This window comes from Physcomitrium patens, chromosome 7 (genome assembly GCF_059467195.1).
Source record: "Physcomitrium patens ecotype Gransden chromosome 7, ASM5946719v1, whole genome shotgun sequence".
In the NCBI taxonomy this organism is placed as follows: domain Eukaryota; kingdom Viridiplantae; phylum Streptophyta; class Bryopsida; order Funariales; family Funariaceae; genus Physcomitrium; species Physcomitrium patens.
The window spans coordinates 3,371,621-3,430,844 of record NC_143416.1 but is presented as its reverse complement, the minus strand read 5'-3'; the positions used below and the strand labels follow the sequence as shown (position 1 = coordinate 3,430,844).

Here is a 59,224-nt window from a genome sequence, read left to right as displayed (position 1 = left end):
TCTTAAACTAAAGTAGAAATACAATAAATTGTTGATAAGAGTGAGAAAGATCTTACTCTTATCTCCATATATACTATTTAACTAAGGAGCGATGTGGCAACATTATATAAGTCATCCAATATGTGTCCTATTTTTAAGATAGGTGTCTAATTTGCAAGGCAAGTTTCTAATATGTACACCACAGAGCTAAGATGTAGCTAACTTATTGGCAAATTTTTCAACCTACAAATCATCTTTAAAGACTTTTAAAATCAAATCCATATCTATAAAGCCTCCAAGAAGCTTCTGCACATGATAATATTAAATTTATCTACTTTGACTTCTATCTAGTTCCTCTTACCTAAGTAATTATAAGCGTCAATATTTATGTCCATGACATTAATGCATGCATAAATAATAAATATTAAGAATTACTTTACATATAGTAGAAATTAGTAATTTTTTTTTTATCAAATTGAATTTTTTTGGTTTATAAGAAAAAATCAAAATATGATTAAATTTTTTTAAAAATAAGTCTTCAAATTGTAGATAAAATCTTATTAGAAATAAAATATGAATTTAAATTTTATCCAAGAAAAGGTTTCAATTGTAGGACTTATTTATACATAAAAGAAACTTAAGATTTTATTAAAATAATCATAAAGATTAGATATAAGTTTTCATAAAATCTTCTTTTATAATAAAATTAGAAATTAATTTTAAAATAAAATTTAAATTTAAAAGATTCAAAAAGATTTTTTTTAATTTAATCATTCAACAATTAGATTTTAAATTTAAATATATTAGGCTCTCTTTGGAAGAATAATATATGAAATAAACCAATAACATCTCAATAATCTAAGCATTGCAGATCAAATATCTTGTATTTAATTACAATAAATTTTAAATATTTATTTATAATAAAATTTGTTAATTTATTATATTAAATAGTTTTTTTAAAACCATATAGTTTAGAAATTAAAAAATAGAAATAAAATTAATATTAGAAAACATGTATTATTTTTCTTTAAATTATATTATCAAACTTAAAGGCTTAAAAAAATAGACAATAGAAAATTAAAAAAAATAGAAAATTAAAAGATAGAAATAAAAAATATCACAATGTTTATGTAAGAATAAATTAGAGATTAGGTTTAGATAAGAGTGTAAATAAATTTGAAAGAGGTTTTTTTCTTAAATCGTATTATTTATTTTAGAAATATTTAAACTTAAAAAACTATAATAAATATTCACATGTAATTAACATTAGGAAGTAACAACTAATACATGGGCGGCACAAGTAAATAATAAAATATTATTTTTATATCTATTTTTATATATTTAAATAACTTAAATTAATTTTATATAATTTTTAGGAATGCCCTTAAGAATTACAAGTTTGAAATTAGGCTATGTCAACTGTCTATAATCTAGAAATAATCTTTGATTCTTAAAAGTCTTGATGAACTTTATTTTTAAAAATAATCAATTTTAGTAAAAGATTTTTTTAAAGTAATTTAAGTGATTTGAAACTATTTGGTCTTTGTTAAAGAAATTAAGAATTTAGAAGATTTTGATGTATCAAAATTAATTATCTTTAAGAAAATAGAAATTTTTTTATAACTATATTTATAACTAATTTAGACCAATTATTAATATTATCTTAGAATAATATAGAAATTTACCAGAATAATATATATATATAAACTTGACAAAAAAGATATATTGTTATTTAAAAGTTGAAGTAGATCATAGATGGCTTATAGAGTAAGTAAGATAAAAGATATATATATATATATATATATATATATATATATATATTTATGGAATCTTATGATTTTCTAAAGTAATTTAATTATTTTTAATGCAATTATAAAAAAGTTTGATCTTAAAATTCTTTTTAGGTCCTTAGAAGCTCCTTTGTTAAAAATAGTCTAGTTAATGTATTGGATATATTTCTTTTGTGTAAAAAAAAATAATTAAAATAAATATGGATTAAAATAATTTAAAAATATATATTATTATTTTTTAAAAGAATTAATTTTTAATAATAAAAATTGAATAAATTTTATTTAAATATTATTATTTTTCATAATATTAAAATTTAAGACTTACAAACATATTAATATTTTTTTAATATGCAGTAATTTTATATCTTTTTATAATAAATATAAGATTCAAATGATAACCTTAGTCTTTTTTAAAAAATTATTTTGAAAAATATTATTCAAAAAAATAATTATTATATTATCTATGTTTTATCTGAAAAGAAAAAATTAAAATACATTTTTTTAAATGAAAATTAAAAGACCATTTTTTTAAATGAAAATTAAAAGACCATTTTTTTAATACTTATAACTATGGCTCCTAAAGAAAATTAAAAGACCAATTTTTTTCATTTGACAAAAAATATTAATTTTATGGATTTTCATTAAAAGTTTAGATATAAAATATATAACTTTTTTCATGTCATATTGTTAGCCATAAAAAAATTGGATAATGCAATATAATAATATTTTGATTGGTATTGATTATAATTTTTTAAATGTTTAAAATATATTGAATGTGATTTTTTTTTAAATTAAAGTGTTTTTTGTATATAAAATAATTTTAAAAATAATTCATCTTAAAATTTTTCTTATTAATTATTTTTTTAATAATAAAAATAATTATTTCTAAGCTCAAATAAATTTATTATTATATGATCATATTAAAAATATATTAACTAAGATCTTAAAAATAAATAAATTTATAGTTGCAACTCAATGAATAGTTTAGCTTGGTTGATAAATATTTTAAATTACTCAAAAATTTATTAAATTTCATAAGAGAAATAACTCTTAATTTTTTGATGAATATTATTATATTTTTTTAATGATTAATATTACAAATAATTACTTAAGGTATTATAGTTCTTATAGAATTTCCAACATCAATTTTATGACTAATTATTTTTTATTTTTTTTGTAGTAATAAACTAAATTAATTTTTTAGAATTTTTTAAAAAATTTTAATTATATTTTTTATGTTACTATTTTTGGCTATAACTATCATTAATTTATTAGAATTCAATATAATATTTTAAAATTTTAAGCAATTCAAATACAAGAATAAATTAAAAAATATAAAGCTAAAAAATTAATTTCAATTTAAAAAGGTAATGTGCAACATGTTAGCTTCTTTTTTAAATCATTTAAAAGGTTTATATTTATATAATCAAAATACATCAAAACCGTGATATTCCAAACTTCAACTTTATTAACAGATTACATTCATAAACTTATACAAACTTGTAAAAAATACTAACATATATATAATTAATAATATAAAATTATTTTATCTTTTTGTATTTTTATAATTGTTGATATTAAATACAAAGAGATCAAAAAGACTTTGATCTAAATCAAAGTACAAAAGAGATATTAAGAAGATAGATTATTGTAATCTTACCTCTTAATATACTAACTAATAAAAGAATCATGCAAAAGATTTTTATAAACTATAAATTTTTTAAATCATGTGTTTAAAGTATGAAATACTTCTATAGTAGCTTTTTAGATTTAAAAAAAAAAAGAAATAAAAAGAAATAAATAAAAATTAAAGTTTTTAGAGCTACATAGTATATCTACATATTCTTATAGGTTCAAATTTAAGCCACAATATTTTACAAGAAGATATTACCTACTTAATCTATTGATATTTACTACTAGTTAAAGTGATAAGGAGGTCAATCACAATAAAAAAATATTTGTTTTAAAAAATATATTTTTTGAATAGGTGGTTTTAATAGAATTAACAAGTATTGCAAATCAAATACAATTATTTCATATTATTGGTAAACACTTTGTTGTTGGTAGTAATTTAATAGTAACACTTCCAAATGTATTTATAGATATTTATATAGACATGCTTATATCTAAAAAGTCATGGCTTTTTAATAAAATAAATATTTTCTTAAAGATGAACTTATATACTTTAAACTTTTTATCTCATTTAAAAAATATAACCTCTTAATATAATTTCTATGATAAAAATTTTATTTTTATGATAACTATTTTTTATTATTTTAAATTTTAAAAATCTTGCTATTAATATATTATTTATAATTTTATTTTGAATATCGTATCAAGTACATATTAATTGTATTAATATTTAATTTAATTTACTTAATGTTATAAGGTTTAGATTTTGGAATGATTATTTATACTACAATAATTGATTTTGATGTGGTTATTATTATCCATTTTTTGATAGCATAATTTTATTAATGTATCAAATATACTTATTTTTTAAACTATGTATTTAGATCAAAATCACTTCATTTTTAAAAAGTAATAACCATCAATTTATGCAAAAAGTATGACTTTTTTCACATTTCAATGAGGCTGCAAGAAAAATAAACAGAACAAAAGAAATTAAGTTCTGAAAGTATTCACTTTACAATCATTCCTTGAACAGAAAATTCAAACGACCAAACATTTAGTTAACATTGAATTATCATTTTAAACTCATACACTAACTAAAATTTCATATCATTACGAAGGTGGATTAATGCGAATTAGATCCAGTATTCTGAAAATAAACAACTAAGAGGCATTAAAAGAGCTTTTGACATTCACGAAGAGTGTGTTTTTTTTTACTGAAAATGAGTTAAGAGAATAAGCGGATGTGTACACAACCCGACCGGGTTAAGCTTATTGTAACTGCTTTAATATTCAAATGTAGTTAAATAAAAAGAAAACTAAGCGACAAAGAAACTTTTTCCAATGCCTTCGTTTATTTTTCACAACTTCGACATATATGTCAATTGAAAAACAGTATGTAAACCTGACATTGTTGTCAGAAAATACAAAAAAAGTTGTTCATTTGACATACGGTCCAAGTGCATCATTAATGAAAAGAGTATGTCTCAGCTTTATCGAAATCCTGACTTCTGATGCAGATCTGACTACGATCCAATAGGAGCGAATCCATGACGCATGGCTGCCTCCCACACAACGTCGATGCGGCTTACGTCTATGGAACCCACTTCGTGATGAGTCCAGCCCTCCAGTGTGTGGATCATGCCACCGGCATGGCAAGCGTGCACTGCTCCTCGTTCCATTGTGAACTGCAGTGATCAACAGCGGAATCAGTTAAAGGTAACAAATATGCAGTAGATATCAATCTTGGTATTTGCCAACTGTATACACTACAGTGGGAGTTATTTCAGACTGCATCTCTGGAATCCTAGACTGCAAGAACGCAGATACTGACGCGTACTCTGTCAAAAGTAGTTAATACTCTTGGAAGTAGATACTTGGACCCATTGGTTCACCTCTTTGATTCAGAGGATTCGGGTGAAAAGTTTAGGAATAGTTAATTTTGCCGCCACTTCGATTCATGCATTATATCAGTTCACATAAGAAGCTCACTTGGGCGTTAATTGTGGGACTCTTCTTTGAGATAAAGGTATTCAGACGTCCTAAAAGTTGGGTGTAGAGCGATTGGTACCTCACAAGTGCGGAGTCCTTTAACTCCTTCCTTTGGCAAAACCATTCCTGCAAGCTGACCATAGGTGCAATCTTTGCGCACTTCCGAAATGACCGGCACCACAAACTGATGAAAGAACGTTCCCGGAGGAGCCCACTGTTGGTCCTTGGCGAACGTCCACTTCCCAACAATCCATGTCTGAGAAAATTATATGAAGAATTAAACCCGAAGAGATTTCGTTAAACTCCTCACAAGTACGCACAACGATCAGTTTCTAGCATCTGCTACTTTGAATTAGAGTAAGCAGAAATAGTAGTTTTCGACGAGCTTGGTTCTTGAATCTTTTACCTTGCAGTTCTTTCCAGCCTGATATTTGGTTACATGAATGAGATTATTTCTGCAATCAGCGGGAGCCTCTCTTTGAATAGCATCAAACCGTTCCGTTGAGGTGGTCAACATCTGCATCGAGATCGGAGAACTTTAATTCTAATTATCCATGAGCAAGAAATTTCTTTAGCAAACATGAGATTAAACCAGTGGCATAAGGTATTCTAGGACCTGAACAGCTTCAAACAATTGATCCAGAAACCAAGCTCTTGTTAAAATCTTTCAGATTCTTGTTGAAGATTTGACATGAATAGTTGGATGGATTACCAGAACGCGAATGCCGCGAGCACAAAGGTAGAGAGCAATGGCACGACCGAGCTTGGAAGTAGCCCCAGTCATGAACACTTCCTTCACATCTGGAGGCAACGTCTTGATGATCACGGCAGCTGTAAGGGTGTTCCCATGCACCACTCGCACCTTTAAGTTTGGGTGCTTCTTTACGAATAGCAAGCCTCCACCGTTGAGCGCCTCATTCTGCAGAGGCTCACGAAGAAGCCCAAAAGTGCTAAAAACGTTAATCAATCATTCTTAGATCCCAACTAATGAGATTTATTTGCAGAGAGACGCAGGGACAGCTAGTCGAACGTCACGTTCGCAACCCTCAAAAAACCTAGCCTGGCGGATTAGTGAAGCTGGAAGGAGATGGAAATTTGTTGACCTTGTTGAGTGCTGCGAGGCTGATAACCTTCACTCCTTGTTTGTCTGCCTCAAGAATGGCCTTCTCGATGTGTTTGTTGATGCTGTCCAGTCCAAATGGCAAAAAGAACTGCATTATCAAGGTACACAGAACCAATCATAAACCGGGTCTGATTTAGCTTAAACATGTGAAAGAAGATGACCATTTAAATGAGAATCAACATATGCTGGCACAAGGTTTTAACTACCTGGAAGCCATGTTTGGGGATCACCCATGACGTGCACTTGAGCTTGTTGACATAAATGGTCATGGCAGTGAAGGTTTGGCCCCAATACCAGAAAATCATCAAGAAAAATACGGTGATGGGCCATGTCCACCAGATAAACCAGTGGCACTTGTAGGGGTGCGCCGCCATCGTGCGACAACAAAATGAAACTTGGAGCGAGGACAGCACATCGATGCAGTGCGCAAGGAACACAAAATCTGGTACCTTCAGGAGTCTCCCTATCCAGCATGGCAAGTAAAATTTTTCAATTAGTCGCACTTATCGTGCATGCACGAAATTCTAACTTCTCGATATAAATTTTTGGAAGGTTAAATGTGCCAAATTGATGTGGTTAGGTCACTTTTTGCACATCCTCACCTGCAAGTCGCCTTAATATGTTAACAGAAGAATGCTATCAGCCTAACACTGCAGACGGGTTGGAAACTTAAGTACCTTTTCTTAGCTCCGCATACAGAGACTCAGTCTTGGGATCCACAGTGCCACCTAGGTAATCAAATAGCGGCATGAAGAGACAGAAGTTGGAATTTTGTTCCAAATGATGCAGCGAGTGGTACCTGCTCCCCACGACAGTTCGTGATGTCAACTAAAAGCAGGAAAGTGACTGTATATAAGTTTAGGCTTGTACATGGAGAAACTGTGAAGAAGCTAGACCAAAACCCTAGTCGGATAACTAGCACCTCAAACAGTCCATGAAAGAACTATACATGGGGGAGAGAATAAATTAGAGAAGCAAGGTTGATTAACCCACGACGGTGTGTAGAGCAGATACTTGACACCAGGAAACCCTCTAAACCATTCAGGCACAAATTCAAAATTGGAGTGGCCCCAGCACTTGAAGAAGTCGAACGCAATGAGGTAGATGTAAATCATGGCCATGGAACCGCCCCCAAGCGCTGCAGCGCCCAGCAAGGGCACACATACTAACAGAGACTGCAGGATTTGCTCTAGCATCGTCGTTATTGACCCTGCCAACACCGACGCACATTTACTAACTGTTCACTCTTGTTCCTTATTGCGAAGTTAATCACAAATACCAAAATTAATAGAGTGAGGTCAATAAAACGTAGAGTCTTCATACCTGTTGGCGGCTCTGGAACGACGGACATATGATGATAGAAATGGTAGTTTCGAAATAAAACTTCCGTGTGGAATGCTCGGTGTATCCAGTAGTAAAGAACCTCCACCACACCGACATGGAAAAGCAACACGTACAAGAAGCCCTGAGTATTCCAAGCAACCACATTGCTAAAGCCTGGAAACCAGCTATGTGCCACTGAGATGAAGATTAACTGAAGCATGAGGTGATTGTCTCTGAAATGAAAACCACGGATAAGTGATGGTTACTAGGGGCATTAACGTTTCTGGAAGAACTGAGGTATGTATGCAGCGGGAAGATGAATCATAAAGCTTAACGTTGACGATTAGGGACGAATATACTGCTAGATGGTTGATATAAGAGCTTACGAGTGATACTCGCGATCGACTTGCTCGTATCCAGATTGACGTTCGTCGACCACAAACTTTTCCGTTAACCAGGGAACGCGAGAAGCACTAACCCAGAGCTGCTGGTGGAAGTAGCGAGCAACCATCAAGAAGAACATGTGCATGGCCCAGTTGTCAGGTTCCAGACCAGTTCCGTAAATGATCGTCTGCAAGAGCCGCCCCACGAAAGGCGCGTACACCAAGTACTGCAGCAGAGCATGAGGGTCACCATACCCACGAACAGTCATCAGTTGCACTATAACAGTGGTCTCTACTCCGCTACATTGAGGGCAATGTGCATTAACCTCATATCAGGGAAGCAACCTTTCAGAAGCTCTTGACTACTGAAAGAACTGGAACCAAAAATAACCCCTGAATCGCCGAATTAAACTTTGGGTGAAGAACTAGTTTTGCTAACCTTGAAGTGACCAAGCCTCTCCCATGGCCATTCGGCCAGGAAGGCCTCCTTCGCCACCATGGTTGATTCGGCGATGGTAATGGGGACGTGCCAGTGACGGTACAGTTGTGGACTCGTCAGAAGAGGCAGCTCCTCATTCTTTCAAACCCACTTAGACATCCATACAAACTGTGCACAACATACAGTAACGACCTTCTCCTTGAAGTCCCCCACTCCGAGGTTGGAAACTCATCAACAAAGAGAAACTTGCTGCTTAAAACATTTCGAGAGAACAAAAACCACACGCCCCTTTAATGCGCCTTCCTCTCCGAAACCCACCCGCATACGACAACAACCACCTTTCAGAAAAAAACTATACGAAAATTCCCAAACGACCTGATATGATTCCCGCACTTTACCACACCCCACGCAAGCACAACCACCCTTGAGACACTCCGCGCTGCATGACTCACTGCAGGTATCAGCGCCAGCTGAAGACGGCTAAGAGCCGCTTCAAGCCAACAACACCACCACAATGCCAAGGAAACTGAGAAGCCGAACACACAGAATAAGAATCTGATAACTTACCTTCACTATAAATTACATTTTCTCCCTCTCTCTCCACCACCGACCCAGGCTTCAAGCCACGTACATCTTGCCCCACACACAACATGCAGCTCATGATGTGTGTGACGCTGCGCGTTGGCAATGCTGACAACCCTCGGCGCACCCAATAATCTCTCGACACCCGACAACACCACCACACGGATCATTTCACCGTCGCACGCCCATCAGGAGAATTATTAACCTCATTCACTATGAATTTTCAACATCGAAAGAGAGGGGGGGAGGGGGGGGGGATTGCAGCGTACATGATCAGAGGGTGGTTGTGGCAACTGAGACACGATGAGAAAAAGTGGAGGTGGGTTTCGCTTGGCTTGGCACGGCAGGTAGGCAGGCAGGCAAACAGACAGCAATTGATGAAGTGGGTGGGAAGGCGATGAAGATCACTCTTTGCAGTAGGCGATAGGGGAGTAATGACTCCTCCAGGGATATGCCCCGACGTTGAAGCCCATTTGCTTACGCACAACGCGGAGTGTATTGTAGCGCTGCACGTTGGTTGCCCTGTGTTAGTTACCCGTCGCGCCATCACCGCTTTACGCCGCCTGTGCTGCTCCTACCCCGCACCCGGACGCAGCGCGGCTCCTCTTGGCGCGACGGGTGTGCCACGTCACCTGCCCTCCCGCGGTCGCTTCCCTCCAATCCTTTCCACCCTTTTCCCAACGACGCGATTTGCATCCGAAGTTACCAGCCTCGACGGGCTAGGGCTTGCCATCTCGTTTTTTCTGGCAGTGAGAACGAGACCTCGGGGTGTGTGAGAGGCCATTATAGGGCTGCCAGCATGGCCTCACCAGTCCCACAACTACCCACTTATAGATGTTGTGTATATATATTTGAGAGGCACATGGGATTGGGCTTAATGAGGGAAATACATTGTTCCACATCACTTTCCACTAGTTCTCTGGACTTCCATGGTATCAATCATTTTTTTTCATGTACTCTTGATTGGCCTCATTTGGTTCCCTCCATTATGCTTTTGTTGTTTTTGTGTCTTCAATGTGCATCTTCTTGGGTCTTGTTCTTTATTTTTGGATGGTTTATGCTGCGCTTTTGTCCATTCAATGCTGTGTGTCATGTGAACGTAGATTTTGTTTTGATCTCTCTTCTTTCAAATTGTTATGTGTATGTTGGTTTGAAATTGAGTCTTTCTAATAGTTGTTTAATTCTACCTTCCCATATAGAAAGTAAATGCATAGAGTGTTTGCCTTTTTACTCCTTATGTAGTATGTTTTTCAAATCATGTCCTTTGCACATTATCCACATGGGTGTTTTGCAATTGAATCACAAAATAATTACTATTTTAAAAAGTTACATATTGTTAGTTTGTTACAGTAATAAAAATAGATGAATTTTAAATAGACCCAGGATTTTACTAAATTTATCCACCCATCATGAGAAAAAAAAAAAAAAAAAAAAAAAAAAAAACATCTAGATTCATTTCTCCACTTTGGATTCAAAAGTAATGAAAACCAACCACATTCATCATGATTCCAACATGACACTAATCTTTGGTATTGCATATCCATTTTTTTGAAAAGCTTGTATTATATTTTACATTAAAATCATATTATGATGCTTTGACAACTGATGAGTTATGTCTTCAACAAACTCTACTGTTGGTATTCTTTAAATAAGGTAAAGTATTTCATGTACTGAACATATCAACTGTTTTTTGTAAATAAGGTTCCACATCAAGTGTGTTGTAAATTTTGAAACTGAGTTTGTGTGTTTGTAAAATTTGCATATACTGAGATTACTATTAATATTCGTAGTATTACTATTATTTGTGTGTTTTTTTTGGATTTGGGGGGATTCATTGATGTTAAATGTTGCAGGCATGTTAAGGAGCTTAAAGAAAGTAACAACTACAGTTAGTTTTTTTATTTTTAAAACTATATATATATATATATATATATACACACATAAGTTTTCAGAGGGATAAAGAAGAAGATTTTGCAGTTAAACTTATAAGGAATAAAAATATAATGCAGTAAAAACTGACATTCATATGATGTATATTCAAATTGAATCTCGAAGTCAGCATTTCATTACATAAAAAGACTGGTGGTAAAAAAGTTGAGAAGAAAGCATGTGGTTTTTTTCAAATTCAATTCAATGCTATGTTGTGTGCTAAGATTAATGCTGTACTTGGCCATGTATATTTTAAATGACAGAATTCCATGGTAGGTGAAGATGGTATCAATGATTTTAAATTTAATGGTTGAGGGCATGTTTTCTACCAAATATATGCATAGAGCATTATGGAAGGTTGTTCAAACATAAAAAAATAAAAAATAAAAATGTTTGTATCATGAAATTATTATTTTTTTGTTTTTGTTTTTGATTTTTGTTTTCTTTCAAAAAAAGCACATGCTGTTTACATGCACTGCATAGAAGATACCAACTTCTTCTATTACACTTTGTGGATTAAAATAAAAAGGAACCAATAAATTATGTGATATTAGCAGGCCCTTCTAATGAAGATTAATTTTTTTAATGTAGGGTGTTTGTCATGCAATCATTACAAATTGTGTCCTATATCAAATAAATAAGAAAAGGTTTTTTTAAACTCATAGTCAAGCCCTTCTAATGTAGGACATTGTTCTACTTGTCTTACATTAAGTAATACAGGAAAAGAAACTTATACTAAAAAAGGACATGTAAAACATTAGTAGGTATGAGGGTTAAGTCAAAATAGAACAAAGTAAAGATTATTTTTTCTCCTAGTAAAGCAAATGGTATTGTATATTTTATGCAACACCCCCTCTAATGGCAAATCTATTACACTGCATTTAATGATGTTGTCTCACAACTTTTGTCTTAATATATGATAAATATTTTTATTATTTTATGAAAAAATTCCTACATTTAGAAAATTTCTTAAATTAAAAGGTCCTAATAATAGTTATAAGATGAAAATTTGAGACAGAAGAAAGTAGTTATCAAGATTTGAAGATAAATTTGTTTTCCTTGTATAGTTTTATTCAAATGTTTTATTTATATTTATTTCTGTTCCATATTAAGTCTAATATAGAACAAGTATGACAATTTGTGCCCTAGGTTACATAATGTAGAACAAAGTTTCTGATTTTCTATATTGTAAGGATTTGGTCATAAGTATTATAGATAAAATTCTATAGTCTACATTTATTTTTCAATTTTTTTAGAATTTATGTAAAATTTTAAATTTTAATATTTTTGGGGTCTAATTAAAGCTTTAATATAATCTCATCTGCTTATTTTTAAAAAAGTGTAAAAATCTATAAATTCCAATATATTTTTTGGATGCCATTAATAAAATTTCTATTCATTAACTTTGATTATTTGGATATGTATATATATATATATATATATATATATAAATCATTTTCTTCTTGTGCAAGTAAAAAAAAATTAAAGAAAAAAATTATATATAGTTTGTGATTTTTGTGCATTATTTATTTTTTAGATAAAAATTTAAAATTATATATAAATATCAGATAGAAGTTATATTTAAAGGTATTGATAAAAATCTTAAATTATTAAAGATGATATTGTGGACATGCCTTTCATACACATATATATATATATATATATATATATATATGTTTGTTGTATGGTAAGTTTCTCCATCTTGTAATCAATGCTCTCTTTGGAATTCCAAGGGTAAAGGAGTAGCACCTCTAATAACTTAGTCTACACTTGGAGTATTTTCTAGACAATGTTTGAGAATTTTAGTTGCTCTAATATTTCACTTCGTAAAACCACTAGTTTGTAGACCTATTACACAAGTATGTTGATTAAGATCTTAATAAAATAGCTTGTATTATGTATATGTTTGTTATGCATGCATGTACTTTTGTGACTATTTTTCATCACAAAGAAGTAATTTAGAACAACAAATTTTGATATTTATTTAAAATTGAATGTGATAATATGTAATAATTATTCAAAATGTTAACCTAATAATTAGAACTTTCTGAATATATATATATATATATATATATATAGAAATTGCATATAAGCTTTTATTTATAAGCTTGAGTTTATAGTTTTTTTTTAGTTAAACTAGTTAATAGATTAAAATTTATATAAAAAATAAAATATGGTTTTTAGAAATAGTATATATTTTTTAAATAATTAAATAAAAAAAACATTTTTTTAATATTATAATATTTTTTACATGAATATTAAATATTTTAAAAATTATAATAGAAATATTTAAGAAATATTTGATTGCTTTTAGAAACTCAAAACCTCTAGGTTATTTAAAATTATTTAATTAAATCTATTCAAATAATTATTAGGCATTTATTTCAATAAAATAATTTTCAGAAGTATTTATAAGATTGAGATGCTAACACAAAACAAAAATAAATAAATGCTGTATACTCGAAATAAATATATGTTCATTGTAATTATTTCCTTATTTTAAGTCTTAGATATATTAATATTATTTATTAAATATAAATATTTTTATTTAAATATATATATATATATATATATATATATATACACATTTAAACACATATTTTTTTCTTTAAATAACATTATATTATTTCAAATATTACAGATTATTTATCTTTAAAATGGCATTTTATCTTTAAATTGATGTTTTTATGTATAGACATTTATCTTTTATTCTAAGTATATCATTTGGTCTTCAAATTTATAAAATTATTTAATTATTTAATTAATTTATTTATTAATGAATATTTTTATACGAAATTGCCATATGTACCTATTTACAAAACTTACATGATTTTTAGAAGATTTCAAAAATATTTCGAATACAATTACTATTTAAGCTAATAAAAAAATTCTAATATCTATGTCTATTATTTTAGTTATGTCTGTTATAAAAAATATATATTATATACTAATAGATAAAATGAACAAAAATAAATAATAAATAATATCTTTTTTATAATTTTTTTTAAAAACTTCTTAGATACAAATTAAATATGTAATTATATTTAGGCTTATTGTATGGACATATTAACTTAGATTAGAAGTTTTTTACGTCTAAGAATCTAATACAAAAGAATTTTACAACTCAAGTACTAATCTTGCAAGTCATGTAGATTTTGAATAACTTCTACATAATCTTTTTATGAGTTGTTTCATTTAGTGGTGAGACTGTTCTCTGTTTTGTCAATCCTTTTGCTTTGGTCTAAGCTTTCTTCAAGATTTTTAGATTTTTTTATACTTAAAAATATACCTTTTGATTTTCTAATGTTTTAATATATCCATTTTAAATTATTTATATATGTGTAAAAACATATATTGATAAAACTTATAAATGTTTTTGGCACAAAATGTCTAATATATAAAATATTGAAGCTCAATCTTTTTTATAAAACAACTGAATTTTTTAATTCTATATATACTATTTATTTAATTTATTTAACTAATTAATTTTGTTAAAAATGATATTGTCATGTTTTTAATTTTTTTTATTTTCATAATTTTTTAAATATATCAAAGATTTTATCTTTTAAGAACTGAATTAATCTAATTTATATTTAGTAAAAATATTATAAAGTTTATAAATTTAAAATTCATATAATATATCAAACTTTGAACTTTAATAACTACCATAAAATCTAATAGATTATAAAAGTACAAATATGATAGAAACTCATCAACAATTGTACTATGTCAAAAGTCTTTTTTTATTACTTATTATTATAAAATATAGTCACATCTATTAGAGGCTTAAAAGCTTCCCTCTTTGAAAATTTTGACTATATTATAACTAAGTTTTAGAGATGTATCAATCTGGTATGACTTGTTTCAATTAATAAGTAATTTAATTTAGTTTTCTTAAATTAGGTTTATTTATTTTTTCAATGAACACATTATTTCTTAGATTTTATTATTTTTGAATACTAAAATCAATTCATCCAATTTTATTTATAAACGTTGTATAATTATATTTCAATACTTACATAATATATAAGAGATATTTTAAGTAGATAATTATGCCATTAAAATCTAATTTTAGAAAAAATAACATACTATAATTTAAATTATTTTCAATGAAAAATAATACTAAAAATTATATTAAAAATTTATAATATGCTATAAGAAAAATTATGATGTATTTGTAAAAATATAAGGCTTGTTGTTATTATTGTTACTAGACTTTGTATTAATAAAATTTTTAAATAGATCTTAGCTACATTACATTTAATTTAACACTTTAAATTTAGAATCTAAAATAAAAATGCATGTAATTCATATTCTTATTGTATTTATATTAGAATTTTCTACTCATTTCTTGTATAAATTTTCCTTATAAAAAATAAGCATAAATTATTGGTATAAAAACTTATATTATGATAATTTTTAATTACCATATTATAACCTTTATTTATTTATTTATTTATTTTTATGATATATAAACTTATTAGAAGTTTTATGACAACCACGACTTTATTGCTATTATAAGAATTTATTTTTAAATATAAGTTTTTTAATTTAAAAATAAGTTATAGTGTCAAAAAAACATTTCAAAAAATACATTAAAATTTTCTTGGCCAAAATCCTCATGGATTTTAAAATCTAATTCATAAAATATATTTTCATGTAAATTTAAAGATGATGGAGTTTTTGATTTTCTTTTTTCTTTTTTTTTGGTTTTTTATCTCAAAGTCTTGTTTGTCACAAATAATTGCATTGAATTAGTTTAAGTTGTTTAGATTGTATTCTAAAAACATCATACTAAAAAAACATACAATCATTTATAACCAATCAAAATCCAAACAAAGCAGAATTATTGGTAATAAATTATAATAGAAGATATGAATAATACATTAAGCACATTTGTTTTATTCTATTAAATCACTTTATTATCCTCAAACCATTATGAGTGCTAAAAATCTGTACTCTCATACTTAGATTTCTAAAATAATTATAATTTCCAACTTTGATATCTAACTCTTTTAATTCTATGTCTTTAAATCTTCACTTTTTGAAATTCTTTGACCAATTAAAAGCCTTTAAAATTTTAATATTTTATCTTAGAAATTAAAATTCAATAGTTGCAATTGTAGCCTCTTGCTTCAATTTTCTTTAATTTATAACCTTTAATTAAAATATAATAATTTAACCAAATTAAAGAAATAGTATATATAAATTAGAATTTAAACTAGGCTTAAAACTAACATATAATTTTACCATAAAAAGAAGTAAATTATTATTTTTAAAATTAAGAGCAATTTTGGAAGTTAAAAATAAGAATACATGTTTTATAATTTCAATTTTTAAAATAAAAATCATGAATCTTATCCATATAAATATTTTATTAAAAAATTAAAATACTACAGAGATTACCAAGATATATTTAGAAAAAATAATTTAGATATTTTATACGAATTGTATTTAACATTATTTATTGTAGATGAGAACAAGAATGTTATTGGATGTCTTCTTTAAATGCTCTTATTATTCACCAAAAAAAAAATATATATGATTTATGATTAGTAACAAATGGTTCATTTGAAACTAGAAAAATCATGTATTTAATTTTTAAAATCAGTAGTTCTTGTTGACATAAATTTAATTTAATATTTTTAGAAAAAATTAATGTAGCAAGTTTTAAAAGAAATTTTGCAATCTTGTTGAAATTATTTTTAAACAAAGATTTTTTTTTTTGCATCCATATAGATTTTTTAAACCATTAATTTTAAAAATTAAATTACAGCCAAACATTCCAGATAATATTTTCATAAATTTTTTGAAATTTGATTTAATTTTAAAAATATTAGATTATTTTTTCACCTCTATATATTGTTAAAATAGATAACTATCAATAATTATCTATTTTTAAATAAACCACTTTCATCTTTATTTCTTCTCTACTAAATTGCATGGAGTCTAATTTGTGTGTATTTGTAACAAGTTCAAATTAATACAAACTATTTGGCATTGCTACAATGAATAGAACTTTTATGATGATTATTATTATTATTATTATTATTATTATTATATTATCAAATAATTAAATCATATAAATTTTCATTTCTTGATTTTAAATTTAAAAAATTGATTAATTATTTTTATTAATAAATCTTATTATAAAATAAAAGCATATGAATCAAGCTTTATTATTTTCTTAAAACTACATGAATTTTTAATTTTAATACAATATTATTTTATACATATATATATATATATATATTTATTTATTTATTTTAAATTTTTTTTTAATGCATTTCGATATAGAATTCACTATCTACAATATTTTATTAGTTTTTAGTTTTTAATTGGATTTTGGCATTTAATTATTTTACAAGAAGCAAAAAGTTTTTTCTTAAAAAAAACTCACTTAAATCAAAAGTTCTTGTATATTGTAATAAAATTATTTAATTTTTTAAAACTTAGTAACAACATGGATTTATCTAGCAACATTGCAATAGAAACACATTATTTAATTAGAATCTTTAGTTTAAAAAAAAATAAGAACAAGTACATGAAATCTGAAATTAATATAATATTTGATATGTTTATTTGAACCTCAAATTTTAATTAATCATTTCAAATAAATGATTAAATGACCAAAATTGATTTCATTACAAGGACCACTAATTAAACTAATATCTACATAGATAATGCTAAAAAATAATCATCAACCTGCAAATGAATCTTATATATATATATATATAATTTTATATTATTATTATTATTTTTAATGAATTCCAAGACCAACCTTTAATTTTATATATACCTAGATATTCTATGTAATTTATATTCGTCAAATAATATTCCTTACTTACTTGATAATTTTTGTTGGAATAAAAGTTGTACATAGTTTATAAACTTATAAGCTTTCTTTTTTTTATACTTAATTAAAAAATATATGACATTTTAAAATTTAAAGATTAATTTATTTTACAAGAAACAAATGAATATAGGCTTGACAATAAAAAAAAAGTTACTTATTTATGCATTTATTGTTTAGACTTATATGCAGATCATCAACCTTTTGAATTAAGATGACACTTACAATTTCGAAAATTATAGGTGAGATGGAAATTGCCAAGGTGTTGTGTTGTAACAGGGCTATTAGATAAAAGAGTTGTGTTGTAACGGGGCTATTAGATAAAAAAGTATATAAAGATCAATAATTTTTCTAAATTATACCAAAAATTATCTAACATCATCCATTAAATAATAATTGATAGATTGATTGATAAAAATTAATTAACTTAAAGATTTTAATAGTGTCTTGATTGCTAAGAGGGGTGTTTTTTAACACCTCATATATTCTTTTTGATTATAAGATGAACTTCAAGATAAATCAAGATTCTTCCACAACTAGATGCCTAGTGTATTTTTGGACTAGACTTTATACAAGACAATAGCAGAGACTGCAATTATTAACAATAATCTCACCATTATCAAGGAAGAAATCAATACTAAGATTTATGATATTATATCTTTATATTATATAGCCATGATCTCAGCCTAATAATAAAATTTGTTTTTATATTTTTTTTCAATGCCCTATTTTGTTGTTATTATTGTCAAATATGAAAAAATCAAAAACTAATCAAAGAAAAATAAGCCTATAATGTCAAACTTGTGTCTTAGTCAAAGCCAAAATATAATTTTTAGCAATGCCTATAGTTTGATTTTTATGATTAGAGATTGTCACAAACTCATTATCTATTGCAATTACTTCTAAAGTATAGGTAATCTTATCAATCTCTTCAAAGCTTTTCTAAATTTTTCCTAATGTTCTTATATCTAAAGAATTGAATTAAAATATAAAGTTTGTGAATTGAAAAAAAAAAAGAGATAATAATTTCTTTTGTGATTGTGCAGAAAATAATATTCATCTAAATTTATGGTTTAAAAATATATATCATCAACACCACAAAAAAAAAAAAACTTTAACTCTTAGGAATTTTGTTCTAAACTAGAATTGAAATAGACTTTTATATTTGTGCTTATATCTTAAATAAGTGCTAACTTGTTGATCAACAAACAATCTTCAGTTACAATATTGTATTATAAGTTGTCTTGTTTGAAAATACACCATACTTTTGGTTATAGAAGATAAACTTGTCTTTTGCACCTAAATAAGAATCTTACAATTCTAATAATTTTTTAAACAAATCTTAATCGAATTTTAATAATTCTGATAAAATCCAATAATAATAATAATAATAATAAAATCTTTAAAAAATCACAAAAACGTAAAGAAATATTAAATAATTTTTTATTGAACCTTTTCAAATCTTAAGTAAATCTTACAAAATCATAACCAAACTCTAAAGATATCTTAAATAAATTATAATTAAATCCTAATTAAATCCTAAATAAATGCTAAAAAAACTAATACAATCTTGTTAATATTCAAATAAACTATAATCTTTTCCTAACCAAATCCATCTAATTTTAACCTAACTATTTAGTAGATTTAAAACCTCAATAATCATTAGTCTATTTAATTTTTAATTTTTAATTCAAAATCTATAAACTTTTCTATCTATTAATTTAAATCAATAATAAAAAAAAATTATATATATATATATATATATATATATATATGATTAATAGATAAAGTTCTTAATCTACTTTGATCTTTAATGTCATTTTCTAACCTTGATATTAATCTCCTAACGTCAATAGCTCTTATTTGCACTATTCACTTGCTTTAAAAATTTGCATATGTGTTAGAAACTAATAGAAGTATTAGCTTACAAAAAAACATTTCAATTCAACAAGAATTTTTTTTATAAATATAAAAACTCCCATTGACCTTCAAAGTCTAATTTTTAAGACCCTAATACACTTGAATTTCAAGAAACTTTTATTTGACCATCCAACTAAATTTATATTTAAAATGTACATTTAAGACAACTATTTTGACAAACCTACAAATTTTTGTCAATAGATCTATTACAAAACTTACAAAATTTTCTAAAAAATAATTCTTTATTTATTTCAAAAAATCCAAAGCCACCCAAATCAAACATAATTTTTTAAAACTCTCATAAAGTCATTATTCACTCAAATTACAATTCTTAAAGAAATCCTATTAAGTTTACTATTCAATCCCACCTTTTGATCAACAAAACAACCCGTTCAAATTGCAATAGAATTTAAACAAAATCTTCACTCACCTCCCTAAACTTTGAATTAGCAATCTTAGCAAAGCCAGATCAATTTCTTACAAAAGCATCTTATCTCTTGCATTTGTGTATAACTTAGGAATTATAAAATTACATAACTCCACTTAAAATTCTAAAACCTTGTATAGATTACACAATTTCCATCCATGGGGGTTATAATTAAGCAATATTCTTTTTGATAAGCATACATTCATACATACACACACACACACACACTTATATATATATATATATATATATAAAGAATACAATTAAATGGCTACAATCTTTTTGGGATTGGCTAAAAAGTAAAGCATTGTCAATTCTAAACACAATTAAGACAACAGAATGAAGGAGAACATAGAATCAACATCAAATCGAGCTCTCTACCCACTTCACATAACTTTAATTTAATTCCTTGGAAGAAATCATGCAATCACGATACTTTCCCATGAACTGGAGGATGGCGGTAACGCCAACGCCCGGGACTGACGCAGACGCAAACGCGCGGTGCGCGCAGGGGTGTGGCCGCGGCATCCTCCTATCACCGTTGGAGAGCCCTATGAGAACTGGCTGTGCACGCTCCCGCGCAGACACAGACACACTTGTTGCGTCTCATTGGCCATGGGAATGAAGAATCGCTGCCCAGCAAAGGAAAAGCCTCTCCCACGCGGACTCAACCATGCCTCATGTGGAGCTTGCTCTCGGGCTTGAAGTATTCTTACAACACAGTACAACAACACTGAAGAGAAGGGGAAGTTTTTGATGTCTGGATGACGAGTCTCGTACAAGGAGTGTGATAGGGTGATCGGAGTGAGACACAAGGGTCAAACTTTCTGGTGTAAATTTGCGTTTTCCAGCGGAGTAGCAGAATTGGGTTGGGCGCGAGGGTCATGGTCGTGGGACGAGATTGCGTTTTTCTGCTGCTGTGGGTACCTGTGTCGTATCTCGTCATGGATAAAACTCCAATCATGGTGAGGAGTTGCTAAGTTTGCAGGTATGAGAACACTCCCGGTCGTTTCACTCTTGCGGGTAGCTCACAATGGGAGTTCTTCTCCTGTCGATGTTTAGGGTTTTCTTTTGCTCCTTTTCTCTTCTTCCCAATTTGATAATAACCTTTGGTTGAGGTCTCATAGGCATCACGCCATTCTCGTGACTAATGGTGACTTGTGATGGTGACTAGGTGGGATTTTTCCTAGTTCATATCATGGACCAGAACGGTCTGTTTCATTGCACGTGAGTTGATAACTTTTGGAAGCCTTTGTTCTATTTTTTTCATTTTATCTCCCTTCTCTTTCTGACTTATTACTATTCAGGTGGAATCATTGTATGAGGGCGTTGACGAATAGGTGCTTATTATAGATAATCTGATGTGCAACGATATGTAAGAACAGGTGGTGCCTTAGAGATTTAGCTACACATGAGATATACTCTAACCTGCTCTTGACAGGATGCGGATGAAGACAGTGCTGTAGTATTAGTCATGATCGTCGTAATACCTAGCGCAGATTCAAGTGAGAGCTCGTGAATATCCCGCTCACCATGAAGTTTACTCGCGGCTCCGATACAGGCTTGTGGCTACTTACAACGTCGGTATCGTACCTGGCTCTATTTTCAATTCTAGTCTCCATTCCGGAACTAGCACTTGCTCAGCCCAACGAGGATGACATTGCGTGCTTACACGGCTTCCAGTCCATGGCCAAAAGCTCCGACCCTGCACTGTTCAACAATTGGACCGACACTGCATTCCCTTGCAACACAACACAAGATGGACAGAGAGCTACGTTTGTGGGGATAACATGCAGTAGCAGCAGGGTGGTGTCACTGTTTCTCAGCGACAAGGGACTGACAGGCATGATCTCCCCCAATCTCTCGCTCTGTAGGAACCTGGGCATCCTTGACTTGTCCCAAAACTCTCTCACAGGAACGTTACCCTCCGAACTGGGAATGCTATCCTACCTTATGACCTTGAATGTGAGCCACAACCAGATATCAGGACCTATCCCTCCGGAAATCGCCAACTGTTCCTACCTTCATGAGCTTGATCTGGAGCACAACCGCTTCTCCGGGGAGGTTTCAACTGCCCTGGCGACCCTTCAGAAGCTCCAGATTTTGGACGTCTCCCACAATGATCTGGTAGGGCCCATACCTACAGGGCTTTCCAACACCTCCGACGGGCGACCCAGGTTCAATGCCTCCTCGTTTGAGGGAAATCCAAGACTATATGGCTTCCCACTTCCCTATCCAAAGAGCCGTACCCTCTCTATACTGGCAATCGTCGGGATAGGCCTTGGCAGTGGATTCCTCAGCTTGATTGTGAGCTTCACTGCCGTGTGTGTATGGTTAAGGGTCACGGAGCAGCGACTTGCTGCAGAGGAGGGGAAGATATCGCAGCTTGTTCCTGAGTATGATTGATAGAGCACATACAAACGGTATTTTTGCCTTGAGGTATTTCATCATCTGGTATCAAATGAGCTTGCACTGTCAAAAACATCAATTCAGAATATCTGAAGTAGGAATTGGGTCCTTCCTTCCGTCGTTCAAGTTTTTCAACATGTCAGTGCAGTCATTGAACATGCCAAGTAGTAGGAATCAAACCATTTTGGAACCATGACTTGGGGTTTTACATTGTTTTGCCTTCAGTACCCCATCAGTGACAGATAGTCAGACTCTGCTGTAGCTTGTTGGATCCCTTTTTATGGCTTCTCTTCTTATGATCAAGGAAGAAGAAGTGAAGGAAGCTAGTCGGCCTCGAGGAGTGGAGACACTGGAGACAACTTCATGTGATTTCACAAGCGTTTTTTTGTCCACAAGCTCCAATTGGTACAAGCACTGCGAGCAAATTTCTATTCCATATGCATGGAACTTGCACATTTCCTCAAGGACATTGAATGCATGTTTAACATCATGAAGAACGGTAGTTCAAGTGCTGTTAATCAAAGATAGAGCATCTAATCTTAATCCAATCTTAAACTGCTGAGACTTGATTGCTTTTATTGGACGCTCAAAGTATCATCAAACTCCAAGGCAATGATTTGAAAGTGCGGAAATTCAATATTTTTTAAAATGTGCATTTGTAATTTTGATGTTTGTTAACATTATTGCCTTTTTAAAGCATTATTTCACAAGAAATTGGAATAGATGCATAAATGCAAAAATGAAGATATTCTTTTTAATAATATGTTCCACTAAATGTTATTGGTTCATGGATTTTATATTGGGAATTGATATATTGATTGGGGTTTTTACTAAATTGCTTGGATTTCGGTCACTATATCTTATTGTAAACCACACAATTTTAATATATAATCTTTTTTTAAACTAACATATGTACACTTAATTGTAATGCACAATAAGATATTGTGTATATATATCAATTTAAAGATATTATGTTAATTTGATATGTGTACACATAATCTTGATAATATGTACATATATCAATTTATGAATGTGGTATGTTAACTTAGTTTTAACACTTATCAATGATAAACATGAATATATTTATATTTATTTTTTAACACAATAAATTATGTGTTAAAATAATGTGCTGTTTAATAAGATATTGTAATTAAAACCCAATCAATAAAAACCCCAATACATATATCAATTCCCTTTTGTATTTCGATGTTATTTTCAAATAGATGCAGCGGTAGAAGATTTTTTTAAAAAAAATTTAAACATACATTCATCAAAATAGTATAAAATACATATTTTGATTTAGGATATTTTTTGCACTTTTAAAATAATTTAAACTTCTAAAAACAAAAGTGTAATATATTTTTTCTATTAAGTAGGAGAAATACTTTTTTTGACTATGTTTTTTTAGTTTTTCAACCAAATTGTTTGAGATCGTTCAAGTTTGATTGATTGTTATTTATACATACATTTAGTTTTCAAATGTTTATTTCATAACAATATACTGTATATCAACTTTCTACAAAAAAATAAAAAATATAAAACTAATATAGTTTTTTAGAAAATCTAAAGTAAAGTCATATTAATATAATATTTACTTAAAATCAAGCGTTTGTTTCTATAAAATTAGAGCTATATATTATATTAAGATTCATTGGTGTAAATTGTATTACCTTCTATTAAAAATAATAAATTAAATTGCATACAAAGAAATATCCAAACTTGTTTGATTTAAAATACACTTCTTTGTGTGCAATGAAATAAAATTCTTTTAAAACACAACTTCTTAACTTTGGCACACTAACTTGTCTTAATTTGCATACGGTACATTTTGCAAACTTACAAAACTAAAATATGTGCATTTCAATTAAACACAAAAACAGGTCTTATAAACTCCCACTTTAAATTGTCTTGTGAACACAAGTCATCACTCTCGTTGATGAAGTGAAAGCAAAATTTTATCCATGAAAGTAAAATTTTGATCATTGAGAGAGGAACTGTTTAGGTAACCATAGCTTGATAGGCCAGGAAACGGCTGGCTGGAAGAGCGCTTTCCAAGGCCAGAAACATGCCGAGAAGCCAACCACAGGCTTGTGCAAGAAACAGAAAGGGGGCACAATGGTACTAGAAGTTGCTTGATTTCACAAACAAGGCTCAAGTCGGCAATGGACACTTCCTCTGCATTTTCTAAGAACCCATTGGGTCCCTTCAGGAGGACTGTGTCAATGTAATCAAGAGCATGGTCTAGTCCGGTTTTGGACTCCTTTGCAACAGCCTCATCGTGCTCAGGATATATACCCTTCGGAATACCAGGCAACAGCGAAATCACGCGGTGCATGACAAGGAGAACTGCCACAAACATCCACAGGAGACGTTGATAATGAGCTACTCAACGTACAATTATTCGGTTGAGATGTGAAGTTTAAAATTTCAAAGTTAGAGTTCAATTATGCTGACGTACATGCATTGCGGCGAAGATGTAAGTGATGCCAATCTACGACACTGTCAATAAGCGCCCGCCTCTTCGGGTCTTTGGGGTACCAGTGATCAGCTACGTCGCGCGTTGTTGCTAGGTATCTTAGAATTGCATGGCTGCATTGTGAAGAAGACGGCTAAAATCATGGGGTTCTCCGACAAACATCAAATACCATGATCCAGGTTTCGAAAAATAGTTGCGGCAAACAAAAGAGGAACCACACTCACCTTGAAGCGTCGATCAAAACAGGATTTAGAGGTGAACAACAAAACCCACGTACCTCTCGTGGAGCTTGAATCCATCGTCGACGATTGTGGGAACTTAACCCATGGGATTAATCTCTGCAACCACATTGACCAATCCAATTAGCGCAACCGTTTTCTCTGACCTTACTAATGATCGAAATAATCTGACAAACTTCGAGACTTAAACCGCTTCACGAGACCCTGGCAACAAGAGGCTTGTGCTGCTGCAGCAGCTAGGAGGGGGCACTCACTCTTGAATCTCGGCGTCCGTCATTCCCCTTTCGTCACCTCCACATGAACCTCCTCATGCGGAATCTTGTTGACCCTGTCACAATCCACGATAACAGAGTCTTTATGTAAAGCTACAACGCATCAGAATCCAGAAGAAGGAGGACCCAAAGTACCCGTCCCTCCAGACTCTCCATCGGCTTCCACTGCTTCTTCTTCTTCGAAGCTGAATCGTCACTACAATTCAGTAAAACCCAGCAAAAAAATCCATAAAAATTGCTGCGTACCTGCAGAATAAGGACACAGCTCGAGCTGGTTGCGGCAAGAGGTCTACATACAGCGTCAGAGGTCCAGCATTCGTCGCCATAGCTCATGGAATGGCTGCTACAATAGCAAACCGGCGTTGCTCGGAGACGAACAGTTCGAAGAGATGCTATCAGGCTCTGCCCAAGCCTACGAAGTTGCACTCGAAAATTCTCATGAGCGTAGGTGGCGGCGTGCTTGCAGACGTGGCAGACGGCGTTGTCCCATGTGGTCAGTGGAGGTCGGTTATAGCGTGCCATCTGGTTTTGAATGACTCCACGGCTCCCTCTCGCACGGGATTGGGTCACCGCGGATGAGGGCTCCGTTTCGGGCCTCTATTTTGGGAAAATCCATTTACTTACGTGTGTTTTTTCTTTTTCTTTTTCTTTTTCATAATAATTTTGTCTTTTTATGTTTTTGTACGAGGTTTGAACTGTGAAAGGACTCGCTTACTATTTCCATATTTTGCATGCTGTACCAGTGTACGCTGAAGTCTGATTTATAATGCACTTCTGTATTTGAATTGGTATGTGAAATTATTTTTATTAAGATATTATTATTGTTATTATTATTTTAAATTAGCAGAAAATGTGTAGGAAGAGCATGATTCAACAAGAATGTACTAGAGAAAGTTGTTGATGGTATATCATATGCTTTGCTAGTAAGATTGCATTAACAAATATAGGCACCTATATTTTTTCAGGAATATATATATATATGTGTGTATGTATGTATGTATGTATGTATATATATAGACATCATGATAAATTTGCAATGGTCACTGAAGTTTAAAAAAAATTCATCTTAACATGGCCATTTTAAAATCCTTAAAATGCATAAAACTCACACTCCAAACAAATAAAATATACAATAAAGTATAATATTAAATTTTTATTCTTGTAAACTAAGAAATTTTATTATATAAAACTTTGAATGCATACATAGAAGTATCTGAATTTATCAATTATTAATTCTAAATCTAGATCTTTAAAAAAAATTAATTGATTATTTGGGTGTTTTTGAAACATAATGTTAATCATTTAAAACCTATACATTAAGATTAGTTTACTATTTTTAGTTGTAAAGTTTTAAAATTAAATATCAAAATAGCTAATATTATTCTTGAATTTTCTTTAAAATGGTTTAAAAATAAATTAGTAGACTATTGATTTTAGTATCTGTATTTATCTTAAGATTCACTGTCAATTTTAGCAAAAAAAATATGAATAATAATATCTTTAATGTAAAATTTTAATTAAATTTTGGTATATGTATATTTTTTTATGTTTTGAAAACCTCTTGGTGTAAAAGGGTGATTTTTTTTTTTTTTTTTTTTTTTTTGAATTGTAATAAGTGGGCATATTGCATTGAAATAAAAGTGTGTAAATTCAAATAATTTATTTATTTATTATTATTATTATTATTTTAAAAATATGCAAAAATAAAAATAAAAATTAACTATTTTAAATTATTTTTATTATATTTTTATAATTTTAAAATATTAATAAATTTAATAATTTTTATCATCTTCATAAAAAATAAAACTTACCTTCAAGAGCATTTACATTTCAAAGTTGCTACATGAATATCGAATATATTATGCAATCACACAAATACTTATAATAAAAACAATTCAACCTCACTATGAATTGTGCTATTGAATTTCAAAATTTCAAAAACCAAATAGAAGATCACACATAATCTAGTGTCATTTTATTATTTTTTAAAGATCTTTGTCACATTTCTACTTCTCAAAAGTCTAAAATTGCTCTCAAACAGAATAAAATAGATTTTTTAGAAACATCATTTTTATGAGTTACTGTAGTATTCAAATTTCGTAAGGAAATTTCTGTTCACCTGTTTACAGATTTTACCTCGTTTATGATATCGAGACATTTGAAGTGTTGTGAAAAATGACAAAATTTGGATCATACAAATGTAATTTGAGGCCATTATTTCAAGTATACATTTTAATGAAAATATTATGTCCAAATCTCAATATTTTCTTTAGAAAAATGAATGTTGACCATTTTGAAAAGGATTTATCCTACATATCATTCATGATTCCAAGTTTTAGGTTAGCATATCACATCTACTTAAAAAAAGTATTCAAGCCCTAAAAATTTTCAAATATGCACTATCCTTTTTGAAGCATCATAGTAAACACTCAATTTTGAATGGGATTGAACCTCGATTTTATATATAGCAAAACGCTTTAAAATCTTATCATAAGTCTAGAACATGCATATCATATATCATGTTTTGACTTTGGTGTCTTTTTGCTTTTTTCTTTTCTTCACCGAAGTCAAAATCAAAGATTTAATGTGTGGGTGTTTTGTTTCAAGATTTAAATGTATTACACATAATACAGTAAACAATCGAAATTTAAATTTAGATTACAAAGATTGCATGTGAATTTTTTAATGCTATTATTATGAGTCTGGCACAGAAAAACGAAATGGCAATTTTTTACCTCTTTTATTTTTCTATTTTGTAAAGATTATAAAAGCATATTCTAAACAACACTTGTTGATACCTTTTTTTTCTTTTTTTTTTTTTTTTTTGTTTACATCAAAACAGTGCAGTTCCATAACAATTTATAAAATTCTGTATTGTTGATTATTCATTAAAAATAATAATAATAAAAAGTTAAAAGTAGAAGAAAAGAAGAAGAGGAGCCATTTACAAACCTTTAACATAATACAAAAAATATTATTTTTGATTGATTCAAATTTAAATGTTTAGCAAAAGATTTGTCTGTTCTTAATAGAAATTAGGTAACTAGTATTCCAATGACTGAACTACGTTAAATCTCTCAATATTCAGGATGACTTACTGTGCTTATTTCTGAAAAGATCATAAATTATATTTCAACATTTTCATCCTAATAAAGGAAATAAGAAAATAAAAAATAAAACTTGCACATTCAATTTTACGAAAAAAACAACAATCAGATAACATAAAATTCAAAGAATATCATGCTTGGATGAAATTTTCCTTGTGATAAATCATGTCTTTTAATCATAGTTTATGAAATACAGAACAGGTATATTTTCACTTTTACAAGCAACCAGAATAACCTAAAATCAAGGAATCAAAGTTTCACTCAAAATATATACAAATTTCGGTTGTAATATATGAAACAATATCATTATTAATTAGCACACTTGAATTGTTATGGTATTTATGCATGTGTGCACAACTTTTCCAATTCATACACAGGTCAAAAATTGAAAAAAAATAAATATACATATATCTATTCCTACAAAGGAGGGGAAGACATGGATTTCAAACAAAATTATGAAACCATCTTATAACTCTTGAATATATATATATATACATATGTGTGTACACACACACACACACACATTTATATACAGAAATGAATAGTACAATGAAGACTACCTCTGAGCCACCAAAAGCTTCACTGGAGGAACAAGCCTCAAATGTGCCAAGCTTATCCATTCTACTTCAAACCACAATATTAGGGTTTACATTTGTTGTTGGACATATCATGCGGCAAAAAAATATCCTCATCATCCATGAGGCAGGCATTGCTCTTCTCTTGGGTAAAGAAGCTCAAAATAACCCCCTTAATATTTAATTGTGACTTCTTAATCCTTTTAAATATTATGTGCATGTTATAATCTACAAATATTAATTAAGATTATTACAAAAATCTTCATATATGTATATATATATATATATGGTGTGTAGTTAAATTATTAACAATAAGATGTGAGCAATTTATTCATATTCACATGTGATTGCAATCATTTTAAAATCTGTGCTTTGGTTGAATTATTTTAGCTGTGAAAACATTCAAAAATGAAAATCAGAATATTGCTTAAAAAAAAGATGGAATCAATATTGGCTTTGAATGTAGCAGTAATGTGACATTAAACATCAAATGAATATGGATGGCATTGCAGGTGTTTTTGTTGGCTTGATGATAACTTTGATGGGTGACAATGGATTTAAGTAAGTTTCTGAATGCGTTTTTAAAAACAATTGAAAATAAAATAAAATAAAATAAAACACAATCTTAATGTTTGATTTTTGATCATAACTATGTACTATTCATGTGTGTTGTTTTACACAAATGACCCACTTGATGGATCAAGTTTTAAGTTATAATTTGTTTGACTTTGATTACTGATTGAATTCTAGTGAGGAGTTCTGATGCTAAAAACACTGTGGCAATTTCTGTGTTACATTGTAATAAATTTCAATCAGGACTTGGATAAACTTCAACAACCACTTTTTCTTTTATGTTTTGCTACCTCCAATCATATTATATCCTTAAAAATTATATATATGTATATGTATATATACATAGTCAAAATTTATACCGTGTAAAAAACTTATGATTAGTTTTCCTTAATTAAATCCAATTTTACACTGATTCAGGATGGAGTTTAAAACCAGTACGTTACTCTCAAACTTAAGCCATCTCATTTTCTCTTATATATATATATATATATATATATACATCTGTATACATATTATATTTTGGTTTAAATCCAACATGGATGAATATACATATGATGTTTATACAACATTGTATTCACTCACAAACACAATAATGTATTTCAAAATTAGAGTCATTTCTTTTCAAATTTTGGGGCAATATGCACCTTTGCCTTTTTAGGGACTATCATCTCCACATTCGTGATTGGGGTTCTATTGTAAGTACTCAACTTTGTTTATTTAATTTCTCATACTAATTAATTAATGTTCTAATTGTTTTTGTTGTATTAGAAGCTCATGTCAATTGCTCAAGTTTGTTTTGATTTCCATGAAAGTTCTTTCAAATATTGTTACAGTTTTTCATGAATCAATTTATTTTTCTATCTATAAATCTAGTTTAAATTTATCGTGGATGAATGTATGGATGAAAATGAAGGTTTCTGTGGATGACAGATGGATGTTTGGGTTCATGGGTTGGACATATTCAATGCCTTTTCTTGTATCACTTACATTTGGTGCTCTAATATCTGCCACGGACCCCGTCACCGTTCTCGCAATATTTAATGTATTCTTCTTCACTCTTGGATGGATGGATGGATGGATGGATGGATGAAACTAATAATTTATGCCTATCTCTCAATGCACTTTTATTTCATGTATATTCCTACCATAACATATATTGCACATGATTATTTTAAACATTGGGTGCTTATCTTCTCTCTATACTTGTGTATGCACACACACCTTAAAATTAATTAAAATTTTACTATGTTAAATAATTGTATGGGTGTTTTGGAAGTGGTGGCGTTTCAAATAACGTAGCTATGAAATTACTCAGGAAAGGACTTTATCTTATAATAAAAATTTGGTGTTATATTTTTGTAATGGATGGATGATATAGGTGCTTGAAGTGGATGCAGATTTGAAGGCTTACGTGTTTGGGGAATCTGTATTAAATGATGCTGTGAGTTATTGGCACCTTGAGTTGTAATTCACTTTAAAGTAATCTTTTTCTTAGAATTTTTTGTGGTTTTTGTGCTTTTTTTTTTTTTTTTTTTTTTTTTTTCTTTGTAATTAAAGAATTTCTTTTTCTTTAATTACAACTTGAAATGGTGTTTTTAGCATCATGTACTTTTTGTGAAAATGAGATGATGAAGCTTAATAATTTCCAATAAAACCCAGAAGCCTCATTACTTATTTTGAAAATTTTAATGTTAATGTGACTAGAATTTTTAATTGTATATTGTGTAATGAGTAAATAAATAAATATGGGTGTCACTTAAATGTATAATTATAATAATTGATCTCTTCAATTTTCAATACTAAAATGATAAAATAACTTACTAAAAACTTCATCTCAAAAACCAATCTCTCAAAGGTTAAATTTTTAATTTAAGAATTAGTATTTTTAACAAAAACCCATAATCAATTTACATACTGATTCTCCCAATAAAAAAATTAAAAATGATATGATGCAGGTGGCTATTGTTACTTATAGGTACATAAATTTGTGTTACATTTGAATTCTTCTGCAATTCTATAATCATGAATTTGATATGCCTTGAATGAATATAATTTTGTAACCCTACAATAACAAACATTTGTTTTAGTTTAATATCTTCACATTTTACTCTTACAATCTTACTACCTAACTGTGTGTGTGTGTATATATATATATATATATATATATAACAGGACATTAATGTCATTTGTTGGCACTACAATCACTGGCCAAGGGATTCTAAATGCAATACTGTATTTCGTAGGGATTTTTGTGGGATCTCTTTTTATAGGTTAAGATTTTTCACACAATCAATTATTGATGTATGTAAATATAATCAAATTAATGTATGTTTTTGTGATTGTTGCAATCAATGCAAATATAACATCAGACATAACATAATTGAATTTCCATCTCATTTTGACACCAAAACATGGCCATGCTCTTGATAAACCCTACTGCATATCAATGCCTCCATATTCTAACATTGTTGTTTCTTTTGATAAAAATTGTTTTAAAGAAAATTCATTCAGGAGTCTTTGCTGCACTGGCAAGTGCTTTGCTGTTCAAATATGGATCCCTTCATCAAGAAGAAGAGTTATAACTCAATTAGTAGTAGTAGTAGTAACAATAATAATAATAATAATAATAATGTTAATACTAACAAAAAAGGCCAAAAAAAGAAAGATAATGCCGTTTTATAATTTGATAATGGTACCCATGCTAGCGTATTATATTGGAAGAGGAAAACACAGACAAAGCAATTTGGGTTCAAAAAAGTTTTTTTTTTTGTTTTTTTTGAAAGAAAGCATAATAGTGGGAGTTTATGTTTTAGTCACTTTATGATGTTATGTTATTGGTATTTTATTAGTATTTTATTAGAATTGTATTTTGTGCCATGTTGTGTTGTTGATGTTTTTCTAGGTTGACAACATTGGAGGTTTGTTTGGTGGTTTTATTCCCATATGCATCCTACATGCTCGCTGACGGCCTCAATCTTTCTGGAATAGTTGCCATCTTATTTGCAGGCATTGTATGATTTTTCTTCACAAAATTACACTTTTTATAATAAAAAAAATAAAAAAATAGAAGAACAAATGAAAAAAATCCATATGTGTAGATGTCAGTGATGATTTATTTATTTGTTCATTTATTTATTGGAATTTGGAGGTCAATGAGAGGTTTGGTTTTGATGGCTGTGAAAAGCATAGAGGGTTGATTATGCGACTTTGTATCATATTCAACAATTTTTTTTGACATTTATTGAACTTCAAACAAAAAAAAATACAAGTTGAAGTGTGTTGAAGTGTGTTAAATGCATGTAGTACTAATCATTTCATTATTGTTAAAATTATTATTTTTATTTGTAAAAATTATGTAGCATGGATAAAAATTAATTACCCTCTATAAATCAATAATTCAATCGAAAAAATTCCACTCGAATGTGAATATGATTTTTTGGGGAGGTACAGCTTTCAAGTTTTTTTTTTTTTTTTTTTTTTTTTTTTTTTAAGCTTTAGATCTACACAACTTAGTTTTGAGAACATATTTCTACATTAGTTGGAAATTATTTATGCATACATGTGTATATACATACATATATATACACACACACATATATTCATTCTTTCAAATTATGAATTTTTTTTATTTTCATTTTTATATTGAATGAGTTAGAGATGAGAATTGCTAAAAAATCAACATGTGTATGTAATTATTCAAGTCTAACATTTACCTGAACCAACTACTTACAATGTTTTAGGGGATGAGGTATTACACAGCTCCAAATTTATCATTAGCAGCCACTCAATTAACAACAAGTTTTTTTCAGATGTTAGCCAAACTATCAGAAACGTTTGTGTAAGTTTGCCTTTCTATTCCTAGTTGAAATAAATTTACTCTTTGACATATTTTAAATGTTTTTTTCAGATATTTTATTTATTTATTTTTATAATAATATTGTTCACATTTTGAATATTAAAGTAAAATTAATTAACTTAAATTTGTTTTTTAGAACTGAACACAAACTCAAAAGATTCCAATATGTCCTTTGAAGTTTACATATTTTTGTTCCAATTTAATATATTACAGATATACAAATACTTTTTTTTATTCAAACGTTATTATTATATAAAATAACAACTTAATAGTGATGTTCAAAAGATACATCATAGATGTGTGAATATACATGAAGTTGAATACATTCTTGTTTCATTATTTACAGATTTATTTACATGGGTGTTGCTATGTTTCTTGAACAACTAAGTTGGCATAGTTTTGGATTTACATTTTTTACAATTGTATCCTCCTATATATGAATATTTTATAAGTTATTTTTATAGATTTTTTCTGATTTATATAAATAATATGTTGCAGCTGATTTTATGTTATTCAAAATTTTATATTCTACTATAAATTTTAAGATGTTTAAGTATTTTCCTATTGAAATCTTAACAAAAAATTCATTTCAATTTACAAGATAAGTTGTTTAATTGCAAGGTAATTTATGCCTCCACTTTCAATCTGTCAAATCATAGCACTAAGTTATTACAATAAGAGCCAATAATTCATATCTCATGATTTAATAACTAATAACATTTATCAAATTTAATTTTCTTTTATAAAAGAAATCTGAATTATGTTCTGGTCGTATACTAACATAATTGGGTTTTATTTATTTTCTTACTTATTTCTAAGAGACTCATGTATTGATTATTCTTTTTTGTCTGCTTCTATTTCAAAACATAAATTTCTCATTGTGATTATGCTAATTTCTTAGTTCAATTTCATTAGTTTGTAATGTTGATCTAATTTTAAAATTTCCTTTTCATGCCATTTATTTGTCAATGCTTGATAATATACAAGCATGAATTAAGTTTTAATTTAAGATAATAAAATTGAATTATTGACTTGCATCAACAAAAGTTTTTGGAAGATGGGTAGGCTTTGCTAGCTACATTTTTTTTTCTATAAAACTCAAACAATAAAATATCAAAATGTTATGAATAATATAAGAAATTATAATATTATTTTTATCCGTTCTACTATCCATAAATTGTTTTGAATCCAATTTTTTAGGATAGCAAATATCTATCCTTGCTCTTGGTTGATAAATCTCAGAAGACCAATCTCCAAAAAAATTCCCACAAGATTTCAACATGCATTATGGTTTAGCGGTAAGCACGATGGTTTAAACATAAGCAAAGTTTGTATTTTTGTATTTTTTTGTATTTTTTTTAAAATGTGAAATAAACTAATGCAAGTTAATCGAATTAATGAATCTAGGACTCAGAGGAGCAATGGCCTTTGCTCTTGCATCACAATCTGTTGTTGATCTTCCCAAAGACTATGGTCGAATATACCTTACCTCAACTCTTTTTACAATATTTTTCACTGTAAGTGATTATTTTAAACATAAAATGTGTTATATGGTAAATAAAACCCTTAAATACATTTATAGTTTTATCAATTATTTCTATAAAAGTTAATATTTATACAACCTACAATTTAAATCAATGGGCTAAAGGTACTCATGACCTGATAATAGTTTCCTATTTTGTCACAAATCTCTTAAGCTTTAAGTGATATATGAATAAAAAAGGACCTAAAACCACTAAGAATAGTAATTCGAATTTTTAAAAGATAAAAGATAAAAAATGAATGATTGACATACGTAGAGAATGTTTTAAAAACAAATTGAAGCAACATTATTATAATAAGAGTTTACTCGTTATAATTTTTTAGGCAAAATGATATAGGTACTATTTATAGGTGGATCAACAGCTCAAGTATTGAAATACCTTGAAATCGAATTTCATGTGAGTAAAGATGATGTGGCAAATCAAGTATCAAATAAAAATGAGGTATGTGAGTTGAAAACAATCATTCATTAGGATAATGATTTGAAAATAGAATAGGCATGCACTCACAATATTCCAGTTATTATGGACCTTGAAAAGATCAATGGGAATTTCTTTAGAGGATTATATGTTATTGTCACTCAGATTTTGCATACGAAATTATTATTTATTTTAATTAAGTAGAGAGTTATAGGCTAAACCCATTACATTTCACCATTTTACGTTGAATAATCCGCAACTTGTTTGATTCCCTAATTGCTAAAATATTTGAATGTAGGATGAGGAAGAGCAGGAGCTTGAAAACATACCCATTGTGGAAAATAAAATGATTTTCTCAACTATTTCTCAAAAACATAAAACCATTCTTCAAAATAAACTACAAAAGTTTGAACAAGCGTAACTTCCATACTTTTCAGTCTGTTCATTCATGCATATGTGAGTTTGTATATACGTGTATATATACACACACACACACACACACACACATATATATATATATATATATATATATCACATTGAAATAATTATTAAGTGCTTTGTGGATTGATGATTCAATCATTAATAAGAATGTTATAGAATAATCAAAAGATGTTTGATTAAGTATTTATGAAAGTGTGTAATAGTTTTAGACTATAACTCTCTACTTAATAATAATTTTATACAGGGCATCGTTTGCTAAGTTGGATGAGAAATACATCAAACCATTCTTAGCACCAAGTAGTTTAGAAGGTACCAAAGCCAACACTTTATTACGATTCATGTGTAGACAGGTAGTAACAAAAGATGTATTAAAATTACATGGATAGTTTATAGTCGTCATTAAAATTATTGAAGTGACTATTTTAATTAATATCACCATTAAATTGTACAATTTTTCTTGATTCTTTTCTTACACCATTATATACATTTCATATAGAGTAATAGTGTTTCAATTATCATGCAACAGTTTTATAAACTAACTTAAAGACATAATTAATAAACTAACTATTAAGAAGTATATGATTTCTTTACAGGATCTATCAGATCAACAAAGCAACAAGAAGGACTCAGAAGAGACGAATCTTAACCAAATGTTTGGAATAATAAAATTGTGAACATAAAATATTTCTGTTTTTTTTTTGAATATTATATTGATTTGTTTTTTATTTTATTTTTATTTTTACATGATTCATTTATCTTTATAGTGTTCTTTGATTTCCACTTATAAACAAAGAAAAAGAAAAGCGAAGTAAAACTTAGGTGCTAAATCCTTGCAGAACATTCCTTATGTAATTAGGGTCTTAGATTTGAAAAATAATGGAGAAAATTTCAATGATTAGTTATTTATTTATTTATTTTATTCCACATTTAAATTTTATTTTTTATTTTACTTATGAATTTCATGGAATTTGAGATAAAATGAACCATTTGTGATACTGAACTCTTTCAATATTTTAAATAATTATAGAGGATAGATTTGAAGTAATCAAATGTATGAGAGGATAATGTTTTTATGACAATGACACTTTTTTGTATTGTAAAATCTTGGATCATTTATTTATCAAACCACAAACATAGGTAACAAAATTTGTTATTAGATTTATTGCAAAATAAAAATCTGTAGATGAATATTAACATTGTAATAATTTAGAATATTGAAAAAATAATTATACATATATATATATATATATATAGAGAGAGAGAGAGAGAGAGACCTTACAAAGAGATTATTCTTTGCATATTTCAGGTCTATATTAAGTCTATATATATATATATATATATATATAGAAACCTATCAAATAAATTTTAATTTTATGATTTTTTTGACTTTTTAAAAATATTATATATATTTGTACCATTTATATGATTTAAAGATTTTTTTTTCATATTTTTATTAATAGAAATAATTACCACATTAATTATTTAAAAAAAGGCAGATCATTATCAAAGTAAAATCTTGCCATTGAATTGTCTTGCATTAACTGATGAATGTATACTCTAATTGTGTGAAATCTAATTTCTTTTAAAATTTATCTAATATTTTTACATCTATTTTTTTATTATAATATATTCTAAAATTAGTCTTCTAACGAAACTACTCAAACTTTGCAATATGTTCCAAATTATAAAAGGATTTAATTTTATAATTTGGAACATATTGCAAAATTTGATGTTGGTTTTGTCATCTAGTGTACATCTAAAGAACATCTTATAATTTATTTAAGTAGTTTATATTTTATATTTTATTACAAAGAATAATGAATATATGTTTTTTAAATTTTTATAAAGTGCTTTTAGGATCTATTGAGTGGTCAAAAAATTATTAATTAAATTAGATTCAAGTAGATTAAAACCTTCATATTACATATGTTGAGTATCAATGTATTAGAATATATAAGTTTTAGTCTTAGTTCCTTTGCTTGCTTACAAAATAATTCATACAAATTTTTTAATAGATTTTATGGCTTAAATAGAATCAGTTTATAATATAATAAAACAAATAATAATTAATAAAGTAATACAGAATAATTAAGATCCTTGGTGCCAAGTTCAATCTAGTAGAATACTGATAATCAAATTTAGTTATAGCTTTTAAATCAAGAAATTAAGTATATATTTTAGAATTTATCTCCGTTCTGAGAAGAAATCCAGAGAAAATCCAGTTCCTATTAATTAGCTCATTTTTATTAGTATGTATTTATGATGGTTTCTTTGGATAAGGATATCATTTTTTATTTTATTTTATTTAAGCCAATAAATCTTGAGACATAAAGAGAAGTAAAAAAATATTAAAAATAATAATTTCAACATCTATATTTAATACTCTTTTAAAAAAATTAGCTACATTATCTATGTATTGATCAATAATAACTTGTTTAAAATTCATAGATAGAATGTGTCTCTCAAATGATATTTGATTGATCAAAACGAGAAAACTTTCCAATAATAAAAAATAAGAGACCATGGGACATTTTTGCCTTATTTTTAATTATTTTAGGGATTTTAAAGAAGAAGGTTCATTGATGTTGACGTGGGCTTTAATCTCCTATATTTATAGTTATGTCAAAGTGATAAATCCAAAAGCCCCTCTAGTCTTCAATATGCTTTTCAGGTCTTCAATATTGTCAAATAAATAAAAATTCTTGTTTTTTTAATATTCTAATACCTTATGTTGATATAAATAGCAAGAGACATATAACACGTTTAAATTTGCCAAAACTTAAATCTCATCAATTTTTGTATTCTATGAATATATTACTATATTTTAATACAAAAATGGACATAAAAATCTAAGTGTCTTTTTTAATCTTTCTATGTTCTTTTTTTAAATATAAATATATTTATCATAATATGATGATTTAAAAATAAATAAATAAATAAATAAAATCTATATCATGCTCAAATCACCTTCCAATATCCATCTATATTACTTAATAGATAGAATGTATTTCTTTCTAGAAAGATATTTTTAATTTGTCTCACTTGTTGCATTGATTTTTTCAATTTCTATACTTTATATGGATAAATTGTTGATATTAATCTAAAAAATCCTATTTTCTAATAAAGATTTAATAAAATATACTAAGTATTTAATCTCACTTGTTGCATTGATTTTTTCAATTTCTATACTTTATATGGATAAATTGTTGATATTAATCTAAAAAATCCTATTTTCTAATAAAGATTTAATAAAATATACTAAGTATTTAATAGAAGGGCTAACAAATTGTACACTTCACTTCTTCTAATTCTATATTGTATGTAGTGTTATTAAAGAATTGCTTTAAAAGTATTGCAATCTATCTTATTTTATAGAAAAAACTTCATTTTCTTGTACTGATGTTATCGAATTTTTGTTCTTGTAATAAGAGTGTGTCATAAGGTCATTATGATTTATAAACCCAGTCTTTAAGTAGAGTAATCATAGAAGGATTATTTAACTTTATTAATTTATCTAATACAACATGCAACTTTATAAAACACCATAGAAGGTTTTAAAATATTTTTAAAATGTCCAAAATATTCCTTCTAAGACATAGAAGAAATTTTCTATTTCCAAAAATCAAATAAAAATTTATTTCATGCAAGGGACAACAAGTAGAATATGTTCTTTTAGAACTCGTAGAAATAAAATAAAGTCTTTTAGTGTTGTAGCTTGTGTTGTTGCCATATCTATTTCTAATGACTAAACATTTGTACAATGAATTGTAGGTGGAATATTAGTCTTAGCACAAAGCAATAAGTAATTCCATCTTTTTGAGAAATATTTTTTGTTTACTAAGATAATTTTGATTACAAATCTTTAGGCTTCTAGAAGTATAGATGATTACACGTTGGTAATATATTCTAATATTAAATTTATATACAAAAAGGCTATGGTATGCCTCATGCAAGAAATTTTTATAAGCTATAACTAAAGGTATCATTTTTTTATTTTTATTTTGATGATATATATATATATATATATATATAAAATTGAAGTATGCTATATGTAAGTCCACTTTGATTTTGTTGTTTTCTTTGTTATATTTGATTTATCTACTTGTTGCTTATTATAATAGAATTTATAGTCCCAAATTTATATTAAGTAGATTCTTTTCTTTTAACATTTCTATTATTACTTCTTGTAGAAATAATATTTTGAAATAGGTAGTTTTTATATATAGGTTTGAGTTGACTATGGATTGTAGTAAATCCATATTTAGTTGAGTTTAGATTTTTCTTTTGGTCTAGCACTTGACGGTTTTAAGAATGTTGCTTTTTAAGATCAACTAGGATCTGACAATCTTTTCTTTTATGGTTATTATCTAAGTATTATACGCACTGAATAAGAAAAAAAAAATACTCTATTAATATGTTTTTTAGCAATAGAATTGATTACTCAAAATGTTTTTTTTTTTTTTTTTTTTTTTTTTTTTTTTTTTTAATTTTAATTTCATTAGAATTAATTGCAATAAAAAAATCATTTATTAAATTATTATCATCTTCTTCTGATAGTATCTTTAATTATATTACTATTATTATATTTATTGCCTCATTCTTTTTAGTACATTTAAAAAATAAATCCATGTGGAAATTCTAACTTAGGGTTTGAGATGAAATAAGCATGTATACATTGGAATCTAAGGTCTATACTTCCATAGTAAAAATCTCAATTGACTTTATGTAAGAAGTTAATAATTATAGTTTCTTTAGTAAGTCTAATATAAGGATTTTGATTGAATTTATTTTTTTTCCTAACATATAGTCTATTTTTTGTTGTAAGTTAGATAACTACTATTTTAATGCAAAATATGGTACAAATCATAACAAGGTTCATAAAACAATTTAATTTGTAGAAACATAGAAATCCTAACTACACTAATTGCATATATCAAAGTACAATGGTTCTTGTTGTCTTTGCTAATGTCACAGTTTTCAGTTTTCTTTATGTTTCTATTTGATAAGTATTTGTTTTAAAACAATACTTAGTATATTAGTTCAATTATAAGCTTTTCAGGTCTCATAATTTAAATTTTCACATACTTAATCTCATGCCACATCTAAGAGCATTCTTTAGTTAATTTGCAAATTTCAATCAAAATTAACCTTTTTAGTTCAAATTTCCCTAAAAATGAACTAATTGAACTCAAAATATTTTGTAATGGTTTAACTTATATTCAGAAATAAAAAATAAAAAAATGATTTTGGTTTGTTAGCTAATTATTCATTTCATTTTTTATTACATTTTATTATAATCATGAAATAGTAGAATTAAAAAATCCAATCAACCAATGATATGTTATATTTTCTATATTTGATTGGTGCATACTTTAAGAAGAATTCTTTTTACAAAGAAAAAATGCATTGTTGACACTTAAATCAAGTAAAGAGGCTTTACAAAACCTATGTAAGTTATTTATAAAAACAAAAAATAAAGCTCAAACTGTAAATAACTTGAGGTCTACAATAACCTTGAACTACTGAATAATAGCTAGGTTGGATCCAAGAATTCAAAATAGTTCCAAAGGGATTGGTGATTTGAGTACCAATTGTAATGCTTGACAAAAATGCACATTGGGTATACCTCGTTATTGTGTAAAATATCAAAAAATCAAAAAATGTAAATAGCATCAAGGAAATAAAAGCAATGGAGTCTTTTAACTAATATAAATACAGATAAAAAGAAATGATCATCAAACAAAATTAGTCTGAAAGATGGCCAATTCACGTAAGCAGAAGGATGGGAAAAGGCCACTTTCTCTCATTTCTCTGTGTAGGGCGTAATGCACACCTTTGTCAGCAGAGGAATAGGTTTGTACGTTCCATCCAATCCTTGAGAGCGATCATTTTCTCATGTCAGCGTTATTCAGAAAGAATTATTTGAAATAAAATAAACAAATGAATATGACGAAGAGTCTGTTGTCCAGGTCCCGTCACATGGTGGAGGGTGCTTAAGAAAGGAATATTCAGGGAGGCATCGCATTCCGAATGACAGCACAGCGGCTCGGTTAAGCAAAGTATCCTTGCAATCACCCTCAGGATATTACACTGATCACTCTCTCCTCGTAGCAAGTGCTTGCAAATAACCCTAATCTATGAGACTATGTATGAAACGTGTGTTAAGACAGGAAGTCATCCGAGTTGATGAGAACCCTCCATTTTTTTTTATTATAAAAATGGATCCTGCCTGAGTGAAGTTTAGGGTTTACGAAGCACGTGCCGTGATAATAATAAGCTCCCACAAGTAGGATTCGATACTGCTGACTTGTGATGACAAAATGACTGAATCTTCAGTATGCGCTATTATTGTAAGACGGATATTTTCCGATGCTACGACCCACGTTCGTTGTGTATGCTGCAGCCATCGTATCAGGTTCTATTATATATCAAGTAGAAGATTCTACTGTACCCGACCGCGACAAAACCCTAGAACCAATATCAGTATCCGTTGCCCGGGTTTCCTACGAAACGGTGGAATGAACCAACTCGACATGGTCCAAAGAATAACATGAGTCCAGCGCATACTGCAAAAATGTCGGAAAATATCTATCAGAAGCTATTTACATGTACAAGAGAAAAGTACCAAATTACAAAAATGCCAGAAGACCTCCACAACAGGCCGTGAGCACTCGGGTTAAGGCTTTTAAATCAGCCAGTAGTGAGCTCTGAAAAGTTGAGCGGAGTTTTGGGCCCTTCAAAAGACAACAAACTGCACAGACCGGGCCAAAATGATCTATTTAAAAATTAAAATAACAATATTTCTTGAGTCTTTTTAAGAGCACTCAATTTCTACATCTAACGTTCCTTGGGGACATGTTCCATGTACAACTCAAGCCCGCGTCCATGCAATAGTTCCACTGATGATTATAGAAGATTAGTAGCAGAAGGTCCATGCGTTAAGGAAAAGCCACTCCGTAGCCTTTTGGTTAGCCTTGCAAGTCAGCTCTAAACCACACCAACCCAGTCATCGCCACTGCTTCCTCGCCACTCTGCTGGATGCACCCTGGTACCATGAAGGAGACTTTAAAAATTGACAACAATCAGCACATCGACGATCAAACCAACCACATTCTACCTCAATACATGAATAAGGCTTCTTGAACATCCAAGAGGTTCATCACAAAAAACAAAACAAAACAAAAACAAATGTGAAGTACGTGCGATGGTTTGAAATTCTTGGTTCAAAGCTGACCCTGTCAGGCAGAGAAGACTGGCGCAGTATGTCTTCAGGTTGAGGCTTGAGATCAACCCTGAAATGAAGCGAGCAAGGAATCAGAAAAAATATACATTTCTTCACCACTACATACAGTATCCCAAAACATCCAATAATACATCAAATAACGCTGCGGGTGGCTGTTCCCAAACCACACCTTATCAGGCACAGAGGCTTGGCTCTGCAAACGCTTTGGTCGGGAATTGAGGTCAATCATTCGAGGCTGATTCTGATGTATGCAACCATCTATCAATAAAGACTCCTCATCTCCAGCAGTAATAGCAATAGCCGGGGCATTACTAGCGTCTCGATCGCAACTTTGTTTGGGTGCAGGTAACCCTGCCCTAACCTCGTCTTCGTGGTGGTGATGGTGGTGGTGGTGGTGGTAATGGTGGTGGTGGTGATGGTCAGGTAGGACTCCATTCTTGTCAGTAGGTGCATTGCTCGGCTCTGCTGGAAGCTTTTCAGTGTCCACATTATCTTCGAATCTGAGCTTTCTAGATGGAAGCTGCAGATCGGGGAAGAGTCATAAGAATGAGCCTTTCAGCGAACTATTATGACCCCACACAGTAAACTGGGGCACAACAGTACTGATCATCCGCCTACTCATATCGCAACTTGCTAATTGAGACACGAATCGTTTTGTCTCTCAAAACCACAATCAGCAAAATCTATAACTCGTGTAGCCAAAGCAGTAATACAAGAAACAATTTGATTGTGTGAATAGTAAACTATTTCAAGATAACGATCACGAATTAGGAAGAAAACGAGACTTTGAAAACCAGAATACCAATGGACTGGCATGCTAAGAGACTGAAGGCAATCAGTGCAGTCCGTACTTGAAACTGATCTCATGAAGATTTAAAGGATTCTAAAGGTAATCACTACACCAATCACATGACGAGGGGCAAGGCAATCACGACTATGAGAGAACACTTGCCTCCACTCTTTGACCCATCATAAGATAACGCTCATGTGCCTTCTTTCCTCCAACGTGAACATCCATGTCACACTGGAGACACAAGGAAGTCCCATCAACTCCACAGAAGAAGAATGCTGCAAGAATCAGAAATCCAGTCAGCGAGATGCACATATTCCCATCACGAGTCAAATGGCAGCTGAAGAAACATTGGGCAATCTTGATCAGTGAGTGACTGAGTGTAACGAGTAAGCAACAGAATAATCAACCACTTGCACGAAGACGAGTAAGAGCAATACCTGGAGCATTTTCACAGATATCACAACGTGGAACAGCTCTGGATTCTGCCAGCTCAAGGCGAACATGCCTGTTTGCTAACTTGTTACAGCTGTGAACCTTTGTATCAATATAAGTGCATGTGTAAGTACTCGGCCGAACAAAGAATCCAGGAAAAATCAGAATTAAACAACGTTATAATTTGATGCAGATAGAAATATGGCAATTGAAGGGACCAAATTTCCTATCCGATGTTTAAGATACGAAACAAGCGAGTTTGGATGCCAGTACTGAACATGACATTGGCATGAAATGAATCGGGATGCAATAAATTGCTCAGAGCGCGATGAATGATCAGACAACGGAGCTTCCACATGGATTCAATGGCTACACCCTACCAAGAAATAGTTCTTCTCCAGGGAGGGTGTCCTCAGCATTACGAGACATGCTATATACTTTGCAACGCGAGACAGAAACCTATATTTCAACATTTTAGTACCCGGTTCTCTGCAGCAAGCTGCAAGAAATCTAGTCATTCACTACGACCCGAAACCAATGGCAAGCGAGGAGATACATTTGAATTTTATTACACAATAAGGCGTTAAGTTTCCTTTGTGGCCAAGATGACATTCACGTTCGTGAAATGTCAGATAAAGAGCTGACTAAGAACCTATCCTACTGAAGGATACTAACATGGTGTAGATACCTTCTCATCGCATTTCAAGCAAAGGGCAGCTTCGTCCGCTGCACAAAATAGCCGGGCTGGAGCCGCCTCACACACATCACACAAGGTCCTCATCTTCGAAAGCCCTCCTGTGTTATTCGTCCCCTGCTGAAGGGCGATAGAATACAGTCCTCTTGAATCTGATCAGTCTCCCTTCCGCTGGTGTGTTACAAAAACGATAGAGCCACCTCACAACAATTGCTATCTGAGGGTCATCGTTACTGGTTTGAACCAGTTCCTCCAATGAGGGTTTTCACTAAACTAAGCTCTCGACACAGAACTTCCCCTTAGTCAAAATGGCCGAGTACGCATGGAATTCGAGCAATAGTCACCAAGACAGCTCGGTCAAAACAGGCATGAGAACAGAGTGTAAAATTGATGCATCTCCGCCAACACACCAACCCGTGATACTAGAGAAACACGCCCATGATGGCATGAAACTAACGACTGCGCCTGGAGCCGTGACTAAGAGAGGATTAGTATTGATGTCAACATGTTGTCCTCGAGGCAGACGGAAGGACAACGGCATCTCCCGAACTCTAAAAGCTAGACCGAGGTTCCATGAGCCGTAACATGCATCAAGCGCTGGGAGCAACTGCCACTACCTCGCTCTAAACTAGCGCTACGCCTCTAATCCCACGCAACGAGAAACGACATACAACCGGAAGCATGTCAAACAACCCCCCCGACATTCAACAAATTCTTTTTTGGCTGGTATCATGCAGCTGACAAGGAAATGGCATGAACCCTTCAAGGGATGGCCAGCAGAGGATGAGCTACACTACAAACGACGTGCAATTAGAAAAAGGGGAAAAATAAAGGTGCCCGATTAGCTGCCCTATTCCGAACACATTCGAACCAAGACAGAGCTGAGCTCTCTCGACATCATAGCCTAAAAACAGCCGGCCATCCTCGCCACCCGCAAAACTCAGAGCTCTCTGTCAAACTCACCTATCTATCGACTTCGTTTGAAGCGAAACCCCGATGCTAAAATATCAGCATCAGTTCCGAGCGGCAAGACAAGCTCTTTCAGCGCAACAACTTGAAGCAAATCGACCTGAACACGCTCCACACAAAGTAATCAACCAAATTAAAAAATAAAAATAGAAACAAGCGCACACACACACACTCTCACTCACACACAGGAAATTTGTCATCGACACGGCATTGACTGCTGCTCGTTAATGGCCCGGCCCGCACACCCAGCCAATCACGGACGGGCTGACCGGCGGTCCTCCGCCTCCCCTGACCACATGTCCACGCTCTCCCGTTTAGCCGCAGCCGCTACACGCCACTGCCGCGCGGCGGCTGCTGACAGAGAACGTCAGGGTAGGGCCCCCAGAACGAGGGGTGGAGAATGCAGTCAGACGGGGTGGGGGGGGGGGGGGCATTCAACCAGGCGTGTGCTTGGGATATCGTCGTTTCTCGTCCCTTCATTGGTCGTAGGGCCTTCCCACACCCTCCCCCCTGTGCCCGTGCCTCGTCAGCTTTCGTCCCTTGTGCTTCCCAGCCACTCATTCGCCTTCATCCAATTTTCTATCATTCATCCGTCATTTCTCTTCCACATCCATATTTTCTCATTCATCCTGAATTGGAATCTTCAATAGTTTCTCATCCATCCATGCTCCTTTCCCTTCCTCAACCCTTGTCAATTGATTGCAGTCCCTACCACACTTTTATACTCAATGAGAATCAATGGAAATATATATATATATATATATATATACATATATATATATATTAATGGGAATGATAAAGCAACCCAAATTTTTATTAAAGCGACCTACCCATCATCACAATTTTTATACATGGATTGTACAAATCTTCTTCATCATTAAAACCATAAGTTTAGATAAATAAAATCATCATTTTGGATATAGTTTCCAATGGTTCTCAATAGTTCTCAATTGCTAGTAATAATATCTTTCTAATCCTCTTCTCCTACTTGTCTTATACTTATGTATGTACTAAATTTACTTCATCTTATTCAAATATATATTCTATTTCAAATTGTGTATAGTAGACAAAGGAGAGGAAATTGTATATTCTACATTTTTTTTTCATTTTGCAATGGAAAGTAAGAGATATATGTGTGCACTATCAAAGGGATATTTTGAGAGTATAGAAGAAATAAAACATAGTATTGATGAATTTATATACAATCAAGGCTATGTTATATGCAAACAATATTTAAATAAAAATTACATTGATTATAAGTATGACAGAAGAGATGTTTACTATGATCAAAATCATTATACTTTTAAACAAAATAGTGCAAGTCATGTGACAAGATGTCTATTTGTGTTGCATGCTCGTCATTTACATAATAATATTCAACAACATTTTATTATTTAAAATGCTCTTTATAACCATAGTGTTATTTTTAATTTTTTTAATTTTTTTTAATTTTTGTAGGGCATCTATTTTGAAATAGGACCAGATACTCTAACTTCTAAAAACTTACTAAATCCATAACAACAAAGAACTCAATACAATATAAGACCAAGCACACCAGAGCAAAATTGAAAGTAACTAAATGGAATAGAACATGAAAGACATGACTAAGTAAAAGAGAATAGAATCAAATAGAATAAAATAAAATCAAATAGAATACAACAAAAAAACCAAACTTTACTAAGGAATAGAGTTTGAAGCCATATTTGACCAAATGCCCCAAATGGCCTTAGTTAGTTCTATTCATACTTTGTTCAATTAACTTGGAACTTTCTAAAATATCCCTAATAGTAGGCTCGACCAAAATAACCACCGTTTTAAAAGATTGTAGAGATAGGGCCTATCATGATAATTGCCTTGAGCCTTTCTAGAAGGTTCTATGGTGGATCCCACATGAACTATTATTCTACCTTCAATTCTAAAAGCTTTTCAAAAATGATTCTAACTACATATCTTTATATACAAATAATACAACCATCCTATTCATGCCCTATTACAACTAATATCCCTCTACTAATGCAAAACGTCCTTGTTTCACTCCCAATGGTATTTTCAAATGGTTTCTTGACAATGAGTGAGATTTTATGCAAGTTCTCATATTGCATCATGGATGGGATAAACTTTCCAGAGAACTTTGTATTGAAGTTGCAGATGACTATTGCCATAGCAAAGGTAGAAATGTTCTAAAATATTATTGACTTCATACTCCTGTTAGTCATCAATGTCAACCAATGGTAGTAGTGGTGGTTGGTGTTGGTTCGAAAAGCGTCTTGGTTCAATATGAAACTTCTTGAATTGCAAAACATAGAAGAATAGATGGACTTAAATATGTGGTGGAAGCTTGAGGTGATATGCAACATCTGAAATTACTGCAAAAATGCAAAAAGATCCATGCCATTGAGATGCTAGCTTACAAATTTGGGTTGATATAGCAAGTGAAAGATTGACATTGGAAAGTAACATCTGGTCATCCTCTTGGAAAGTCTTGTATTATTGATGGTTATCCACATATTGCTTCTGTTGATTTTATGTAGTAAGAAGGCAATGTCATGCCTCGTATAAGGCTATTGTAAGCCACTGTATAAACTCTTCTATTGTCAAATTGTTGATATTGATAGAACAATAGAAGATTACTAGTATAATCAGATGCAAATTAATGTTAAGAAAGAATGGTGAATGACTGGTACTTGCTTAAATACTACCATTTTAAGCAAATTTTAAGGGCATCAAATATTCATCCTAATTATTGTAGTAAACTATCACAAATGTCTATAGCATATCCTCTAATATTTGATTTGTATACTCTATTTGTCTATTTGTTTGAAGATGAAAAGTTATAGACATAATAAGTCATGTATCTAATAGCTTAAATAAGGTTTGCTAAAAACTCCTTCTGAAGCACGAATCCACATTTGAATTGATTACATGAAATAATTTATGGTAACAAATGACAGTGTTGAAGAAGACTTGTATAAGTAGTGAGGCATCAATATCAAAGCACATTATAATCAAGTGAAGTTGTTTTGAGGGTTAGTCTACAAAGACAATGTGATTGTGATGCATTTGAAGCAAATACATAATGAGATCCATAGTCACCTACTTCCAATGTATCGTAGATAGTAAAATTGGCTACAATAGTCTAGAAAATGCTGCATTACATGCATTGTTATGTTGGGATGACTTGTAGGAGTGTATAAAAGCTCAAATATTATAATCCAAACTTACTCAAAACTACATCCATGAGATTTCTTCTAGAGTCTTCTCTTGCCTTATGTGTCCAAATATTGGGATGTTATGTCCCTCTTGAAGTATGCAAGTTCAAAGTATAGCATTGTGAAGTATATAAATTTATTTCTTAAAATAGAATAAGCCATCACTAAGATTATAATCTTGATACTATACATTAGTAACTTTCAACCAATCACTAATCATCTTAAAATAATTATCTTAATGCATAGATTTTATCTATTTTACAGCTTTGGTTAGGTTTGACATGACACTACTAATAGTAGCTATTTTTTCTTTATCCCTTAATTTAGCCATCAAGTTTGCTCTCCGTGATAAGTTATTTTGCACAATATATTATTGCCCTTGCTTATATTTAAGCTAAATGTTAAAAATCTGTAATTATTCTTTTTAGTGATGATGTTATATTTTTATATTTTTTATGTATAAATCGTGTAGCAAGAGTCGATGGTTGGTCCAAACAATTACTAGATTTTCCAATAAATAGTGTCACTATATCTTTGTAGCATATACAATCGCAATTGCTCTCAATTATATGCAAAGTAATTGCATTCTGTCCTTTTAAGCTTGCATGATTCATATATTAGGGGTTGAAGGCCAAAGTCTTATTGAAGGACTTCTCCAATAGTAAAGTCGGAAGCGTTAATGTCAAGTATATAGGTAAGGTTGAGATCATATATTTGTAATATTAAAGCAATAATCAATGCCTCCTTCAACCTATCAAAGGCGCTTTACTGCTCTAGTTTCCATTCAAATGATGCACCTTTTTCTAGTAGGTTTGTTAATGAGGCAATAATATGCACAAATTGTCAAATAAAATGGCAACAGTATCTAGTAAGGACGATATCATCAATGAAGACAACTATATACTTCTCTAAAAGATTCCAAAATAATCTATTCATGTGATTCATGAAAGAGGTTAGAATATTGGTGAGACCAAAAGGTAATACAAGCTACTAAAAATATCCATAGCACATATAAAATACCATCTTTTTTATATCTTTCTTAGCAACAAGAGTTTGCTAATAACTACTCTTAAGGTCTAATTTTCTAAATATGATTGTACCTTGAAGTTGATCAAGAAGATTATATACACATAGAAGTGGGTATGCATTCTTGACAGTCTGCTTATTGAGGCCTTGATAATCGATGCAAAGTCAAAGACCACCATCTTTTTTAGATGCAAAGAATATATGTGCTCTTTATGGTAAGATGTTTTCTTGAATGAAGTTTTTTTCTAACAACTCATCTAATGACTTTTGCAATTCTTCAAGTTCATTTGGTGATAGTCAATAAATTGGCTAACTGGTCAATTTGACCCTAAGTACTAGTTCTATTTGGAAGGGATATCTCAATCAGGTGGTATGTTGTTACGTAAGTTGGTTGGAAAGACATCCTGATATTCACATATGAATTGTTCTATCCTTTTATTTCTTTGGCTGTCTTTTCTACCACTGAGACAAGTTTTAAAACCACCACATATACCAATTGCTTATGTCATATTTGTTTCTTTATAAAGATCATTCTTATGAGTAAGTTCTTAGCCATAGATCATTTTGCTATCCAACTTAATATAGGGGCACAAAAAATCACCATACATCCTCTATCTTTGAAAGAGACAATCCTTGCTAGCTAATTGATTTATTTATTCTCTACCTTTAGCCATGGCATACTGAGGATAATATCATATCTAAGCTTTCTTACTCTAAACTTCTCTCTCAAGGCATATGAAATAAGACCAATTTTTCTTGAAAGTCTAAGACTCTTTTAATCTACAACAAGATAAAATCTCATTACAAAATTGGACAAAATAGACAAGAAAAAAAATAAACAAAATTAAAAAAAAATAGGACATAAAAGACAAAACTATGTAAATTAAAATAAAACAAAATAGAACTAAATAAGAAGATACAAAATCAAAGTTTACTAAGAAAAAAGATCAAGAAATATACTTGACTAAATTTCCAAAAGGCCATGGTCAGTTCTATTTATACTTTATTTTACTATCCTAGACTTTCTAAAATATTCATAGATGATGGATTTTACTTAAATAACAATCTTAAACTCTTTTTAGAAGGTTCTATTATAGATCCCATCTATATAACCATCCTAAATTCTTTATAGAATGTTATATGGTGGCTCCTAAAAATCTACTAACCTAGTCTCAATTCTAGGAACTTCCATAACTTTTCAAACATGGTTCCAACTATCTATCTCTATATATCAACAATATAAATATCTTATGTATATCCTATTATAGTTAATCTCCCTCCACTAATACAAAACATCCTTGTTTTGCTCTTGATGGTATCTCCAAATTGTCTCTTAGTAATAGATAAGGTTTTGTGTAGGTTCTTACGTTGCATCTTAGATAGGATAACCTTTCTAATGAATTTTGTACTAAAGTTGTAGATGTCTGCTACTAAGACAAAGGTAGCAATGTTCCAAAATGCTAATACTTCATATACTTATTGGTCATCAAATACAACTACTAGTGGTGGTGGTTGATGTCAATCCAAAAAGTACTTTGGCTTAGTATAAAATTCCTTCAAATACAAAATATGGAAGACTAGATGGATCCAAATATGTAGCGAAAGCTTAAAATAATATACAAAATCACTATAAAAATGTAAAAAGATCCAAGCCATTAAGGTGCTAGTTTTCATATTTGGATTGATGTAGCAAATAATAAATTGGCATTGAAAAGTAATACCTAATCATCTTTTCAGAAGGTCTTGTGTTGCCGATGGTTATCTGCATATTACTTTTGTCAATTTTATGTAGTAGGGAGGCAATGCCATGTCTCTTATAATGCCATTATAAGCTATTATATAAATTCCTCTATTCTTAGGTTATTAGTATTAATACAACAATAAAGAGTTGCTAGCATAATCAAATATTGAGTATTAAAAAAAAATATTAAATGATGGATACTTGCTTGAATATTATCATTGTAAGCAAACTCCAAAGACGTCAAATATTCATCCTAGTCTTTATGATGAACTACTACAAATGCTCCTAACATATCTTCCAAGGTACGATTTATATGCTTCATATGTCTATTTACTTGAGGATGGAAGGCTATAAATATGACAATTTGTGTGCCCAATAGCTTGAATAAAGCTTACCAAAAACTTCTAGTGAAGCATGGATTTTGATCTAAAATAATGACACAACGTAATCCATGGTGACGAAAGACAATATCAAAGAAAAGTCATATAAGTGTTGAGGGATTAATATCTTAATGCATTGTGGCCAAGTGAAGTTGCTTTAAGAATCATTCCACAAAGATTACAATTACTATGTGATTATAAGGTATTTATGTCAAACACATAATGAGATCTATAGTCACCTGCTTCCAACATGCCGTAGGTAGTGAAATTGGCTACAATAGTCTAAGAGATACTACATTGTATGCTTTGTTATGTTGACATGACTCATAGGAGCAAATAAAAATTTGAACATCACAATCCAAACCTACTCAAAATCATGTCTATGAGATCCGTTCTAGAGTCTTTTTTCACCTTAGGTATCTAGACATTAGAATATTATGTCCCTTTTGAAGTATATAAGTCTAAAATATAATATTTTGAAGTATATAATTTTATTTCTTAAAATAGAATAAGCCATCATTAAGATTATAATTTTGATACTATACATTGCCTACCTTCAGTCAATCACTAATCATCTTAAAATAAGCAACTTGATGTATAGACTTTGGTTAGGTTTGAGATGATATTACTATTAGTAGCGACTTTTTCCTTATCCTCTAATTCAATCTTAAAGTTTGGTCTCTATGATAAGCTATTTGGCATAATATATTATCACCATTGCTTGTACTTAAGCTAAATGTCAAAAAGCTACAATTGTTCTTCTTAGTTATGATGTCATGATTTCATATTTTTTACATATAAATCATGTAGCAAGAATCAATGGTCAGTCCAAACAATCACTAGCTTTTCCAATGGATAGTGTCACTATACCTTTGTGGTATATACAATCACTAATTGCTATCAATTATATGCAAAATAATTGCACTCTGCCCTTTTAAGCTTGCATGATTCATACACTAAGGATTGAAGGCCCCTAACAAAGTTTTATTGAAGAATTGCTCCAATAGCAAAGTCGAAAGCATCAAAGTCAAGTATTTAAAGAAGATTGAGAATATACGGTTGTAATGTTAGAAGAATAGTGAATATCTCTTTCAACCTATCAAAGGTACTTTGTTGCTCTAGTTTCCATTTAAATAAAGAATACTTCTCAGATGGTTTATCAATGAGGTAGCAATGTGTACAAATTGCCAAAAAAAATAATAATAGTTTCCAACAAGGCCTAAGAATGAGTAGACTTTAAGAGCATCTTTGGAGGTTGGCCAATCCTTTACCACTTTCAGTTTATCCTACTCGATGCAGATGTCTTTAGAAGATATTACATGCCCAAAAAAAATGACTTCCAACTTCGAAAGTTCACATCTTAATTACTTGAATAGTAGGAACTATCTTATAGCTGGCATTGCACTCATGCTCCTTAGAGGTTTTACTATACACAAAGATATCATCAATAAAAATAACTACATACTTATTCAAAAGGTCCCAAAATAAATTTTTTATGTGATCAATGAAAGAGGCTAGAGCATTGGTGAAGAAAAAGATAAAACAAGTCATTTGAAATGTATATAATGCATATGAAATGCCATCTTTTTAATATTTTCTTTTGCAATAGGTGTCTATCAATATCTATTCCAAAGATCCAATTTCTTTAAGATGGTCCCACCTAGAAGTTAATTAAGAAGATCACCCACGTGTTATTGTGTAGTGTGATTTACAATTTGAAAATACATAGGATATCTAGTTGTAGAGAGTTTAGTTTTAACTTATTAGCTAAGCTTAAATAAGTGATTTATTCCGCCTTTAACTTATATACAAAGTCTTGGCTCTCAAAACCTCTTCACTTTATATAAAATACTCAAATTATAGCAAAATCCTTCAAAATATATTTTTCCCATAAAGAATTTCTTCTTCTTGTACTTTAAAAATGCATATCTCTTGATCCAACTATTTAATTTTTATCAAATTTATATATAATGTACCTATTACTCTTAAGCTTTATTACAAAATAAATAAATTATAAATTTGCTATGAATCTTTTGACATCTTAGAAACCCTAGAAGTTTCTCTAAACCCTAACTTACAAGCATCCAAGCACTATTTTCTTCATACTCAAAAAATCTAATATTTAAATGCTACAAAATTTATATAAAAATTTTATTAACATGATTATATATATTTTTAGAAATTTTGAGGCAAAATCTTGTCAAATTGCTTAAGATATAGCTCAAAATACAAGCACAAGAAAATTGGATCACTTACTACCTTTAGGTTTTAAGTGCTGACTTCAACTTCCAATATCTTCTTTATTCAAACTTAAAATTCATTAAACATCTTACAAAATATATAGTAGTGGAATCACAATACGAAACTATCTTTGCTACTTAATCAACTTACTTATTTTTCATGTTTAGCCATAATATACCAAAGATAACATCATATCTTAGCTTTGGTTCCTTAAACTTCTTTCTTAAGACATAAGTGTTAGTTAATTTCAAGGTTTTTTCTTCACATGTCTCACTTAATACATTCTCTCAATCATCTATAAGATATATACTCTCTCATTTGATTATATTAATTTTAATGTCAAGTCAATTGGTAATTTCAATCAAGATGTAATTTTCTGTAGAGCCACAATCTATAAGCACTCAATATAGCTGTTTTCTTAATAGTTCCATTAGATGCACTAATCAACTTTTTTTTTATAGTCATCCAAGGCTATGCTATTTGTTTTTAAAAATAATAACTATTCCTAGTATTGACCTTTAATGCCTTTATTAGGAAGTCTTGTTTCTCTACTTTGTCTAATTATCGATTTGGTGAATCTTGATACTATGAATCCACTTTATTTTGTTTGAGATTGAATTTAGATGTTTTGGACAACCTTCAATGTGATAGCTTGGCTCTTGACTATAAAAACTTAATCTCTTTTATACCAATATTTGTTGTCTTTGTCGTGTCAAAGATTCTTGTGGGGCATCAATCTTCATTGGGATTGGTTATTGTGCCATAGTATAAGATAGCAACATAAGACTTCGTACCATAGGTCTTATTCCATAATTCCTGAAATTCATAGTATCGACCGTCTCTACAATCCTAATTACTTCTTCAAGTATTTGTGGATCCCTTAGTTCCACCTTTTTTTGGACCTCAAGTTTCAAACCTTATAGAAATCAATCTATCATCTTTGCCTCTAAAATATTACTAATTTAGAAATATAGAGACTTGAATCAAGAGACATAATCTTATATAGACCTAAATTGTGTAAGATTTATCAACTGATCGCATGCTATCTTTTTCATATTGATGGGCCAAAATTGATTTGTAAACTTGGTCTCAAATTCATTCTACTCACAAAATCTACTTTGAGCTTCATAGCTTTGAATAAAATGTCGCCACCAAAAGGCCACTGCATCTTCCAGATAGGTAGCTACATATATAATTCTTTCAATGGTATTTGCTCTAGATAGTTGGAGGTATTGTTTCATATTGAATAGCCATTGACATATATCTTCTTATCTTGAAGTTTGAAAGTATGTACTAGACTTACTCAATTTCAACCTACTAGATGTCAACTCTCTTGTCTTAGAGGCTTTTATTTATCTTTGTAAAGTAGCTATCTAGCCTAAGAGGTGTTGTATTTGAGCTTCTATCTGGGATAAGTCTACCATATCTTCCATACTATAATTTTTTCATTGAACTCTATTATTATAATGCCTTCTCATCTTTCAGTTGATTTTTTAACAAGAGCTCATAGTAGCCTCAAGACAGTATATAGTATCACCTTAATAATTAATCTTGAATTAATTGATGGCTATCAACATACTACCAAAGAATAGCCTAATATTTGCTCTAATATTAATGAAACAAGACTACTCTTTCTTGAGAGTCTAAAACTCTTTTAATCCACAATAACATAAATTCTTATCACAAAATAAGACAAAATAGACTAAAATAAAACTAAAGAAAACTAAATAGAATATGATACAAAAGATAAAACTTTGTAAATGAATATAAAACAAAATAGAATTAAACATGAAGATGCAAAATCAAATTTTATAAAGAGAGAAGGTCCAAAGCCATACCTAACCAAATGCCAAAAAGGCCCTACTCAGTCTTATTTATACTTTATTTTACGACCCTAGACTTTCTAGAATGTTCTTAGATGATGGATCCCACTTAGATAACCACCCTAAATTCTTTTTAGAAGGTTCTATGATAGATCCTGCCTAGATAACCATCCGAAGCCTTTTCTAAGAAGTTCTATAGTGGATTCCACTTATATAATTGCCATGAGCTCTTTTTAGAATATTCCATGGTGGATCCTATATAATCCACTAACCTAGCCCTAATTCTAAGAACTTCCATAACTTCTCAAATATGATTACAATTATCTATCCTTATGTGTCAATAATACAAATATCTTATCTATATCCTATTACAGCATAGGTGTCACTTAGCTTTAGGATTTCTTCTTTACTTATCTCACTGAATATATTTTCTTGATTATTTACTAAATATATACTCCTTCTTTTAATCACCTTTGTTTTAATCTCAAGTCAGTTGGTAATTGTGGTCAAGATGCAATTTTTTGTAGAGCTGCAATCTATAAGCATTTGACATGGTTGTCCTCTTAGTCGACCCTTCTAATAGTTGTTCAAAGTCTTGCTATTTGTCCCTAAGAAATAACAACTGTCTCTAATATTGGCCCTCAGTATTTGTATTAGGGAGCCTTATTTTCCTACTCTACTTTTTTATCAACTTATTAGCCCTCAAGCTTGTAGATCCGTTGTAATTTTTTGGTATTTGAACTTTGATATTTTGGATGGTTTTTGATTTGATGGTTTGGTTCTTGATAATAAAAGTGCAATGCATTTAGCGCCAATAATTTTCATCTTTGTCGTGTCAATGGTTCTTCCAGAGCATCAATCTCCATTGGCATTGATTGTTACGCTATAATATTGGTTAGTCGCATAGGACTCTATGTTATAGGTCATACTCTATAATTTCTAAAATCTATAGTATCGACCCTCTCTACAATCCTAACTACCTCTTCAAATGTTTGTGGATTTATTAAATTCACTTCTTGTTGGACCATAGGTTTCAATCCTTATACAAACTGATCCATCATTTCTACCTCTGAAACATTGTCAATTTAAAAACATAAGAATTTAAATCAGGAGACATAATCTTAAACTAATTTGGATTATGTAAGATTAGCTAACTGATCTTGTGCTAACTTTTTTGCATTGATGGGCCAAAATTGACTCCTAAGCTTGGTCTCAAACTCTTCATAGTCACTAAATCCACTATCGTGATGTAATACGACTATATAGTGAAATTATAATTAAAATTAAATTTCTAATTAATATCTAATTATCTTAGCTCAATTATAATTTGAGGTATCTAAACATGGCTTTTATAAAAGTCTTTTAGATTATTTTCTTATCTTAATAGTTAGTAAGTTGAAGGTTAGTTAGTAATTTTACCTTCAAGATTATAAAGACTCTTCTACTACTTTAGAATGACCATAAATTAATAAAATCAGGTTAGAAGAAGTAAATAATTACTATAGTTGGTACTAGGATTAAGTTGAGAATAGGGTTGGGCTAAAAAATCCTTAGGATAGGTTAGATTGATACCCGGGGGTCGAACGTTTGTGAGACATGATTGAAATCAGACCTCTAGCCACTAAAACAACGGCTTAGGACAAAATAGGAATTCAATTGAAGATCAGAGGATATGGTTTGAGAACTAGCTTGAATTTCTTTTCAAAGGCATAAGGATTTTTTTTGGAAATTGTTTGAAGACTTAGCAATTGTTGTTTGAAGTCATGGTTTGTATCAGTGATTTGGATTTTATATAATATAATTAAGGCTAGTAATTTTGGCTAGTTCATGCAATTGATGTAACATCTATAGTTGAAAATTTGATACTATTTGGATTATTAGATGTGCTAAGTGTATACAAAATTTTGTGATAATCTAATGGCATGGTTTAGAGATATCTAGTTTTTAATACAAGAGGGTTTCAGAAGGTGGCAGTTTGAGGTTGGATAGGGTTTCTATGATATTTGAAGATCTATCAATTGGATTAAAGTGAAAATTGGCACGGTGTTAAAAGACTTGAAGATCAAGCTACATACCAATTTTGAGACAAAGTTAATAGTTAGAAAGGGAGAAAACACTGCTGGGATTTCTACTTCACTTTTCAAGTTGGCAGCTGAGTGATATTAGTGCAATTTTTGGAGGTTTTCTCACAATTTGAAAGTTGGATTGGGCTAAAAATTCTTGAGCATATAGAAGACTTATATTGACGATTGCATGCAAAATTCCACATCAAGTGGATGGTCGGATTGGATGTTACAGCTTGTTAAAGCTCACTAATTAGGATTGGGGCTTATAAGAAAAATCTAAATTATTTAAATATAAAAGTAGCAAGGTAATTGGAATTTATGTATGA

General features: G+C 30.1%; 4 protein-coding genes and 1 pseudogene across 13 annotated transcripts; 2 read left to right on the top strand and 3 right to left on the bottom strand.

Moving 5' to 3' along the window:
• Positions 1-4,593: 4,593 nt before the first annotated feature.
• On the bottom strand, positions 4,594-9,633 carry LOC112284244 (very-long-chain aldehyde decarbonylase GL1-1). Of its 2 annotated transcripts, XM_090251723.1 has the most exons (12): positions 9,229-9,633; positions 8,662-8,829; positions 8,226-8,449; positions 7,840-8,072; positions 7,510-7,726; positions 7,194-7,315; positions 6,723-6,979; positions 6,497-6,604; positions 6,106-6,312; positions 5,800-5,910; positions 5,473-5,649; positions 4,594-5,089 (listed from the first exon to the last, which is right to left on the bottom strand). In XM_090251723.1, exons 2-12 carry the CDS (start codon positions 8,719-8,721, stop codon positions 4,928-4,930), a joined length of 1,878 nt encoding a protein of 625 aa, XP_090107849.1. In that variant the 5' UTR covers positions 8,722-8,829; positions 9,229-9,633; the 3' UTR covers positions 4,594-4,927. The 2 variants fall into 2 exon arrangements, with proteins under 2 accessions (XP_090107849.1, XP_024379660.1); XM_024523892.3 differs by lacking the exon at positions 9,229-9,633 and having other exon boundaries at positions 8,662-9,199.
• An 11,324-nt stretch (positions 9,634-20,957) lies between these two features.
• Positions 20,958-23,217, top strand: LOC112284393 (receptor-like protein 44). 2 transcript variants are annotated; one of them, XM_024524144.3, is made up of 3 exons: positions 20,958-21,360; positions 21,547-21,599; positions 21,831-23,217. In XM_024524144.3, exon 3 carries the CDS (start codon positions 21,906-21,908, stop codon positions 22,776-22,778), a length of 873 nt encoding a protein of 290 aa, XP_024379912.1. In that variant the 5' UTR covers positions 20,958-21,360; positions 21,547-21,599; positions 21,831-21,905; the 3' UTR covers positions 22,779-23,217. The 2 variants fall into 2 exon arrangements, with proteins under 2 accessions (XP_024379912.1, XP_024379911.1); XM_024524143.3 differs by having other exon boundaries at positions 21,814-23,217.
• Positions 23,218-24,617: 1,400 nt separating this feature from the next.
• Positions 24,618-26,305, bottom strand: LOC112284457 (uncharacterized; annotated as a pseudogene).
• Positions 26,306-27,555: 1,250 nt separating this feature from the next.
• On the top strand, positions 27,556-37,427 carry LOC112284500 (sodium/hydrogen exchanger 5). 7 transcript variants are annotated; one of them, XM_073535141.2, is made up of 22 exons: positions 27,556-27,968; positions 28,857-29,076; positions 29,253-29,599; positions 29,963-30,011; positions 30,267-30,326; positions 30,433-30,457; positions 30,633-30,718; positions 30,954-31,065; positions 31,402-31,464; positions 31,979-31,998; positions 32,196-32,293; positions 32,535-32,598; positions 32,926-33,034; positions 33,764-33,861; positions 34,226-34,301; positions 34,481-34,500; positions 35,080-35,177; positions 35,287-35,396; positions 35,760-35,864; positions 36,139-36,257; positions 36,526-36,590; positions 36,875-37,427. In XM_073535141.2, exons 3-22 carry the CDS (start codon positions 29,413-29,415, stop codon positions 36,925-36,927), a joined length of 1,617 nt encoding a protein of 538 aa, XP_073391242.1. In that variant the 5' UTR covers positions 27,556-27,968; positions 28,857-29,076; positions 29,253-29,412; the 3' UTR covers positions 36,928-37,427. The 7 variants fall into 7 exon arrangements, 6 of the variants coding, with proteins under 6 accessions (XP_073391242.1, XP_090107844.1, XP_090107848.1 ...); XM_090251718.1 differs by having other exon boundaries at positions 27,968-28,107; XM_090251722.1 differs by lacking the exon at positions 27,556-27,968 and adding an exon at positions 28,116-28,189.
• A 5,431-nt stretch (positions 37,428-42,858) lies between these two features.
• Positions 42,859-46,670, bottom strand: LOC112285039 (B-box zinc finger protein 18). 2 transcript variants are annotated; one of them, XM_090251716.1, is made up of 6 exons: positions 45,438-46,670; positions 44,755-44,851; positions 44,477-44,592; positions 43,694-44,044; positions 43,516-43,573; positions 42,859-43,326 (listed from the first exon to the last, which is right to left on the bottom strand). In XM_090251716.1, exons 1-5 carry the CDS (start codon positions 45,528-45,530, stop codon positions 43,568-43,570), a joined length of 663 nt encoding a protein of 220 aa, XP_090107842.1. In that variant the 5' UTR covers positions 45,531-46,670; the 3' UTR covers positions 42,859-43,326; positions 43,516-43,567. The 2 variants fall into 2 exon arrangements, with proteins under 2 accessions (XP_090107842.1, XP_090107843.1); XM_090251717.1 differs by having other exon boundaries at positions 43,481-43,573; positions 45,438-46,599.
• Between the last annotated feature and the right edge of the window lie 12,554 nt (positions 46,671-59,224).

What these genes read in the sequence shown, in the direction of transcription:
- LOC112284244 (XM_090251723.1), bottom strand. Translation starts at nt 8,721, where the DNA reads ATGGTGGCGAAGGAGGCCTTCCTGGCCGAATGGCCATGGGAGAGGCTT. An exon ending in TATCTGCTCTACACACCGTC is followed by an intron (nt 7,316 to 7,509) that starts GTGGGTTAATCA and finishes CGTGGGGAGCAG; the next exon opens with GTACCACTCGCTGCATCATT. An exon ending in GTATGCGGAGCTAAGAAAAG is followed by an intron (nt 6,980 to 7,193) that starts GTACTTAAGTTT and finishes CATGCTGGATAG; the next exon opens with GGAGACTCCTGAAGGTACCA.
- LOC112284393 (XM_024524144.3), top strand. Translation starts at nt 21,906, where the DNA reads ATGAAGTTTACTCGCGGCTCCGATACAGGCTTGTGGCTACTTACAACG.
- LOC112284500 (XM_073535141.2), top strand. Translation starts at nt 29,413, where the DNA reads ATGAATAGTACAATGAAGACTACCTCTGAGCCACCAAAAGCTTCACTG. An exon ending in CAGGATGGAGTTTAAAACCA is followed by an intron (nt 30,458 to 30,632) that starts GTACGTTACTCT and finishes TTTCAAAATTAG; the next exon opens with AGTCATTTCTTTTCAAATTT. An exon ending in CCGTTCTCGCAATATTTAAT is followed by an intron (nt 31,066 to 31,401) that starts GTATTCTTCTTC and finishes TGGATGATATAG; the next exon opens with GTGCTTGAAGTGGATGCAGA.
- LOC112285039 (XM_090251716.1), bottom strand. Translation starts at nt 45,530, where the DNA reads ATGAGGACCTTGTGTGATGTGTGTGAGGCGGCTCCAGCCCGGCTATTT. An exon ending in GCTTGAAATGCGATGAGAAG is followed by an intron (nt 44,852 to 45,437) that starts GTATCTACACCA and finishes ATTGATACAAAG; the next exon opens with GTTCACAGCTGTAACAAGTT. An exon ending in TATCTGTGAAAATGCTCCAG is followed by an intron (nt 44,593 to 44,754) that starts GTATTGCTCTTA and finishes TGATTCTTGCAG; the next exon opens with CATTCTTCTTCTGTGGAGTT.